The sequence below is a fragment of the Varroa jacobsoni genome, unplaced genomic scaffold (genome assembly GCF_002532875.2).
Source record: "Varroa jacobsoni isolate VJ856 unplaced genomic scaffold, vjacob_1.0 scaffold_234, whole genome shotgun sequence".
Taxonomy (NCBI): Eukaryota; Metazoa; Arthropoda; class Arachnida; order Mesostigmata; family Varroidae; genus Varroa; species Varroa jacobsoni.
Window position 1 is genome coordinate 280,361 of NW_019213136.1, and position 72,089 is coordinate 352,449.

The 72,089-nt window shown below is 44.9% G+C and overlaps 1 protein-coding gene, 2 long non-coding RNA genes and 2 other non-coding genes across 5 annotated transcripts; 2 read left to right on the forward strand and 3 right to left on the reverse strand.

Moving 5' to 3' along the window:
- Nucleotides 1-640: 640 nt before the first annotated feature.
- Nucleotides 641-49,708, forward strand: LOC111273891 (uncharacterized). Its single transcript, XR_002688096.2, has 2 exons — nt 641-2,745; nt 48,178-49,708. It is a non-coding gene; the product is annotated as an uncharacterized LOC111273891 (long non-coding RNA).
- Nucleotides 17,016-20,064, reverse strand: LOC111273888 (L-aminoadipate-semialdehyde dehydrogenase-phosphopantetheinyl transferase). Its single transcript, XM_022855906.2, has one exon. It carries the CDS (start codon nt 18,959-18,961, stop codon nt 17,834-17,836), a length of 1,128 nt encoding a protein of 375 aa, XP_022711641.1. The 5' UTR covers nt 18,962-20,064; the 3' UTR covers nt 17,016-17,833.
- TRNAL-AAG (transfer RNA leucine (anticodon AAG)) lies at nt 21,496-21,577 on the reverse strand. The gene has a single exon. It is a non-coding gene; the product is annotated as a tRNA-Leu (tRNA).
- Nucleotides 28,818-34,556, reverse strand: LOC111273892 (uncharacterized). The gene is made up of 2 exons (XR_002688097.2): nt 33,795-34,556; nt 28,818-31,928 (listed from the first exon to the last, which is right to left on the reverse strand). It is a non-coding gene; the product is annotated as an uncharacterized LOC111273892 (long non-coding RNA).
- A 10,998-nt stretch (nt 49,709-60,706) lies between the features above and the next one.
- Nucleotides 60,707-60,778, forward strand: TRNAQ-CUG (transfer RNA glutamine (anticodon CUG)). Its single transcript has one exon. It is a non-coding gene; the product is annotated as a tRNA-Gln (tRNA).
- Nucleotides 60,779-72,089: the final 11,311 nt, after the last annotated feature.

Sequence of the window (72,089 nt, forward strand, 5' to 3'; positions counted from 1 at the left end):
TAATGGAAGTGTGTGAAGTATAAAATTTAAAACGGCAGCTGCTAACTCGTCGTCGTAATAGTCCATCGTTTGGAACATCGATAGACAGCATAATGACATGCGTAAATAAATAAACTTCTCGGGCTTTCAGTTGGCTACCGCTGCTTCATACATTTAGCTAACAGCGCGTAATGAAATGTTTATAGTTTGGAGCCTGGACAACCTCATGTGTCCCTGGATTCAGCAGAGGTGAACACGTTAACACCACACCATTACGGGTTCGATGAAGTCCAGTGAAACTGCTCAGAGTCGGACGGGATCTATTGTAGTTAGATTTGTTTCGAAATGCTTCATAACGTTCAGCCGTGCTCGTTCTGCCTAAGTATATCAATCAGTTGCAAATCGTCATACCAGATCGACGCTTCAGGCTAAGGTTAACTATACCGCATACGCGTTACGTTTTACATCCACGCGATGTAATAATAAAATCTAGTAGTAGTTCAACTTCGATCATTTTGATCTAAGCTTAAATATTTTCTCTATTATACACAGGTTATTAACTAATGCCGTTAACGTTTATAATAGCTACGGCCTTAAAGGGAAACTCAATTAATCCAACAGTACCGCAACAGAGACGCGACAGTGGCTTTTGCCTGTTCCTCTTTTATTCTTCTTTTCAATTTGTTTTTATTATTACTTTTACTAGAACTTTATTTAGTTCGCCAATCTACTGACAACGAATATGCACCAGGCCAATACCTAAGCTGTAAGTACTGCTCTGCCTGTTTTAATGTCCTGCGGTGTCGCTTATTGCTGTTTTTTCCGAGAGCAACGCCTGCCCCTTTCTGCTTTCTTTCCCGCTGACGACTACACGATCGAGAACACCCCATTTTGGTTACCCCAGTTCCACGGGTTCTCCTGGCCGAGAGTGCTACGACGTTTCGTCAGTCTGCTAGCCGACTCTTTTCGTAGTGAAAACGATATTATAGACATTATACGAGTACTCCTCATTGAGTTACTGCCGGTGGCTGCCGTCGGTAGAAGTGGCTGACGCTTCGTTCGTAGCCCTGTTGGCCTTAGCGTGCGTGACGTGTTTCGTGCGCAAGCCATACGCCCTCGTCGGCGTTACTTTGTCGACTAGACGACCATACTTGACAGGCTTACTGACGATTACCATACGCTAGTATTGTTATTATCACCCGTGCTTTCATCCAGCACTAACTGACCGGCCGGGTCGGCGGCCAACTCCTGGCCACGTTGGCGCGCACGTCGTCCTATCAACCCGCCACAGTCTGATACAACCACATTATACCATTTGACGGCTATACAACTAACGCAATAGCGCAGGGAGTTGGATACGAAAGCAGCAGCCCCGCCACCGCGACGACAAAGATGCTAGTAACAACTGCCATAGTCGCTACGTACATACGTTTGATAGAAGCGATTCGAACGCAACAAGCAGCACTAGTCAACATCGTAGCGGCGGTCACAGAACGGTACGCTTCTATAAGGCCGTCGTAATATGGCTATGGCAACGGCAGCGACTGAAGAAGCGGAGCGGTGGCGCTACCACTGCGGCAGCAGCGGCGTCTATTCATCCTCCGCGACGGCAGTGGTTGACACAGATGAGCTAAATCAAGCTAAACTACACGGCATAAAGTCGAGATAGGCCGTGTTACGCTGTCCTGTCTTGTCCTGTACCTGCGGCCGGTTCGTCACATTTCTCTGATAGAAACAGCAGCAACAGCAGAAACAGAGATCAAGCCATTTTAACGAAAACGCAAGCGTACGGGCAGAGAGACATCGATAGGCTCACTCATAGAGAGATACATACGCAGACATATAGACAGGCGCGCAAAGACGCACATACAATGTTCTACCAATTAAACCAGCTGCAAAAGCAGCAGCAGCGCCATACGACGTAGATAACAAAGATGACGTTGACGCTGACAGCAGCGACACGTCGTCTTGAGTTGACGACGACGACGACGACAACGCGGATGAACAACGCAAGAAAAATAGGATGAGAAAACCAACAAGAAAATGAAAAAAAGTTCAAGTAACGACAACATCAGCTATTTTTTCCAATGGTGATAGTACAGATGTCGGTGGTGACTGCAGTTGTACGGCGACACTATCGAAAAATATTGCAACGGCGATGTTAACTGGAGCTTTTGTGGGATAAACTTTTTGATTGAGTCCGATTTGAATGAAAATCTCGAAGAGGATGTGGATTAAAGGCCATTACACGGATCACATGCCTCACCATGACCGATGCGAGGCTATCCGCTAATCGCACCTTAATACGAAATCAAGACAAAAAAAATGGCAGTTTAATTGATAGAGCTGTTGCCAGATTGAGAATTTTAAGGGTTGTCTGCGCCGATCTACCAGGGAGTGCTATGGCGCTGTACTTTCTGCTTGTAAAGCATTAGCTTACAGGCCATGTAGATGTTGGCGAGTGAATTAACCTATTAATGCTGCTTCGTTCAATAATAACTTAAAGTAAGTTCTAATTGTTATGAATAACTTCGGGAACAGATGCTTCTAATAAATTCTATTCATGTGGAGCTGTACTTAAATTTGGGCACTTGTACCAAAGTCATATTCTGCTTTGCAAATTTAGCCAGTTCCCATTACATGGAAGTGGTTCGTAATGTTACCCGTTAAGTTCAAGCGTGCTTGTTAAGCTACTATATCCTTGTTTCGTCAATGGCAGTCGAGCTAGCAAAAGGTCCCCGACGATCTCACGGCTACTATATCCAAGTAAGTAACAAAGCTTCGCGATTTCTGCGGTTCGTCCGGTGTGTCACCACCCTCCCTATGGAGTTCTTGTCTTCGCCCTACGACCCCAACCCAGTATATATGTATACATATAAGCAAGTGGGCACCATATTCCGGATCCACAGACCCAAATATACGACACTAGCTCACTCAGATGTCAGAGTGTTAGAAATTTTGACTACGAAAGAACCGCGTCAGAGCCAATGGACGCTCAACTCAATTCACTCGTCGATCCCTGCGCGGTCACTAGGGATGTTCCTTGAATCTGGGTTTATCTAAATTGTAACTGGGTTATTTTTGTTTACCAGTTTTAATAACCATTCGACATATTTGCTTTTTCATTGAAACACCAGCAATAATTTGCTTCTGCTTTGCGAATTACCTTTGGACCGTTAAAACTGCAGCGGTAATAGTTTTGAACGCAATCACCATCCTGTCCATTAGTTGTGGCCATGTCATACATGCACAAGAATACATGTTTTTTTTTTCGCTTCTTTATCTGCACACACTTCTTCGTATACAATATCTTTAAGAATTGTAGGAAGCTAAAAAAAAAAAAGCTAACGACCTTTTTTGCCTAATCTCAGCCCTGTCGCCGCCTTACGCCTAGCAACGCTACCTTGAATCATCTAAGCAGCATTGCATCGCTAAGTCCCAGATAGACAAATACGCCCATAAGCCGCGTTTTAGGGGTACAAGTATCTCATTGGGTTTCGGGGTTTTTTTAATTTTATAGAATCTGCTAGCCCCTTGCCTCTAAAGCTGTTCCAGCCACACTGGCTGTAGCTGGAGCTGTTGTTACTGCAGGCCACTGCCGGCCGAAGTAGTCGACTGTCGTGGCCTACTATCGACAGACCACCGTAGCCACCACAACAAAGATTTCGGCGCCTGCGGACCAACTAGAAACGTGCGCGACCGCACGGCAAACGTGCTTCACACACAGATATAACATTAAACGGAGCCATAGACCAGCCATAGGCCGGCCATAAACAAAGCGAGCAAAGTCGCCGTAGAACAACACAGCGTCATCTCATCGTATCTTAAAACGGCAGCAGCGTCCAGCATAACTAGCGCAACAGCTACGGCACTCGTATACGGCCGACCAGCAAGCAGCGCATCGAAGCGACCAAGCAATCGCCGCCTGCACAAGCAGCTCGTAGCGTTAAGAGATACATACGGGAAAGCTTGTCGAGTTTGCCCGTTGAGCCCTGATGGCGCCACTCAACTGACTACGATCGGCTTCACCGCCCGTGGCGCCATCTGGTCGCCGGGACGATTTGGTGCTTTGCCCGTGTCGACCCGCTCTTCGCCCGTACTGCCGTTGCTGTGACTGCTGGCTGGCCAACGTGCAGGAGCGCATTGACTCTCTGTTAACTGCTGTTTCTATGCATTTCTATACAGACGGTTGGTCCGTCTCGCTGGCTGTTGCCTCGCTGCCATTTCCGCGACTGGTAGCGATGTCGGCAACAGCTAGTCGAGTAGCCTTCGAAAAAGGACATTTTGGCCGGCTGTACTTCGTAAGGAAATGGGGAAGCACGAGAGCGTGCAAGTCTGGCAGCAACGGTAGTAGTGACGGCAGTAGCAGTAAGCGGCGGACCAGGCTGCCGCCAAACATCGCGGCAGTACGAGTAGTCGAGTGGGTTGTTTTGTTCACACTAGTGGCTTTGGCAAGATGCTGTTGATGCGGTGTTTTGCTATAATTTTGGTTTATTTGCTGCTGCTGTGAACAGCAGCAGCACTGTTGCGGTAGGACCAACGAACGTTGACAGCTGTAGACAGGACTTCTTGGTACTCGATCGCGGTCGACACGGGTAGAACGGGTCTGGCATTTGAGCTGCATTGGTGTTTTTCGTCTGCTTGGTCTGCCACCTATGGATGCGGGTCTGTGAACGCTTGGGTATTTCTTTTGGCGGGCAACAACTCCGTACACGAAAGGCCTGTCTGCCTGTCCGGTTAACTGGCCGACCGTAACCGCTGCCAATGTTAGTTGTTGTTATTGTTGGAGCTCTCGTAGACCTCTGCAACCTGCTGCTGTGGGATAGAGTCAACTCGTTAGCCAGCTGTGCATAGCATAAGACAAACGGACACAGTGGCCACTATACAGACATGTCGGCAGGCCATAGCCGTTTTTCAGGCCTTAGTTTGTCGTGGCCGATCTACGAACGATGCTTGCTCGACACCTGTCTTAGAAAACTAGTTCTAATAATTTGATGTTGTAAAGTATAAAAATGCACCACTTGGTTTGTTGCTCTAAAAGATCAGATGGAGGTAGAAGTGACGAGATCGAAAACTGGGACAGTTACATCCGTAATGCATGTCCCCAAGGTGCGACAATGTACCGCTATGCTACGTTTCCGATGGTTACTAACGAAAGCAGCAGCTAAATTGGACAAGCGCCCTAGCAGTCGCAACGGTCAATTCCGCTAATGTAAACGATGATAAAGGGAAAAAGGAAAAACCTAGAGAAGGCCTGACTGGTTGTTCGAGGCAGCGATAATGGCGTTAGCGCCGACAGGGTAAATGGCGACCGACGAACGGAAAGGCCAATACGAGTCAAAGGAGAAACATTTATAAAATCAGAGAAGGGGCAATGGAAGACTACAGAAATAGAGAAGAGACGAAATAGGTGACGATGACAGATAGCGCAGTGTCCTAAAGTGAATCAACCAAAAGGAACAACCTGTGCGCCGAAGTTTATTGCTAAGACAAAATACAAAATAGCGTCAATCAGATTTAAGTAGTAACGCTCCCGTGAGTTCCAATTACAGTCCCGATCTGTGCTCATGTGGGGAAAACATGTCAAACTTATGTAGCGTCGTCTGCTGTACGAAATTTCGTTTATGATCATTTCCCGTATAATACATGGAGGACATTCGTAGTATCTTCTGGATAACAGGGAATGTGAGCTTGGTAGATTTTGTCCTGCGCTATAAAAATAGGTGTCGAACTTCATAACGAAGCATAGTTCTTAGTGGAATAGACTTCGGCGTGGACTTAGACTGGCAGGTAATAGTTAAAAGTTTCATTGCAGCCAGCCTTTTCTTTTTTTAGACCTTCTAGGTTACCTTAAACCGTGGTATAGGATTTACTCACCTTGGTTCCACAAATCATATAGAATATATGTGAAATGTGTCGAACAAAAAAGTTTATCGAAAGCGGGTCGGCACATTTACGCATGGAGTGTTATACGTCACGGAAATACGTGCATGAAAATTGGCGTGAATATGTTGAAATTTCGAAAATCCAATCGCCAAGAAACAAGCACAAGATATCAGGTGTTACGTACATCTATAGGCGTTGATATAAGAGCGTAATCATTTTGCGACGATTGGCTCAAAGCATCTCTTCCGACGAGAAGAAGACCCTTGACAGCTCGTTCGCTGTACGTCATTGTGATGATAAAAATTAACCGAAGCTGCTGTCCTACTTCCTTTTCGCCCTTATCTTATCTCTAGCTCGTTGCTTTCCCTTCTATAGCTTATCGGCGAACTGCGAAACTAGTGACAAAATGTAAGTAAGATAACTCTAGCATAACGTCGACAACCGAAACGTCGTCCATCGCTGTTGTTTAGCTCGATTTGGCCTGTATTGCAACTGTTGAATCATAGTTGGCTAGCGACTCAATCGAAGTATACGCGTTTCCTATGGTTTGCACAGTCACGATTCAATATCAACACCATAACCACCGTCACAGGTATCGTCTGTTGAAGGCTGTACGTAACCAAGTAGGGCTCTGCCGCGTAAGCGTCACGTGATTACAATCATGCACGGAACACACTGAGTGATGAACTGTACAGCTTGTTATCGAGCAGTTTTAGCGCTAAGCCCCGGCATCGCGTCAGCGACTGGCCTTACAAGTGCGGTACACTAAGAAAAGGCGTACCGTATAGAGAGTTCACAGACCCACTACATATAATGTTTTTGGAAATCAGTAACCAAGAAAGAAACAATAAAAACAGAACCATTCACTAACACAACATTCCCTGTTCTACGTTTATTCTTCAACAAAACTAACACCTATCGGCTATACGGCAGCGGTAACAGCGACGATATCAACATAAACACGTGGTCGTTGTTAACGACCACCAGTTCTGGAGATTTTTTCTCGAGACTGATTCGAGAAAGGACAAAAATTCAACGCAGAAAAGGCGTCTGATAAAGCTTCCGACCCCAATTTACCAGGAACTTCCAGGCTTTCGTGGCCCCTGCAGCGTGGCCGGTTGCCGAACGGCTGAGTGCGGATCCATCGTTGTCCGGGCAACACTAGCGGCAGCATCAGGCTCAGCATAGCCTTGCGTTGAACGACACAAGCATCAGCAGCGGCAGTTTCGCTGCCATATGTTTGATGGAAAGCAATGTTCTTCGTGTTCTAGTCACTTTTCCGCGCAAAATGGAATGCCGTCACAACTCAACGGAGATCTGGCTAGTAACGCAGTATCGAGAAATAGAGCCCCGGCTCTTCTAGCAAAAATCGCCGCAGATCACGGGGGCCTAGAACTTTGGTGACGGCTGCGAACCCAACGCCCATGCGAATTGTCTGCAAAAGCGAGCAGGCACGAGCGTGCTTGTGAAACGCTGGCGGAGACGCTGCTGATTCGAATGCTCTACGTCTTAGGCTTCTCAGCATCAGTTGCTGCTGCACATATGCACACACTGGCATATTCGTAAGCGTCCATACGTGTATGGCGCTACACGTTATGCAGGAGAAATATTTTAGTGGCTCTGAACAGCAATAACGGAGGTGACAACGATTAACGAATAGTCCTAGACGTACATGGTTAATTCATGTAGGCTACACAAAGCTAAAAAAGAATGCTATTATCCCATCTATCTGTCTGTTCATCCGTTGGCGCGTTCCATATTCGTTTGAGAATACTACATGTAGGTGTTGCTTCAGAGGAGCTGAACTGATCGCTGCAATTACAATCGTAGCAATTGCACTCATCTTCAGCATTACAGGATGCGGATTCTCAGAGCTATTGAAATGATACTGCGTAGAAATTCAAGGTGTAGCTACGGTTCATGTTGAGTTGCTATGATTTCGGAAACAACGGACTGGACCGGATGATACCTGTGGTTTACGGTAGCTAGCACAAGCAGTACTCAGCCGTTTGCTGAGTTCGTTTCAGCTGGCGTTAAAGTACATTCCTTCAGTCGTACTCGATGAGCCAGACGATGCGCTTCTCTACTTTTTTTTTTTAGCTATTCTTCGACATAATCCGTTACTTTCTAATTTTCGCCATGTCTACACGTCTGTGTCGACGTACCCTGCGAGATTCGAACATTCGGTATTGCACGAAAAAAAAACAGCCAATACCCGGGCGCTCACTGTGTGTTCCGCAGCAGGAGTTCGACGCCGCATTTTGCCCACCCAGCAATCCCAGCGCATATCGTGTATACGGTGATACTACTAGATGCCACTGCTAGTAATAGGACAAAATTATCCGTTCATTTTATCGTCTATCCCGTCAACGAGCGAGTGGTAGCATTGCGTCGTCTCACGGATGAATTGTAACGTTGCGAATATCGTGTCAACCGTTGTTGTTTAGCCTCTTTTGCCAGCGGCATAGTCCAGCCTGTCAGATTCAACTAATTCCTCTCTCGCTATCATCAAGGCCGCCCCATCGTTTCGACCTTCACCCCCGCTTTGGTCGCTCACATTCCATATCGAGTGCCTCTCCGGTTAGAATCTGTAGGCCATCTGTAGGTTTTCTGCTACAGTACTTGCTGTCTACAGCTCAAAGAAAAGGGCGAAGCCAAAGCTCCCTTTATTACGACCGATCTCTTGGCACATGAACGCCTGCTGTTGTGCTGTTTTGCCGCCAGTGGTCGCTCCGTTGGTCGTCCGACTATAGAACGGAGTGAGTCTGATTGCGTTTATGGTTCTATTTTGTACTATTCGGGCTTGATACAATGGTGCTGCACCTGGATGATCGTTCCACCTCAAGCGGCGATTCGTCCCTGAGGGGGCGCCCCACGCTCAAAACATAAGTGACTCCGAGCTCGGCTTAAAAGCCTCCAGTCTCAAGCTGACGCTGTCTTTGTTCTCTCCGGTTCTGTTTGGCTAGAGCAGAACCTCCTACAAGCATTGTGTAGGCTGGCTTGAATCAAGATTATTTGAAGGGTTGTTCGAGAGATGGTCACAGTATACAAGTAAAGCATTCAATGGAGACGCTTTTTGTTCAAAACGAACTCCACGACCGAAATGGAACGCACGCTGACCCAACGCTGAAGTCGCTCTCCCCTCCGTCCTGTGTTGCACATGTTCGTGCCGTTACATTTTTTTCATAGAATGATGGATGTCTTGGATCGCCACACCCTAGAGTCCGTTTAAGATACGATGCGATTATCGTCGGGTAGAAAGACTGACATTGAAGACGACTTCAATATAAACAAGACTGCCAAGACCTATTTATTTGTCAGGATTACCAGTGTCTTGAGGGTGACTCAAGTTATCTATTTAATTTATAAATCCATCAAATGTGTTAAGATCCCACCGAATGTGGTATAACGGTGAGTGGCAAAGGCGACCCTATTGGGCTTCAATACCTTAAAATTTAACATGGTAACTAGATTAAGCTTTTCTAAGAAAATAAGAGAAACTTACCAACATCAGCCTTAATGTGGTCCAATATTCACCTATTCTGAACGTTGTATGCTATATAATCTAAGAGGCGATAGATCTTCTAGTGTCTAACAAGAGGTAGTCACCTCTTTATCATGCAGCTTCTACTTAGCTAATCATAATCACCGCAGAACGGTTCAGCTTCGTTTGTGCATGTGTGTATATATAACTGCTTAGGGGTCATTTAGACATTGCTTGCAAGATTTCTATAAGAGAACTCTGCCTGCCTGCCTCCCTACAGATGTGCCTCAGCTGTGTAGAGATTCGGAAAAGGTCAAAGTCCACAAAGAGTCTCACTAGAGGTAGAAATGCTAAAATTGGGACAGCAAAGCTCTCTAAATCAAGTTACGTTCACTAGTGAAACTTTTTATTTTTTTTCTGCTGTTTGAAGCTGTCTCAGTTCGTGTTATACATATGGTCCAATGGCTTAAGCCTAACAGTCCGGTTACAGAGGCAATACAGAAAGAGCCTGTCCTCCTCAAAGATTGGAGTGGTTGGTCTCGGTCACCGGATCGAAGGATCTATGCACGCAGCTATGCAGAGGTCCGGGGGTCCCAGAAGCAGCAGCAGGGAGTTTTGGGAATAGCCGAGGCATAAAGCAGAGGGAAGAAATCGTGCTCTGAAAAGGGTAAACATGGCGGACACTGGAGAACGAAAAAGGAACAAAAGGGAAAGATAACGACGACGACGACGACGACAAGAACGAAACATGTGGAGAAAGAACGACAGCAGTGGAAAGAAATGAAGGCCAAGGTGGATGACGATAGCCGCGTAGACAAAGAAGGGTACAACAGCAGGGTCACGAAGGGAAAATAGGTTGTCAATGAAGCAGCGATTAGGGAAGGAGACACAAAGCAATTGCAGGATAGTGAGCACCAAGTAAAGGGAACTGAAGCGGCCCCTTTCGGATGTGAGTCGGACTAACATGGGTGTCGCAGAAAACGAGAATTATGACAACGATGACGCCATCGACGAAAACGCCGATAAAGACGAAGGGAAGTACTATTGAAGAGTGGCCCTAAAAAGTGGCTCATGGATTAGAGAAATGCCGTTGATGCGACTGCCGTAATCACTGTACCGCAAGTTTACGGATCAATGGGACCGGCAGTTTTGTAAACCTGGTCGAATAAGCGCAAATGGCGATCATAATAAACAAAGGGTAAAAAACAGGTCCATGACAGTTTGTTCTGATAGAAGAACATATAAACCAGGATATAAGTAAACTTTGAAGGCGATAGCTAATAGATCAAGTGCATGCAGGTGCTCGATAATAAGTGCGAAAAGGTCATGGATAGACCCTACGACGCGTTCAATGGATTTCGATTTAAAAGAAAGCTGGATTCGAGATGAATCATGAACGACTGATTTATGACACTTGTGGATTCGTATAAAGCATCTATTCAAAAGCAAACCCAAAAACGTATGAAGTATAATAGATCATGTAACGACAGAAAAAATTAAGATTCAATTGCACTCATATGCAACTACGAATCTTCATATTGTCTCGGTCAGCAAAAACCGGAACTAAGAAACTATAGGCATCTGTTCAGAGTTTTCAGTCTAGCCAATGCTAGACTGCGTTGTGTATCGTTAAGAGAACCTAGATAAAGGAAGCGAGAAAGCGTACCAATGCTGGAGCTGGCTAGACTTAGCTGGAACCCGTGGTTGTAATCAGGCGCTCTGCTGTTCCATCATTAACAAGGTGCGGCTGCAGTGGGACAGAGCGAACTGAAGGAAACGTTAAAGTGGGTTTTGCCCATATGTGGGTAGGAAGATGGCCAAGCAGTGGCATTGTTATATCTTTTACAGGAATTACACCCGTCTCTTTTCGTATCAAAGTAGGTTCTGTGCGTCGAAATTGGTTCTTACAAGCGTTCCATTGCTTGAGCTTCTGATTGCTGCTGATCTTCACTTATAGATATTGCTCCTGTCCTTATGCTTCTCTTCAGCATTTTCACTCTTTTAGCCACTTTTACCACTTCACTCAATAAGAAGATAGCCAGTCGATGTCGGTAATATGAAGTAGTTACTTAATATAGGGCGGTACTCTGGTCAATATACTGAAATTATTAGTTCGTATAGGCCAGATTTATCACTTGCACAAGAATTTTATAGCGACTACCTACCTGTATTACGTGACGCTGATGCTCTTGAACTACCGGATGTAATACTATAGATAATACAGTTGTTAAATTTTTATCTGCCTCTGGTTGTTTTATAGAAATCACTTCGCGGTGTGTAATAACTACAAACGTAAATATATATACGCCATATGTGTGCTTTGTGCTGTACACAGGAGCTTCATTACCAACGGAGTTCTCGCAAAAATTAAATAGTTCAAGGTTAACCGTGTTGATATGTGAATTCTTCTATACAACAGGTGCTAGTCCATTCTTCTACTTCATACTATATGTATAACTTATATTTTTAAAAATGTACATTTCACCAGCTACTAATATTACTAATGCGCTAGTTCCGCTCAAAAGCTCGCTCCCACCTTTATCCCGTCACCCTCCATAATCCACCGGGGAAAAGAGCCGTTGCCCCTTTTTTACCCTTTCTTTTCATATCTCATAGTAGGAGCATCAGCATCAACAGTGGCGAGAGAAGCGCCTGAAGTGCCAGCCGTAACACTGGTATCGGGCTGCTGTCGGATCTGAATCTATGATGATAGTGCGTGGCGCTGCGCTAAAGCCATTGCGCTATATAGCCGCAGTCGCCATCGTGTTGCAGAGCTCGATGCGAGTGGTACAGGAATTCGTTTGAGGGAGTTGACTCCCACCCGCGCGGTACTGAAGGACGGACTCGGGTCGCGATCACCCTAGGAACTGACTGAACTGCCTGAATGACTGGTCGGTCGCTCGGTCGTTCAATCGCTGCTGGCCTGGGTGACTGTCTGTCTAGTTGAGCTTAGCTCCCTCATTCGTTGGTTGTGCTCTCTGGTTGGGAAAGTCTGGGACTCAGACACAAGTGGCATATGCGGATGGGCCCTGCTTCTTCCTACTACGAGCGGTAGCGGCAATCGCAGTCAAACCGACGGACGACGGATAGCAACGAGCGAACGAAGGAAGCATAGCCAGCAGCCGCCACCGTTTCGCCGATTTCTCGGCGCCTCTGCTACTTGCAGTTATCCCCAGCACCCCTTATACCCTCGATAACCCCGCCAACTCCCTAACACCCCTAAAACTCTTCTGAACCACTGTTTGCGTTTTGTCTTCGCCTTCCCTCCTGCCCCCTGTTCTTCGGACTACAGCATTCTATTCACACTGGTAAACTACGCTGGCGGTAGAAGGGCAGACTCCAGTAAAAGCCTCCTTGACAGCAGCCACTACTATTGCCTTCAACTTTGCTGTTGCTAGGTTGCTAGGACGCCTCCGCTCAGGCCAGCGTTCCATCCCTGCAATCGCATAGCCGTCGACATCTACTCTCAGCTGGCATCCTTAGCCGCTTAGGAACTGTCGGTTTGCCACGAACCGGGCAATCGGCGGACCGTTCGTTCAGCCCCACAAACCGGAAGCAGCAACCAAACAACATCTCACTTCCGGCACGTGTGCGGCTGACGGAGGATGTTCAAGCAAACGATCCAGCGCCCGCGAGTCGGAGGCTGAAAGGGGTGATGGGTGGGGGCAAGCTTCCGTTAGGAATGAAGATAATTCTCAGGCGTTGTTTAAAGCTGCAAGAACTGAGCGGCTGAAAGAGCAAAAGGAGGCAGGGGAAGCAACGAGAAATAGAGAGAAAGCGGAGAAGGGAGACTGTACTTGCCTCTTGTTCTTGTCGGAACGAACTGCTGCTACCGGCGTTGTACAGACAAAGTGAACTGATACAACCCCCGTGACTGCCATCTCTGCTAGCATCGAGGGTTGAGCAGTTAAGTCGCTGGCGTGCAGCAGTGCTGTTTAACAGAAGATACAAACGTTCGTTGCACCTTCGTTTCACCCCCCGCTCGTCCCGTTCTCCACCTCACCCGCCAGTACCCAACGTCCGCCGACAGCGTCCTCCAAACACGGCAACGCTCAGAGGAGAGACACGAAAAGCAACTTGGACAGAAAAATATCAAGAAAGGTCGACAGTGCCAGGAACGAAAGAGGATACAGCTATGACTGACTGCCTGGGTGATCGTCGTGTAAAATAAATAACGGTTAACCGTCCGCCTGACTGCTCATGGGCGGCTCCCTCGGACTCAGTGACAGTCAGTGACCTGCAGCGGCGCTAATCTTTTCATTGTACTTTGTGTCTCCGAAGTCTGTGTATAGGAGATTTCCTTTTTTTTTTGCCTCTGTATAGCCCGCATGGCTATAAGCACCGGTTATCTAAGTCTAGCCCAGATTTAAACCCGAACGATATTTAAGACCTTTTTTCTTGAAAACAGTAATATTACAACAGAAGCAATGACTGGCTGATGTATCAATAATTTTTTTAAGCTTACTATACTTGGTTCCTCAGCATCAACTAACCATTCTGAAAATACGACAAAGGGTTTTCGCGATTTGGGCATAAATCGTCTGCTTATTCAGACTATGAACAACAGCACTTTCCTTAACGCTGCAATTACAGCCTATGCCCACAGCGCGTGACACCAATGCTGTTTGTCCCTTCGACACGCTAATGAAAGAACCCCCACGCTACGATATCGTATTATGTATATAACGAGGCAGAGATCTAACAATAAATAATGTTATTATTTCTATGAAACTACATACGTAACTTATGCTACGCCAACAGATTATAAGCCATTCCTTGTTTTAATCTGAAAGCCAACGAGCGCAACTATTTAGCTTAGAAAGTATCTGGCAGTCGCAACTCATATTGGGCTCTCAATGTACACTTTGGGCATGTTCTGTTTTCTTCTCGTCGTCCTTTGCTGCGACCAATAGTCAGCTGGGATAGCCAACGTTTCAGGGAGCAGTAGGTCCCGGCCACATTAAGCAAAGCACGCAGTATAATGGGTGTGGTATAAGGTCCCGACTCCTGACCTGTGCAGGCTTAATACAAGCCAAGTGGACAACGCAGGAAGACCATACGCTGAGATAGAAATGGAATCCCCATTGAATATATTATATGTAAGGGGATGCATGTCGAACAGCTAGCCTTCGGCCAGATCTTTAGCTTTGGCGGTCAACCAGTGAACGGGACAGGAAGCTACAAGCGCCTCGTCGTAATTCTAGATGCCTGTGCTAAAGCAGTGTGATTGTAGTATTTTTATTGAATGTATACGCTCTCTATGGAACTGTGTGTTTCGAGTCAGCCCGTCGATCCCGTCGCCTAGCGCTCCTGAATCGCTGTGGCCATTGTCCGCGAACTCCGCTTTCGTCTATGAGCAGTGCTCACTTCGCTGTTGACGCTGTTTGTCGCTACCAATTCGTTGTTCTCGATAACACGAACACATCGCCCTCACCGCCAGCTGCGCCACGACCGTCGCTGCAGTCGTCGATGCTGGTTAATAGCGGCAAGCAGGCCGAACTGGTTATACTGGGCAAATATCAGAACTACAGAACAGACGAAGGCTACGACTGAGGGTAAAGTTAAGAGTTTCTGAACACGGGCGGTAGCATTTCAAAGTGAAGAAAGGAAGAGCCAGCGGTACGACCAGCAGAAGCGAACGAGAGTGGCTAGCAGCAACGATGAAGAGGAGATAAGGAATAAGTAAGATATAATGAAATAAAGCTGTTTCATAGCGCTCCGCAGGACCAGATGTCGCTGAAGGCAACTCCATCGTCGCCGACCCGGACAGGCTTACCCAGTTCACAGCACCCATCATAGCTGCTACTAGCATCGTCAGCCATATCGTCTTTGGCGGCGGTTGGCCATCTGCAACAACAGTAACGGTACTAGCGGAATGAGCAGTACCAGCAACTGCGACACCGATAACAACAACATCGAAGTGGTATACAACGAACAACAGCGGTTTGACATCGCAGCACCTAGCAGTAGCAGTCGGCAGCGCCTGCAGTAAACTGTAGTAGTAACTTGAGAAGACAAAACGCTCCTTTTTCTACTATGGCCTGGTCTGGCCTGCTGAAACATGCTGCCTCCATTGGTTGCCTCCCTGATCGTCTGGCTACCACAAAAGCCGCCTCGGTATCAGAGAACCATCGCCATCAGCAACATCACAACCGCGGTGCGTTTGTCTGGTGCCATCGGAGCTTCGAAAGTAGATCTGTTTTCCTACCACCACCACACTGCTAAGCACTTTGACGAATACGTATGCTGCCGCTTCCGCGGCCACAGCAGTATCGTAGAAGGCGTATCGCTACGCAGAGCCAACATCACCGTCCGAATTGGTCATCGTATCGCAGTTATGCGTGTACAATTGTTGGCAGTTTGCCGTGGGTCGTGAGCTTGATGTGAGGTGCTCGAACTGCTTGTTCCATGGGGCTACTGCTGGCGGTGCGACGCTGGCCGCTGCAGCGCCACTGCTTTGCAGCGGCTGCATTTGGAAAACTAGGAAATCGGGAGTAGTGGGGAGTAGAGATAGGAGAGGCGTTCTGAGGGCTGTAACAGGGTCGGACAAAGGAGGTAATGCAACTTTGAAGGGGCAAAAGCACCCTTAGAGTAGCATAGGGCACCATTCGGATACTCGCAGTGCTTGAGCTGCCGTACAGTGTAATACAGCCCCTGCACAATGTTCTTCGCTCACTGGTACTGCCACCTTCGGGGAGTTGCAGTGCGTTGTGCTCTCGCAGGAGGCACGTATACACAACGAGGCTCCTCGTTACTCTCCTAGCGCCTCCCTTTTTTGCTCAAGCCAAGCTACCGACCAAGTGGAGTGCCAAAGCTGAGACCATATGCCGGTGGGGCAGACTTGGCAACTCGCGCGCGCCTGGTTGCAATCAGCTGATGGCTGGGGACCTCGGACTCGTGGCCAGGGTACGGGGGAACTGGAAACGATGCGCCACAACGCACCCTCTGTTCTGCCTCTCATGGCTTTCACAACAGGAACGAGCGGAAGCGCGCTCGTCTGTGGCAAGGATGCTGAGCTAAGCCCGCAGCGGTAGACTAGTGCGGCCATGGTCTTGTCTGTAACAAATTTTAAACAACAAAAAGACCAACGAATGAGCTTCGAAAGAATATCCGACAGGGAATATAATGCTAGGTTGTTAAGAACCTAATGTCGGTTTTTATTTATTGAAATTTTTTTGTTTTTCGTGATGTACAGCTGAAAAGCCCTTTGTTGTCTAAGCCTTTCGTGCGATTCCACTATCGACACCACTAAATGTTTCATCGAATTCCCACCTCAAAATAAGTGTACTCTATGTTAAAATGTGACAATTTCGATAATCCACATAACATAAATTCGATTTAAAGTTAAAAAAAAAAAAAACTGTGACAGTATAAACCAACAAAGACAAACTAAATAAAGGAATTGAAAAATCAGTGAAATCTAAAAAAACTAAAAAAGTCCTAAAGAAAAGGACCAGTGCAGAATATCGAAAAGGTGGCAATATTAAACAATTTTTAACCAGCAGCGTAAGTGTAAAAGTGGGATATTTTTTGTTTTAGTCGCCTTTTAAGGCTTTTGATCTTTATAAAATTGCTTTAGTTACTTCTTGATATTGATATAAAAGCGTTTGGATTGGAAGCAAGTATATCATCTAATATGACCATACAGAACGAAAGAGTCGAGACGTTAAAAAGGAGACTCGTTTATTACTTTCACTGTTCTTGTATCCAAAACTAATACTATATATTCGAATGAGGATACGTTCACAGTAAAGCATTGTTGTTGTTGAGTTGTTGGTTCTCATTAAGAGCTCATCCAAAAGTATGAAAGTTATATACGTATATCTAGTACTATAGACGATCATTATTAATCAGACAACATTTGTGCTTAAATGATTTGTTCAACAAAGAACACGACGTAGTAAAAAATATGTAATATGAAGCAGTATAATTTCAACTAATCAACCACACAGAATACGTCCGCCTGCTTCTATCTTCCACCCTGGCTTTGTATATCCACTGACACCGCCTTTACATTTGTTCAATGAACAAGTTTATCATACAATTTTCGTTTTTCTAATCTCCTGATGGCTGCTATAGCGAATAGTTAACGATGGCTACGACTACGATCACTGGTTAAAACTTCATCTTCCGTTGTCGAAACAAGTGATCTTCTGTTCCTTCCGATGTCTTTCATTTTAACTTATACTTATTTATGGCTACGTCGCTATTGCTGTTTGCCGGCGTGTCTCACAGCTCGGCGTCTGTATACGCAGTGCCTAGCCTATTTTTCTAAACCTGCGTGCAACCTAATCAATCAGCTTGTGTTAGATGTCGTCACCTATATGACCGCCAATTTTAGTACGATGGAGAAGACTACATGAAAACAAGATCTTTTCCTCATTTACACGAACTATATTACGTCTGCTTAACGGGACTGAAAATAGTAAAAGAAAAACGTTATATAATACGCTGCTAAGTGTGCAGCTACTGTTGGTATTGATGCTATGACGGTCTTTCTTCTTTAGCGCAAAATTCTGCCCATAGCTTTGTAAGCTCCTCTGGGCTGAGTTCGTCTCTAGGGTCGAGACCGCGCACCATCCGATAGAAGTCCATCTGCACATAACAGCCGGAATTCGCAGAATCCGTTGCGATACAGGTGCTGACGGAGGCTGCTTGTGTAGGGCTCTCCTGCTGGCTCTGGTCCTTTGATGTCGGAGGGGCAATCGTTGCTGGCATAGCGGGCAGCGAGAAGTGCCCCCGTCCTCTCAATCCTACCGAAGCTATGGCCACGCAGTGTGTACTATCTAAGAGGCATTCGTGGAACGTCCACTTGGCATCCAAACGGCCGTCTACTTCGACACTCGTCGAGGTTAGCTCCTGGCCTAACCGTAGTTCGTCACAGATGCGAAAGTTAATCCGCTGTAGGTCCATTCCGAGGCCGATACCAACCGCTTTCACGTAACTTTCCTTCAGGGTCCACAAACGATAAAAGCGTGCTATCTGCTGAGACTCGAAAGAGGGGGTCTTGATGAACTGCCACTCTCCTTGGGTAAATTGTCTCCTCATCAAACGAAAAAATTCTGGGACGTGGCGTCCACCCGTGTATTTCATTTGCATGATGTCAATACCGATGCGTTTGCAGCGACCAGACGTGGCCGCACAGAAATCGCCCTGGTGCGATATGTTGAAGTCGAAATTAGCAACAGGCTCTGTCAGCACCGGCCGTCCGTCCGATGTTCGTGTGAGATTCAATTTAGCGTTGTTCTGCCGTAGAGAGTCGACCAAACAACGTCGCATTAGGAGTCTTCCAGCCATCGACGCTTTAGCGTCCCGCTTAAACACGAACGCCGAGATTCTCTTGGCTTCGTCTCGTTGCACTAGTCGGTTAGCTAGAATCCATTCATCGCGCGTCGGACACCAACTCGAAATATTGAAACACAACTTTGAATGGCCGACCGCCGCCATAGGATCCTGATCACTGCCGACTTTGCTATTGTCGTTGATGCTGCAATTGCTCAAGTCTGGGTTGGTGTTGATAGCGGCGGCAGTTGTGGCATCGTTGTCTGTTATATTATTATTGCCGTCTACAAGGACAAAGCTCCTCAACGCACGAAAGTCGTCGTAACTCATCGATCCGTCATGCACATGTCACGCTTGTCACCTACCAGCCAGCAGCGTCACCACGACCAGGTAAAACCCGCCGAAGCGTAGAAGAGCCACCCGTCTTCGATCAGCCTCAAGCTGGCTTTTCACGAGTTCATACACTCGGCGAACCACTGTTTATCCTGATGACGCTCCCGGTAGACGACGAAGTAGGCTCGCTCCGCCTTTCAGTGAAGAGGGTGCAGAAGGGCTGTCGATGGAAACAAGGGGAACATCAAGTTCTCATCGTGGAATCCTCATCGCCACGACGAACCGATAAACCGTACCACCCCTAAAACCTGATTTTTTTGCTATCTTCCTTTTTCTGTTGTCTTCTCACTACCTGGCCACTCGCTCGCCAATTTTCCATTTATCTATCTGTTCGAAAAGCACGTGCCGTTAGAAAGACATCCCGGTCTTTGTGTTGTTGGTTGGTTTTCTACGAAAATGCTGCGTTACCGGTGCTCTTATCGCGAGTACCATCGCTGCTGGACCCCCTAGACACCAATTGGTGCCATCCGTTTGCGCAGCCAACTTCTCAGAGAACAGAACTTCGAACTTCAGCGAACGGCAGCGTCTAGCTTTACCTACTTAGTGCAGCGCTGGATAGTCAGCTAAACGGTTGGATAAGACCCACTAATCTTGAGTAATGCTAGAATGAAAGTTACTTCAAACTGCGACGCCAAGTAATGATTCGTATGCTCTATTTATTCTGCTACTCCAATCAGCTGATGCCGGCAGGATCGATTCTAAATCATCACACAGAACCAGACGATGCGCGGCAACATCACGCGCATAGAAGGTTAGCTCGCATCAAGAAAATCTTGCAAAGCGTATTCTCTTCACTGTTGTCGACAGAGCGTGCGTCACTGGCTTCCATGGAGCTCCTTTAATTGACGATCAGCATGGGGGCAATGCTTACAAGCCCCGTTGTTTGTTGCCTTTAGCGCCAGTTGCGGTGATTCTGCTGATGGAGCTGCTGCCATTGTATCGAGTGGCCGAAATAACTTCCAGAGACAGCAGGCATATTTCTCTCAGTGTTATTGTGTATCATTTTTGTAAGGAGCTTTTTTTCTGGATTTTATTTTATCACAACGAAGACAATATTTTTAATTGTATGAAGTTATATTACCATAGTTATAACGTTATTACTATTGGTACTGACCAACTAATGTAACGAAATATGGCTGTCAAGTTTCAGCTTTACTTATTTTTTTTAATTGCCCCAAAATAATTGCTGTGAATCAGCCCGAATGGCACGCTTTGTGGGCTAGAACTTAGTGTTATGACAAAGCTTATTCATAAATATTAAGTCCTTGCGCTGCTTCAATAAAAAAACAGTGTTATATTGATACAAAAAATATATTAACAATGATGTCACATCCACAGGTGCTGATTCCGTCAAGTCAAGTCGGTCCGTATGAAAAACGGCACTTAATGTTAAGTTCCATTTCATATGTGCAAACATAGTTTGTGGCCGGGATTCCGAGCCCCACTCGCTCAGAACTGATTTAGAACGCAGCCATCGTTTTATAAGTTCTGTTTATTAGTAATGCCTTCCTCTAAACTGCCAGAAGCTCCGACCACCAGCGGAGAAAAATACAGGACGGTAATATTTCCTGTCGTTCATCGGATCAAAGGTGGCCACCGGTCTGTGATGAATGTCAGGGAAGAGAAAAGATCGTGATGCTTCCACCGCTGCCGGTGTCGTGTACACTCTCGTCCGCTGTTCAGTTTCTGATTGCCATCTCAGCCGGAGCCAGTCGTCTTCTTATGAGCGAGCGCACTCAGACGGACCCGACTATCGCCTAATGTTCTTGGCAGCAACGGCATTTCAGGCGAATCTGCCCAGTGTCAAAGCCTTTTTCTTTAGGCTTTTAAATATGATCGATGACCCCGGCATCTACTGTCTATTCCACAGCTTCTCGCACTCTTTCTGTTTCTATCGGACTTTGTCTCTCGAACGGCCCAAGTGAAAAGCAAGCAGCTTTCCATGTATACCCATATATATATATAGCGAAGAAAGTTGGAAAGAACAGGCAAACTCTGTGAGTTTGGGAAGCACAGAGATAGGTTCCGTAAGAAAGACGGAGAATGGAAATATATGTACAAAATCCACTTGAAACACAATGGTAAAAGATATCCCAGTTTCATGGAAACTGCGTAGTCGTCATCATTGTTCCTGTCCTGGAAACGGTCCACTGTGGTACACAAGCCGCTTGCCTTTGTCGGTTAGGCGTTCAACATGCGTGTACGGAGTGGCCATGGGTTTGCGCACCGTAAGTGTGCTCGTGTGTTGTTCCTGTTTGTCAGGGCTAAGCCGGCTGCATCCAGAGTTAACTACACGTGCTCATAGCGATAACTGGCATCCACGCTCTTGGAGGTGATGACCCGTTTGCATACTCTGGATTCTTATCTGAAATAGATATAGTTGGAGGAAAACGTCTTTTTTAATTCATATTGTTGAAGAGTCAACTCAGCGACTTATTGAAGAAAAAGATGCGTTCCATTGGGGAAAACGTTGGCAGCGGTGGGATTCGAACCCACGCCCCCGAAGAGACTGGTGCCTTAAACCAGCGCCTTAGACCGCTCGGCCACGCTACCTTGCGGTTGCCTCTACGATGCAGTAAAATAGTCGTTATATACAACGACGCAAGATATATAGTTCTGTATACTAGATAAACTATGAAGTAGGTAGAGAAAAGCAAAACCTCATATAAAACTAAGCAAGCCCGTATGGAAAATCAAGACTTATTAAATTTAGCTATTTTCTTTATTATTTATGATGCCACGATAAGATACGATTGCTATAAATTACATAGCATATAAAATATGTAATTTATTTTTTAATTTTAGAATACCATTAAACAGCTACAACCTTCATGGTTAGTTGTCCTGCTGAAAATAAATTACAATTAAAATAAGGCCTGTTCTCTATTTCTTCTTCTGTGTAGCTAGCAATTCACGATCTGCACATAAATAATAATTGGAAATAAACGATCAGTTCATATGAGAAAATGTTGAATGTATTGCTTCGTTACAGGTCATATTTTCAGGCAATATTAATTAATATAATAATAATTTAAATTACAAAAAAAAAAACTCTCATGCGCTTTTATACGCAGAGTGGTTCCATAATAAATTAACCTGTAGCAAAGCAAACGTTGTGACGATTACTCATAGCATAAACGACAGCTAAGCAATAACATTGGAGTTACGGAAGTATTATCTAGTTCGGGGTATTGAAGTAGCACTGATGAACATAGAAGGCGAGAAGACGTCGACCCTAATACAACGAAGGTGACCCGGACGATCAAAGACGTGTTCTATTTGGCTTGGGGTACGATTGTTAGGATTTACTAGATAGGTCCTTTTTTCTACGAATACGTAGGTTTCGGCCTATTGTAGGCTCTGGTTGACTAACTTCCTAGTCAGTAAAGAACCTTCCATTCAGATATTTGTACTGTGAAGGTCGACATATAGTACAATTTACGGAAATAGAAAAATTAAGAATTTGTGTGTGTTGAATATTGATGTAATAGGAACCTTTATAGAAGACTGATAACTTCCGCGATGGTCACGATAGGTTCCAGACTATCTGGAAATATGCAAGCAGACACTTTACGATAATTCTGTGTACTCTTTGACTAGGGTATGTACGGTAACTTACGGATAATGGCAGGGTATCTTTTTTGGAGCGTGTATAATACAAGCCTAAGTGTGCAGAATCGTGTTTTCAAAATATTGCAATAGATATTTTGAAAATACATGACAGAGCATGTGTGCGTACGGAGACACTTAGTTGAAGTATTAGGTTGAAAAAAAAAATTCTCGCGCCTTTGCACTGGATACAAAGCACCACACTTTTATCCTTTTGACAATAAGTTAATATGTTATATATTCACTTACGACATTCCACCATATGGATATAAATCGTTTCGTCGAAAAAAAAGTGGGTTTCATCTCGAAAAGGTTTTCCAAAAATATATTGAGCCCTTAATTCGTGTGGAAGGTATAACCACGAAATTGGTCACCCAGTAAACGGTCTAGGGTCCATCAAAGGAAATCCATCGGCGCAATGACCGGCGAGTAAGATGAGTGCATGAAAGTTCCTTTTTTAAAGTCCAGGAAGGCAGCTTTGGCGATGTTTACAGTTAGTGGCCTTACGTTATCACGTAGCAGAATGGCCTGACTTCTTTTCTCTTGAATAGCCTGCTGTACTCGATGCACCACGACTGAATAAACGTGCCGTTCAACTGCCTACTTCGTAAAACTAATAATTGCTGAATCAGGGTGTCACAACGCTACCAAACGTAATGCACAACTTTTTTTTTAATGAACATTTGGTTTTAACTTCCCTTCTGGCGCCAACCAATCCGATTTCTGGTTCATGCTAATGTAGAGACACTTTTCCCATTACCAGTAACGGTTCTACGCAAAAGTCGATCATTGTGGCCGCAGGACGCTCAGTACTGGAAGAGATATCAAAATGCAGTGTAAAACTGTAATTCCTTGCGGATTTAGAGAATTTAGAGGTAGCCAGGCTCCATGCTTCTCTGTAAACCCAAGCCACTTCAGGTGGTTGCGGCCCTTCCTTTCGGCTAATTTCCAAATTTTATAGTCGTAATGTATAGTACAGTATTGCAAGTGTATTTTAAGTTATAGCTTACGGTTTCATAGCAATATTGAAAAAATCTTAACAAAATTCGATCAGTCAACGGCTTTTCGAAGGGTAGACATTTATGACCATTGAGATATGTACACTGAGTTATAGCAGTTCAAAATAGAGTCTCATATTGTTTTAAAGGAACCGATTCACTACGTGGTGAGCTCTTAGACTTCCTCTGAAAAGACGCGGAGTAACCATTCTTTTAAAGTATCCTTGGCTGAAGTTTAAACTTTAGGTAACCCATAAGTATAGCCTGTTGGTGGCGATAGTGTCTAAACTGAGCACCTTTACATAACACAGGACTATACGTCGCACCTGGCAATCAAAATTTCTAAGGATGATAATATAACTGCTGCTACTATTGTAAAAGTTACTGGTATTACTGGATGGAAAAGCAACGTTTGAATCATTACCAGCATCGCCTCGTCTGTTGGTCACCTTAAGCCACCCCTGAAGTCTGAGCCACGGCCTAGAGACAGAGGTCGGCTGCGACAGATTATTGCCTTCCGCCTGCCCTTGGGCATCCACGACAACCGTTCCCAATGTTATGTAGGTTCTGTTACCATCGGCACCTCTCGTCTCTGACTGTGTGTTGAAGTATGTCCGAGTATACCTGTGTGAGCAAGCGTCGCGGTGAGGGAAAAACATGCCGGCCGACAAACGACAAACAAAGATCCCTTTCAAGAAGAAGACCCCTCAGATTCTTTGAAGTTTGAGGCCATCTCCTCTGTACGCCAATACCGCGCCGCAGTCTGCCGACGTGATGGCTGCGGCCATAGCCACGACGCTTTTGCTAGGACAAACAGGAACCGTTGTCCCGTCGAGTTTCACAATAGCCAACCACTACGCTACCTAACCCAGTTTGTACAATATCACGGTCGTGTTTCAAGTGTAGTAGAGGGTGGGGTACCTGTGCGGTTACCACGCAATCGTATCTGTCCTAGCTCTCCCTCGACTATCATCTCTTTATCCCCATTTCTATCTTTTTTATGTTTCCCCATTCCCGGCCATCTTTCCCCCGCACTACTTGTTCTACCACATCCGTTCACTTTCACACCCCCTCGTGGATGCCATTGCATGAGCTTCCAAACTCTTTATACCTCCTGTCGCAATTCATACAGCTACACCAACGATCGGGTGGTTTGCAGCGCCAGCAGGAATCGTAGCGCGCAAGCTGATTTGAGAGCCGGCAAGAGTCAGGGAATCGGGGGGCACAGGGCGGACAGGCGACCAACTTTCCCACTCCTCCAGCTGCTTGTAATGTAACCTAGCCAGTAGAGCAGATACGTATCCATGCTACTTTCTCACAGGCAGGCAGACGGACAGGCCACAGGCTGGCCAGGGCCGAATCTCTAGACCGTACCCGGCTGGTGTCTTTCGCTTGTCTCCCTCACCGTTCACTTCCCTCGTCCTTCTGACACCTTTTCCTCTATCATTTTCGGCCACCCCCTTTGCCGTTGGTGCGCTCGTTGTTTCGTTCGGTTTGTAGAGGGTCGAAAACGGAAGGACCTCCGAGAGCCACACCAGCGTTACAGTATCAGCAGCGACGACTGCGTCGGTAGCAACTTTAAAACTGTTTGAACCCGTTTGCTGGAACGGCGTTGTACGTCGTTCTACGCTTTGCGCGGTGCGATCTTCTCTGCTCTCGTGTGGCAGGCCTAGAACGAGCCGTTTGTCAGTAGGTCGGTTGCCCATCTGCTTGCAGGTTCGCTCGCCGGCTCATTGCTGCTGCTTTTGGACCAACACAGTGGCCGACGCTACCGCAGCAGCAGCGGCGTCCCCTGAGTTGCAGCAGTCAGCTCAAAACAGGGTGAGCGGCTCCCTGGCTTTCGGCTCTCTGGCCCAGGGTACAAGCAGAAATGGGCAGCAGGCAAGCGGACAGACGAATGAGACAGGGGCTGCACTAAGGGGACAGACACGCCAGCCGTTTGAGCCCTTGAGGCTGCTCCGGCCGGCGACTTGGCTGGCTTGCTGCTACTGCGGCTCTGTGGAAGACGACTCGTAAAAAGCGATAAGAGGTTTCTTGTAGATACGCCATCACTGTCATAGCTCTATGCGTTCTGCTGCTATCCCCTAGGCGCTTTCCGACATCCAGAAACCTCTTGTGACGGTAGCGGACCTCAACGGGCTTTGGAGATGGGCCCCAGTCGGTTGGCAGCCGGCTTCGCTTGCCGCTTCCTGGATCTTAGCTGCCCTCGAGGAAAGCGCTGTGGGGCAAAGGAATAGATGCAGGGTGATTCAGCACGAGGGGCGCGGGCGGTGAGGAGGGTTCGTCGAAAAGGGGATGAACGGCTCATGCAGTCGTATACTGGTGATGGTGGTAGCGAAAAAGAAGCAGACTTAAACTTTGCCAGCCAGAAACCCTGGAGATGTTGTCGCCTTTCCCGGTCTTATACACTAACACTCATACCCGCAACTCCGATTTTGTTCCCTTCCACCTATTTCTTACCCGCTTTCCCCTCGTTTCCTCCCCCGGCGAACCCCGGGCCACTAACACCACTCCCTATACTTGCATGCTCTCGTCCTCAAAGTGGGTCTTTTAGCGTCGGTAAAACGCAGGTTTGCTGCTTCCTCCATCACCTTTCTTCGTCTCTTCTCGCGTCCTCACTGAGGTGCAACTGTATGCGCGGCCACGTCGGTCCCATCTGCCGCTCAGTCGCCACCACAGACCAGCCGCTAGAGCCCACAACACCCACACATTTCAGCAGCTGCAGAAGCACCATCAACGCAACCAGCTACACAACTATCGACAACGGCAGAAGCGCCTTTACTGCCATGCACGATGGGTATCAACTTGCTGGTGCATTTGCAGTTTGCTAAGATATGCACAGTACACTTGTGCCTAACTGCTAAAGGAAACCGCCACAACCGTGGAAAGACGCCGTTTTGCCTTGTGCCTAGCCTGCTGTATGCATGGCTGTTGTTGGTAAGCGGTAAGGACCGGCAGGACAAGGCAAAACAACGGCACAAAAGCAGGGAGCACAGACTGGCCAAGCTGTCCATTGCAAAGTCGCACATAGAGACAGCATTGCTGTGCAAGCCATGTGCATGGGTAGGGGGTCAGGCATGCATACCTATCCCCCAAACGTCTTTTACCTCTGCTGCTACTGCCGCCCCCCGTCTAGATCATCGTCGGTTCCTCGCATTCGCGTCGTCTGCGCTCCTACCACTACTACTATTACTACTACCAGCAACGCCCTGGCCGCCACCAGCCAAAAGCCCAAGAGTCGACCAAGGACCATAAAGGTTTTCCGGTCGGTAAAAAAGAAAACGCATTCAGGCTATAGCCGAGAGAGTCAGGTGAAAGGGTGTGAGCCTGTATGCAGAAAATATTTGCCATTGGACCAGGAAGACGACAACAACGAAGGCAGCACGGAGTTGCTAGCCAAGCCGATTCGGCTGTAGCAGGCGCGTTGCTGGTTACGGGGGGCCGGGGCAAGAAAGAAATTGAGCCAGAGAGTGGTCGGTGTGCTCACCATTTGCCCTGCCTACCTGGGCGTCCTATGGCGGACGAAATACGGGCACACGGGTTGCTCTTATGTTTCTTGCTGCGACCTCTGCGTACACTAGACTGTGTTAGGCTTCGGATGCTGGTATTACATAGATGAGGGAAATATTGTGTGTACGAGATTGCACGAAAGTAAAGAAATTGGAGCAAGGCAAAAAAAGTGAAGAAGGGAAACGAACGGAGACTGTGCATGAAGCTAGCAGAGATGTGGCAACGGATGGCGACGCAGGAAAAAGTATAGAACAAGTAGAGACAAAAGGGAATGCCCACTAGGCATTCCTTGGCCCAACAGTCCCTAACTGCCGTTTCGTCATCAATATATGTGGCCATATATACATTTATGTGCTTATGTGGGGTGCATGCAAAGTCTTCAAAAGCCGTACACCGTAAAATCATTTATGGACGCGGGTTGCGACTGGTCACCATTTCATAGCGCAGCAGCAGCAGCAGTGGCAATAGCAGGGGACGAAATCGAGCATTCATTTTTTTGCGAGAGTTGATCAATCGCCGTAGGTCTCACGCGTTCTGCTTCCAACTGACGACTGTGGCTTCCGAAGCTGAATTCGTCGTTGCTGAAGGCGTAAGACGTTATGCAGTATATATATATATATATATATATATATATATATATATATATATATAGGGAGAGAGAGAGAGAGAGGAGAGAGAGAGACACCGTTTGGTGTTTGGATAGGAGGATCAATCTGGTACACCACAAGTACGCTAATCAAAGAATGGTGCGACTGTTGCAGAAGACGTAACTGTATGCCATGACTCAAAAAGGTTTCACACAGGTACCTTGGGGAATTATGTCGACAAGAACCTTATAACTTACTTTTTTCTGCACGATTACCTAACGCCGCACGCTCATGGGCAAGCAGGCCACGTTCCCATATTGGTACCCATATTAAAGGAAACAGCCAATTTTTTATTCAATTGTTTCTTTTTAAAAGAACGAATGTTTTAGTAAGTCAAGAGATTGTTTTATTCGTGTTCGAACTGCACATAAACGCATGCCGGGGATGAAAGTCTCGGAAACACCCGTTGACCCCACACATATGGTCTTGTCAACCAAATTGTATCGTACTAGCTGCCCAATATGATTTGTTACAGGTTTATCATTGGAACTATATGCAGTAATTCAGGGTACAATATATATTTTCGGTTCTTCTCTACGTAACATCTGTTTCGCAAGCGTACAAGGTTAAGCGCTTCGAGTCTGCCATCACTGCTGCTGCTGGCGCTGCTTGGTAGCCACCAGTTTGGCTATATGGCCAAAAAACACGTTCAACCTCATAATATGATGGCATCTAACCGTACTGTTTGGTAACGGTAGATACCCCGCATGGATGTCGGCGTTCTTGCTGGCTCGAAGGACATCCGGAAAATATTTAAATTTTCAAACTATAATAGCAATCTTAGTTCGAGCAGTGTTGTGTACTCTCGCTACCATTTCTAGCCAGACAAAGAAAATGGACATGGCGAGTATTCTAAAATGGCCAGGATAATTTACCATTACCAAATAGCACGTTCTCTTCTAAAAAATATGCGTTTGTACCATGCATAGCGACTGTTGCAATAACTTAATAAGAACAACTAAAATATTCGAAAGGAGCGTCCATTTTATGAACCTAATAATGAAGATTTCAAGACTTAGAAATTAAAAGTTCTTCTTGTTGTGACTAGATGTACATGCAATCTTTTATTAATACATTCAATCTAAACGACGTATTTTTCATCTTTGCTGAACTTACCTAACAGTAATTAGCAAGAATATTGATCTTGCGCTAAAATCTACGGCGCACTTTTCTAACTGAGTAGTACCAAAAACAAAAAAAACAAAAAAAAAAACCTGAATTGTATTCACAGATGTAACTTCATCGAGAAATTATCCATCTGCGAAAGAAATCGATCCGTGTAGCTATTTTAACAATATCACTTCGTTGTCACCGAAGGTAACTTCCTTGAAAAGTTGATTTTTCCGTCTCGTCATTGTAACATATACGGCAAAACTTTCGCAAAGATCATATATGCGAACTATATAACGAAATCACACTGTTTATGCATCCTTTTAGGACACGGTGCTAAAATAATGACCTTTCTTTGATCGTAATTACACATTAGAAATGGACAGCAAGCGTGGTCACTAAAAGAGACCAGTTAAAAATTGGTTTTCTAGTTCATACTAAGCTCAGCTATACACATTTTCCCAATGTAAATTAGGGCCCATAGACAGTATTACGAAACAAGGTTGAAGCTTCTTTTATCCAATTGTCCATCTGAACACATACAAATAGAAATTATAGCTACTCGATCGCATACGTGTATAATATCAGTCCGTCGTCAACTATACGTTACAAAAGAGCGTTCAATTATGCAACGACGACTTTTTTTCTATCCTATTTTGTCTGCCTATTATGCCTCACCAGCCCTCATAGAAAGCCAATGACCTCTTGTCTTATATTTAATGAAAAACATTTTCAGTCAATTGAGCCCTCGGACTAAGATACAGCATTAAGACTGTTGTTTTTTTCCTTGCACAAGCATTTGTGATTGAAGCACTCGATCATGCAGCGGATGTGTGGACTTCAAATATATAGACCCTCGTTCCCGAGCCTTCTCCTAGTCAGACGCACTTCTATCTAACTCTGGATTACTATCTACTGGAGTCAGGATAAATCAACTATCCAATACTTTTCAGGGCCAATACCATAGAACGTAATTGTTAGTAACCCGTGTATCCTTATATAATATTTTCAGACGGAGATTCATTCAAAGAGGATCCTTTTCTGCATTCAATGTCTAGGTGTGTGTTAACGCCCTTAGTCGCGACAAATTAGGATATATATGATATTGAAAACAGAATCTCGTGTTGAGTCGAAGGACCAGTTATTTTTCCAATCTGTACGTGGTTTAATTAGCGACTGCTATTAGCTGACATGAAACGATAGTCGCGACAGATTGGCATTGTTCGAACATTGAATCCGTTAGAAGTGACGATTTCCTCATAGCGCCCTAACAATTTAAATAAGAGGCTTATTGCCAGCGGTACGTCTAGCGCGACGAAGTGCTTACACGCCAGGATCATAGACGTATCCCAAAGGAAGTTGTTCCACATTAATTAAAACAGCCGCTGTAGGAACATTACCTGTCATTGTGTTTCCTGGGGTTTGACTAAAACGCAAAGGCGCATGGTACAAATAATGAACCACTGATTGTCAGGCAGGAATAACGGGTCACATTACCCGTGGATTGACTACGACGTACACTTTTCGATCTATTCGCCGAAGGAACTGCGGTAAGCTGAAGAAGGCGGAGGAACTCGCGTGGTTGCCGTGTCTGTGGATGCCTGGGGTGATGAAGAATAGACGATCGAGACGGTCTTCACGAAGAAAACAGGGAGACCATCTATGCAACAACGAAGACGAGTCTTACGGCTGCGGCTGTTTAAAAGATCATTGCCTGAAAGAGTCGCTTCTTCTTGAGACGTCGTTGCTCTGAAGTAAAAATACGACGGCGATTCTGGTCGAAGATGACCTTCGTCTTGATCGTCTGGGTCGTCGTGATGTGGTCCTTACTTCTCCGACTTTTTTCATGTCCGAGTACTCTTGAACGAAGGCGGTTTGGAGAAGGAGTAGGAGGCGATGGCGACAGAACAGAAAAGACTCAGATATTCTTCGGATTCGAACAAATTCGCCCTCACCGATTCCTCTTTGCGTACCCGGGTGAGTTTCATATGAAGCTCTCATATATGCATTAGCGCGATGCATGCAGCTTCGCATGTGTTGCATACATGCATACATATGTATAGTATATAAATCGTGCGTGATCGTGCTGTTGTTACTGATGCTGTCTCTGCCGGTACTGCCTTTCGGAATGCCCTGATATAGCGATTTGACGTGGATGTGTCTAGCACCTCTTGGCATGTAGAGAGGTTGGGGGCACGGAGCGAAGAGAAGCCGGGAAAGAGATCTGACCCCATGTGGTGCTGTCACCAACGCGCTCAGACAGGTTGCAGCAGCAGGAGGAACAGCATTAACGATTTCCCGTTCTTCGATTAACTGCTTTCCTGTCACTGGCATCAGTACCACAACTAATCCACAACCGCCGCAGCACCACCATGTTGTTCGGCTGGTGATGGTGCCTCTCGGAGGCACCAGCGATCCGACGGCAGCGACGGCGACGGCTGCGGCGGCGGCGGAGACGACGACGACGATGATGACGACGACGACGAGGAGTCCAGAGTTCAAAGACTGACAATTTCTACATTGAACTTAGCTGGGTAGCTAGCTGACTAACTGACTGAAGAATAGGCTCGGTGTCGCTCACGGCAAACTTTTTCTTCACGTATATATCGCCCCGTTTCTGCAGTGGCTGCATTTCTCTTTTAGCCTGCTTCTATTTTTTCTGAAGCAATCGCGGCTGCTTCTGCTGATGCTTCAGCTACTTCGACTGTGCCTGAACCTTTGCGGTATAGCTCGCCCCTTGAACCTTGTGGCGCCGGTGATGAATTTTGAGACCCTGCAATTTTGTAGTAGTCGGGATTGGCAGGTAAGCCGGGAACTGGACACTCAGCAAGTTCGAGACAGCAGCAACAGCAGCGACGAATGCTATGACGCTGTGCATTGGCGTGCGTCTGAAGAGAAATCGGAACATGCGGGCGGGCCAGTCTCCGTCAGCTCTCTTGGTGTCAGCTCGGGTTTTTTTCAGGACGACTCAACGGCAGCTACCGAAAAGGGTCAACGTCAAGGAGGACACGATGGAAACGAGCAGCGGCGCTGACACAAGGAGATAGTGACAAAAGAATAACGCAAAGTGTTAGAAGTAGCATACACGCCGAACATATTCTAGCATGGATAACATGACTGCTAACTATCAGATAAGTCACTGGAGAAGACAGCTTTTGACATTGTGCAGCATTACACCTAAAAATTACTTTTGGCGAAATCTGTAGCCAGTGGCCTTCAACTATTGTGATACTTTTACCATATAGTAGATATGGAAGAATCACTTGGTGATGGTCTTCCGAAGACTAGCCGTAATACTGAGCCATTCATGATTAATTAGCCATATTGATCATTAACGCAACATTGTTGAAACGACAGATATCGGTTCCTACATTATCGGATTAAGTTGACTGCTGGTCGACTATTGTTAAAAAATTACAAATATCCTCTTCGACTCGTCTATCTTACATATCTTGCTCATCACAAGAATCTTCTCCTATCTATAAATGCTCTATGGCTGATTCTTAGATAGCGAATGATTTTTCTGTCCTCATCTACACAGAACAATACGGTAACCGATTTAACCATTTTTTTTTGTCGTTGTAAATAAGAAAGGTTAGTCGAATCATTATTACTTTTTGTGAATCGTAAAAATACAAATAAAAGCACTGGGTTTCAAAAGAAAAATAACTAGAAAAAAGTAGCAGGGCAAAGATGCGCTGTTTTCACGAGCGAGTTACATTACATTAACGAGTTATAAACGTTCTCCAGTTGCCTGACCCGTACGAGCTTCAATAACCAACATGGTCTATATGAGATATCGACAGACGTCGTCATATTGCCTAGTTGCATTCACTGAACGTTACGGCAAACCGGCTGATTGTTGTATGTCCTGCTACGCAACGCAGAAATCGTTGTGCGTCACAGAGTTAAATACTCACTTGGGTGCTTCTCCCTTCACTCGCTCTAACCCCTATTGGATCTAGAACTGAGGAACGGGTCAACTGTAACAGATTTTAGTTTGCCTACAGGCAAACCGAAGTGTTCAAACAAAAAAAGAGATCCATCATGAGCTTAACTGTTGAACGAATATAAGGGGACACCACTCTTTTCTTTTTATTGAAGACAGTCAGTCAAAATATGTCTGGATGTTGCTACACCAAGTAAATACCGTCTAGATTGTTGCTAATAATACTGGCACTAAATCGCATTTGCTGCGGGGAAGTCTGCGCGACGCTACACAGTTGACGCTTTTGACTTTTGGTCTGAATTACCCCCAGACATGCGACAAGTGGGACCATCTCTTCTGTTCTATTATCCACCTACCTTTGTCTACTATGGCAGAATACTTGGAGGACTTTTTAGCAAAAAAAAAAAAGACGCAAAACGGAAATTATTTTGTCGTTGCCTATTCATACATGGCAAATGTGGCGTTCAGTCATTAGTAAAATTGCTATCTTGCTGAATAAGATATTTTTTGAGTTCACTACCGTAATAACAACAATATCTAGAATATAAGCGTGAGCAATACGTCGTAGATATTATGATTATGAGGAACGATATATATTATGATTATTAATTCAGTGCTAGTAACTAGAGGTGGCCCGCAGAACGATCGACCTCAGATGAAGCACTGCTTTGCTTGAATCGTCTGAGGCGGTCTTACTGCTAAGATATACCTCGTGGATTTTATCAAAAACCTTCTAAAAACTTAGCGAGTAACTTAGAGAGACAGCGAGTTATGGCGACTGGAAATGATCGCATTACGAAATCTGAAGTTGGTGTATATATATAGCAGCTCGTTCAGCTAGATATTAAAGACTGCAATAAACTCTAACACGGTTAAAAGTTCCACTGAAATCAGGTTATATACAGATACAACTAATATGCTCGGTATAATTTATAGTACGTTTTTACCTGGTATGTACTCGTGAATGTCGTTATATGATATTTACTGATTCTTTTCGAAACGACTCTAACTCGTCTAGAGACAGGACACGCGCATATCTACACTTAGCTATGACGCAACTTGAGAGAACGAAATACGGAAGAATCAAAAGTAAAGCGTATTTGTGTTGCTTTGCACCATTCAACGTCCACAGGGGAGAGCAGGACAAAAACAAAGTGAAACATTTTTCGTTCGAGGCTATTTGTCATTTTTAACATGTCCTTTGTTGGCATCCCCTCTCATAAACAATTCCATACCAAGCTCGTAACACGAACACTCAAATATGCTTATTGTATCCCTGTTGTTGTTGTTGACGACGACGATTTAGGGGTCACCTGCGACTGAATAGGCACAAGCCGTCACCCGCCGCAGTAGCGGCCTGTGCCGGCAGGCTACAACCAGTACGTTACTGGCCCCTGCCTCGCAGGCCGTCGCCAAAAATCTCCTCTATCTATAGCAGCACCGTCATCACGATCAGCAACAGCGAAAGCAAGCCATACGACCGCGGTCTTGCAATAAATACACGAGTAGGAACAACATCATTTGCATCAACGCGGTAAAACGAAACCGATGAACTAGTAGCACCGGCCGCGAACTCGGCCGTTGTAGCTGCGCGACCGCCACACAACAAGCAACGCGGGTACAGTTGCTGATCGTCATGGTAACAGCAGTAAAAGAGGCTAGCAACGTTCTCGATGCCAATCCAAGGCTGTTATCGCCACGACAACATGGCGGCGACCAATCCTAGCATCGCTAATGCCGTAGCGCCGTTTCTGAGAGAGTGTGCCTAACTATCGGCAGGCTGGTTCGGTGGTTTGTTGCCACGTATGCATACCTGTAAGGCAGTACATGATCTCGGTTTAGATCTACGTAGACGTGCTGTGGCGGTCGTTGTGTTTGCAACATACAAAAACTAATCGCTATAGTAACGACAGAACTGGCGCTGGCGGTAGGACCAGCTTAATAAAGCAAGGCCTCGCTAAGGTGGTGCCGAACGTAAAACTAAAACCGTTAGTATGTTCAGCCGTTCAGTAGGAGCAACGGTAGAATTAAATGGACCTAAAAATCAAAAGCATTTTATCTAGCAAATATACATAGTTACGCCAAGACAGGAGTGGAGGTATTGCGCGATTCTAGTTCTTTAGTCCTTTAGTCGATTCGCTGGTGATGGCCACGACGACACTTAACTCTGGTATCGAACGGGCGGCTGGTGAGTGACGGGACAGAGTTACTTTACTGGCGGTATGCCAGTTTTGAATGATGACAGATGCCCACAAATTCTCGTTGTTTTGGCGTTGCAACTAATGCGGCTGTTGCCGGTGTCGCCGGTACTCCGCCTGCAGCCGTCGCTACTTGCCGGCTATGACAGCTGGTACAACTGATGTTTCTACCGCTGTTAAGGCTCTGAGTTCCTGTTACTGTCGATAAGAACCGTGGACAGTCGCGACTAGACTGAGATGTCCCGGAGCTGAAGTAGCTATTGCCGCCGCAGCCGGCAGCACGCGCAACGAAATCCGCAGATCTGTACGTGCGCGTACACCTTTTGAGGAGAGTTTTCTGCAGTGTGACTCAATGGCTTGTTTTAACATTAATAATGCTAATTTCTGCTGTCATATTCGCGGAGGGGCTGCGATATGCACCGCGTCCGTCCAAAAGTGGCCCGCTCGTTCGACGATCGTATCTAATGGTCTATTTGGCAGTAGATGAACTGTGGTTCTGATAGAAATTGTTGGCTGATTCGAGTAAACGCGAAAAAGCGCATAAGAAGAAGCGATGATGGATTAGGGGAAAAACGCGTCATGGGAAACCGTAGGCAGCTGCAACATTTCCTTGCTGCAGGTCGACCGACCTTGCGGCCGCATAGAAGGTGCCATGATTTCGGTTATCATCGATTTTGGTCAATGTTTTACTTGACCCTCGTAGTACACAAATGCTGCTGAAATTCTTACCACTGATTCCGAATATATACATATAAACACGCATTTATTGAAACTTTGAGTTGTTGAAACGCCAGTGTGGAGTTAAGGTTCTCAGCTCTTAAAGTTTACTTCGTGTAGTATTATTACTCGATCAGAACTGTAGTCTGTCTCGACAACTTGCCAGTTCCATACGTTACGAAATTCATTCTGTGTGACGTCGGCGGATATTTGGTGGTCGTGAACAGCAATCATTTTCGGTTTTCAACGGCAAAGAACGGTGTTTCATTTTTGAGCGCTGTATCATCCTACGTCGACTGAGCGCTGATAGTCGATGTCTTCTCTGCGTTACGAAGTGCTAATGGGACACGCACGATCTTACGACGCCAGCATTAGGTCACTTCATGTAAGAACTACCATGATAGAACGTTCATTTTTCGTTGTTTACGTTCGATCATTGCGCTAGGTCTCAATTTCAATAACATTGCCAAAGAGCTGAAGAATTGTTCAAACAGTACATGCGTCAGCCGAGAATCGAACCCGGGTACCTGCATGGTAAGCGTGTTCTACATCTGTACTATCTACGCCCACGGAGCTTACCCCCGTGACGGACATCTGCGTATTGACATAAACGTATGACAATACTGCGCCTTAGATACGTCAGTAGGTAACTGCTCTTGTACACAAATTCTATATATTTTCTCGATTTATAATCATAAGCATATAATATGAGACGAACCCGGTACCGCTAAGAAGCATATCGGACCCGCGGCGAAACTAACACCTAGATACACCCCGCTAAACGCGCGTGCCCAGCAAGCATAGTCCATAATGCGACCTGTCACGAACCCCGTCTTAACGGATTCAGTGATCCGTTTTCTGCGAGATGTACAGATCCGATCCCTCAAGGCTTAATACCCAAGCAAGTAGCATAGGCAAAACGCCCTAGTACTACCTAGAATTAAAGTTCTAAGAGAAATAACTTTTCATTCCCATAAATGTGTTTTGAGTTATATAGTATAGTTAGAACTATATGTGATATATATATATATATATGTTCGCCTTTTGTGTGATCTTGTGGAATTTCGTTGTAACTGCATACAATATCATAGACTAAAATTCTATGGATGACTTTCAGAAATACATACGCCTTCTGTAAAAGAAATTGCCCCACTCAATCATAGGTAGCTCATTGCGCTGTCTTCTCTACGTAACGCTGCTTGATCTTGATCTCGTTGTATTGAGCCTTTGGATGCTGCGCTTCTAAAGTCTGTGTTCCATCAAATAGCAGATATGCGAATAGGGGCAATTCAACTACTGCCTACATATCGATACCATCGAGTTACTCATCGATACGACCTTGACCCGATGACTGAGACAGAGGGCATGTTATATCTCGCGCGTTACTCACACTATTACGGCAATGCGAACAACGCACTTCTGGGATCACTTTTTTCCTTTATTCTCCAAAAGCAACGATCTTAACGTGTACGGGAATAGTTCCAAGGCACTATACAATTGTACAGTATTATATAATACGCGTAATTCACAAAACAATATATAGGATATATAGTTTCAGTAATCAGGGTCATAGTCATAGACGATGGGGGCGCAGCTCCGCAAGAACGCCATTATGTGACTATACAATGGACAGGGGTTTTCATCTACTGCATTGTAAGAACATCGTCGCAATATTTCCAACATCAAATCTAAACAAAGAAGCAACCTATTATACAATTATGCTTCGTTGGATCTGAGCGGTACAGATTTTCTGAAACATATTTGTGTGTCATCTGAAGGTGGCGATAACGGCGGTGAAGCCTTTGGCTCAGCAAGAGTTTCGAACGTTTACCACACGTCATATATACCTTGTCCTTCTCTGCCGTTTCGCTAAAGTAACAGACCGTTTAACCGGATAATGTAAGGCATCCTGCTTCGAGTTGTCCCCGTAGTAACAACGAGCAGTTGAACCTTATTGCAGCCGAATATGGATTAGGTACGTACGTAACTGGCAAAACCAAGTAGGCCGTAGCCTCTGGTATCTCCTATACGTCTTCCCATAGAAGGCCGCGTGTTTCAAACGAATGCACCATGCAACGCGTTACTTCCTCAGCGAAGCTGCCATGAAGTAGGTAAAGCTCACTTCGACATATTGTCGTAATACAGCTGAATTATGTTACGACTTCATTTGGCCGTCATTTATTCGTCTACAATACAGTAGAGCCTATTGTTAATATTAAGTAAATTAACTTCGAATCTGTTTTCTCTATTATAAGTCGCCATCTGAGTGTGGCTATAACTGTTATCTGTAACCACAGAAAATTGCAGTGTGTTTCTCATCTTCTACCCTTTTTTTCTTTTTTTTTTTTTGCAATTGGCATTGCGAACGATCGTTCCGACCATACAACATCATATTGATTCCTCTCTAAAAAACAGAATTTGTTGTTGTGTTTAGCTCAATTATCATAGGGAAAGTAAGGGCAACATATACATATAAGTAGTGTACTGGCCAGCGTTTAACTACGATATAAACTTGTTATACTGCGTATCTATAGCCGAATATTTTGGTCCCTTCAAGATTTGAAACTAATACGACGTTAGAACAATATAGTTCGATTTACGGTAAACATTTTATTCATCAATCTTTGAAAACAACCTTATTTATGAACGTTCATAGAAATGTCATCGATATTAAATTATAGATTTCATTATAGTTGCGAAATACTGCAGCTGAAAATGAAATATTAATGAGACGTAAAAATGATTTAATGCCAAATTATCATATATAAACACACAGCACCCGACGCCACTGTCTTTCGTCTTTTGAAGACTTTTGGCGCCAACCTCTTGTTCGCAAAGGCTTGTTTAGTCCATCAAAGCAACGAAATGACGCCAGAACGAATTGTCGTGTCTGTGTTGACATACTGATGATTACCCCCCCCCCCCCCCATCCGTCTCTTACTTCTTGAACCGGCTCTTTGCATACAAACTCCACGTTCGTTCCCCATACATACTTCGGCTAATCAAGCAACAATCAGTCGACAACCGTCATCCAGACGTCGCCGTCCACGAGAGACGACTTTGCACCCTCCCACACACCCCATTTGGCCTACCCAATGTATTCATGCTCGCACGTGAAAACAAACCACGTACGGCTCACTCCTTCCAAATCTGTCCTGCCGTTTTTGAAATTATCTCAACCTCTGTAAACACACACATTTATGTGTGCACTGCACTATTTACTAAACGACACCATAGCAGACGCTTTCTGCTATTGCTTACTTGTTCATGTACAGCGCTTAGGGACAGTTGGTAAATGGGATTCACGCGACGAAATCCAGCCGAGCGATTGCAGTGCCGCTGCAACCCATATTTTGCCAATAGCGTCACTGCACACGGCCGTTCTCAGATATCGTTCTCTTCGCTAGTTGTATTGGACCGCTGACTGCGCGATTTTCCGGGACGCCGTCGTCTTTTACCGCAGTCCCAGCGAATTTGACAAGGAGGAATCTTCTTCGCCAGTAATACGATTCAATATAGGGAGCGATTACGCGATGCGCAGTAAATATCCAACAAGATTTAGTCCGTAAAATTGCGATGACATCGTAGACTGCCTATTGCTTTTAATCATACCTGTGGCTTTTCAGTTACCTAAAAATCGGTGAAGTTACACTCTAACGAATCGCTGGCTCATGACACTTCCCCTGGCTTTGTTTATCGAAAACGAGAAAAAGCTCCATGTGATCATAGTGCGAGTCTATTCCAGTTAGTATTGAAATCCAAGCATATATTAGCCTACTGGCTTTACCATCCGAAAAGCCCGTTTCTTGCATGAAAAAGCAGGCATCTCTTGAAGCTGGTCAACAGAACAGCCATCGTAAGCGTGGACAACGTCACACAGTATACAATTTACGTGAATAAAGAAAGTTTTTTTGCAAGCGGTGCCCATACGAACGTCTATTTGCAACACAGTCTTTCTAGCTTCATCATTGCGTTGTCTCTCAAGCTGAGCTAAAGCGGTACGGGGTATCATCAGACGGTTAGTTCTTTCAATTTCTTTTCTGCATTATAGTAAACGATTTGTGATCATGAGTAGATCCTAGTGCGTGCGGTTGTTTTAGCGTAATTTGGTTTATTTACATTTACAGAAACTATAATTACGCAACAAAAATACTGAACAGTAGATTGTTTATGAAGAAGCTAGCCCGTACCATTGTCTCATCGTCTCCCTTCATTTATTGCCTGGTTATTGAGTGTAAATTAATTAGAGAAGCAGTAACAAGCGGTGCAGCTACTACTGATTCCACTGTTGTTCCTGGCCGCAGCCAATAATGACGAACATGCCAGTCACTGAAACACTCTATAGCATTGCCGCAAAAACGCTTCAATGGGTCATTCTTGTTGATTCAATCGGAAGATCGACACCACCCCGCGTTCCTCCTGCCTGTCGGCGTCTTCGCCTCGACATTTTCTGGTTCCTTTGCTATACCAAATGGAACAGAAACAGAAGTAGAGGTTCTAGCTATAGCAATGGCCGAGAGCGAAGGCCGTAAGGGCCGGCATCAATTATGGTCTGGGTGAAAATAATGGTTATCGAATAGCAGCATAGGTGCACCGCATCATCAGAACCTGCTCCCTTACCTTGAACTAAAACGGCAGAAACTATAAGGAGCAAAGTAAGGTGCGGTTAAGTCTGGCATCGGTCCACGCGAACACATGCGTAAAGTCGCCATTGTAGCCGCCGTTGTCGCCCAGTGCCCTGGTACGGCACCGACAGACGCCTGCCGGTGTCGTACCTGCTAGGAATACCTGCGATAGCGAACTTAGTTAACAACGACATAATAGAAACTGGTGTTAATTGTTTTTCGGCGTCTGACCTATGTTTCCAGTGTCCCTTCTGCTAGCCGTGAGTCGTTGTCCTGGTCGTCCTCGTCATCTACAGAATTCAAGAGATTGTCGGTCTGTTTTACTATCTGTCTGGCTGTCCATTTATCAGAGTTCTCAATCGAATTCCACATCTCACCTCCAGTCCATCGGAGCATTGTTGCGCAAAAAAAGGCTGATTGAGATCTTCTTACAAAAATATAGACGAATATTGCCATAAAACGGCAATTGTCTACTGCGGTAAGAAGATGTCACTCTCATATTGTATAGAGGTATATTGTACATTTTTATTACAACCCCTGTTATTGTGCCAGTATGTAACTATATCTATATTTTCCGACGGTGATTCCTATTATAACGGTGGTTGAATGGGTACACTCGTTTACTAATAACAATATCCGTTGATATGAGTACCAACTAGTTCTGCTGCAGTATGTGTTAGCAACACTAATGAATCGGCAAGCTAATGACCTTACTGGCCAATCGCTAAGATCTGTTAACAGTTTAAACAAAGAAGTTCAAGTTTTCGCCGAAAAAGATTTCGGAGCGTTAACAAATGTTTCATAAGTATATAGTATAGACATTTTTGAAATGGGCCTAATCAGTCTTCAAAGTTAGGCTACAAATTAGGTACGAAAACAACACAGTACATCTAATCACACAGGAAATGATGAGGTTGAACTTTGGAGACATAAGTTATTTCTTCATTTGGTGTTTGTGGTTATTTTCGTACGTTCTCTCGAATTGTCAATCCCGTTTAATGGCACATATTATACAGGCAACTTAATTAGTTATACATTTAGTATACGCATACAGCATTGACGACGGCTGATATTCACATGCTTTCAACATGCGATGACTATAAAAAGTGTTAAAGTTCTTCACACTGCAACTAGGCTACAACTAGGCAAGGGAACCCAGCCATTATCCTCTACGTAAGGGGTTCAGCAAAATGGAACATTGCACTATAATCGAACGCTACTTATCTTGCCGTTTCTCTCCTCCTACGTGTCTGATTGAATAACGGCTAATAACAATCTCAGTAGCAGACGATTCCTCCAACTCTCTTCGTCCTTTTTTAGCCCCGTGTAGCCCTTTACTATAAGATGTTGGAAACGAAAGGCAAAATGCCACGACTCCCCGACTCCCCATGATCAGATTCGTAGTAGCAGTACGGCTTGCAGCGACCGATCACGTCGGCTGTTTCAAAAGTCTCAAAATAGGACCAGTCGACCCTGTCCGTCGAACCCCGTCATTGAGTTGACAAAGAGGTTTTGTTTCGCTTACGTTTGCACCGACACTAGTTCCTCGAGCGATAGCGGCAATTGCCGCAGTGGCGACGGCGGCCTCTTCGTTCGGCGTTTTCGGACTCTTCGTTCGGTTCCGACATCGACAGGCCAAAATAGTGCTGCTGGTGCGAAAGAGCACGGATATGTCGTCTGACCATGCGCGAGTAGGCATACAGAGAACGGCGAAGACGACGAACTCAGTACGAAAAAAGCGAGGAGCGCTCAAGCGTCCAGCGACAGCAGCAGCAAGTAAACCTGTAATTTTTGGACTTTATCGTTTCTCATATCTTACTGCTTTTGACTTCTTCTGCTCTTGGACTTTGTTCGCCAATGCACCCGCGACATGGTTAGGCATCCAAATAGCGACAGATCAGACTGAAGGGGGCATTTCAGCCTCGTTTCATACGGTCCCGAACACCCCGCCATCTTGTTCCAAACGACAGTCGCGCTGCGTTCTCTTTCTTGGTCTTTCAATAGGATGTTCTACGCATCTCCTCCAAAGGCTAAGAAAGAGGCGGGGCAACTAACTCGCCGGGGCAGATCAACTCAAGTCGTGAGTGGACCCCACTACATGGGTCCGAACGTGAATTATGCAGGTGCTAAAGGAACTTTCTACAGGGTCTATATATAAAAAATGGTTTCCACAGATTGTGTAGTACTTATTTATGTACATGCTTTTTACAGATATGTATACTTTTTCTTTTATATATATATATATATATAGAACGAGGCATTCAAGTTCAAATACACTTTATCGGCCTGTTTGTTTCAGCAGGCACACTTTGACCTATTATTTTTGGCCCTAAAGAAAGCCAGTCATTTTCAGACAAAACAACAGACTCGTCATGGCGAACGAGTGTGCGTCATTTTCGCAATTTGAGTGAAGATTAGCTATTGTACAATGTGAAGCCTCTCGCCCTAACGTTAGGAATTTTTTCCCAAAATCGATGGGCTAAGTTTCACGTGGTTTTCGAAAGAATCAAAGAGTACCTCTAGGAGACAGCCAAAAAAACCTTTAATAAAGTTTAGATTTAAAAGGTCTTGATAAATCATCACAATAATTCGAAAAGCTATTTTTGACACATTTGGGTTTTGCTTCGAAAATGAAGTGTCGCTTTTCAAAGAGAAGAAGACTAATCAATTGAATCGTCCAGATAAGTTGTAACGGTTAGATTTCCTGAGACTCGTCGCACCATTCTACACCTTTCGGACTTTTTGGCCCGTTTCGAGTTTTCTTTTAGGGTCTTTGACCTGCTACAAAAATCTAATTCCGTTGAACTTTCTCGTATGTAGCGTATGTTAGTCCTTTAACGCGCCGGTATTATTTACTGATTAAAAAAAAAAGGTATTATTTGCATAGTGATTTAGGTCGGGAATCGTAGCTATAATCGCATTAAGTAACATAAGTTAAGACATCTATAACTTATACGAAACAAGAGGTGTTTCATCGAAAATCGTACGATGAGTACTGCGTTCTTGATGTATTTTTTTTCCATTACTTTATAATGATCTCGACCGAAATTTTAACGCGCTAGATAATCGACAGATTACAATCTCTCCGCCGTATTATGTGTAATAAAAACACGCTTTAGCTGAGTTACAGTAGTATTTTAGCCAGCATTATGGTAACTTTTTGGCCCAGAAACTATTCGTTCTAACTGGAGCAAGTTCATCGCCACGACTGCTTCGTTGTGAAAAAATCCCTGTCATGTTTATGTTTTCAATTAAAGTTTTTTTTGTTTTTTTTTTGTTTCTATATTGCTGCTTTCATATGGGTTGCGGTCAATTCAGTTATTATTACATTTTGATCGCTATTTACGGTTTTTTTTTTTATTGCTGTTGGAAAGAGCGCGGTTGTCGGGATAAGAAAGTGATGGATATGTTCAGTGCCTAACAGATTTGCAGACAACGATTCATAATAACATAGCTGAGTGACATTTCGTTGAAACGGCAATTACCTCTAGTGACCTAACCCGCTACGAAACGTACCGACCTGGTCTGCATGGAGGCCCATTTGAGGAAAGTGATGATGTCATGCAAAGGGCAGCCCGTACTCCGTTGACGCTATTATATGAATGTGGATGAATAGCAAAACTAGTAGAGTGTAAAGTTCCAAAAAAAGAGTATAGATAGGAAGCATTGATTAAGTTATCATAATTTTTCAGCTAGTAAGGTTGTTGTATGCGTTAGCTGGCCGAACAAATGGAAACACAATATATGCGATACGGACATATAATCTGATATTATATTGTTCAGAATGACCATAAACTGACGTGACCCTGGTAACTGACCGTGACATCTAAATCTAATGGATAGTCTCACTAATGGACTTCTTGATGGCCCGTTGGGTTCGAGATATTATGTAAGGGACTAAAAAATTTTTTCCAAAATCGTCCGCAATCAGACGGGAACGGCAGATATTGATGCTTTCGAGCTCTTTTTGTTTCACATCCCTAATTCGTAGAATCGCTCTTTTCTTTGTTACTTGGACTTTACCACGTTACGATACTAATTAATACGAGCCTCGTAATTTCCTATAGCTTTTACCCACATTAAATTGTCTGAATGAAACACATTTAAACAAATGTACCACTCACAACTCCCTTCCTCTCTCGCGCTATATATATATATATATTGATCGGTTGGTTCTTTTCTACCGATCATTCTTTTGTCTGACTCTTTTCTGGTTTTTTTGGCTTGCGTATCACATCTATTAAGATGTCTTTGGGGAAATTTCTGCATCGGTTCGCCATCGTTACCATCTTTCCGTCCTCGCTTGCCGCTGTTACGGCTATCTATCTCCACCGTAACTCTGGCTAGCAGTTCTAGTCGTAATGTTATTGTTGCTTCCTGTTGTTCTTCCGAAAGCCGCAGCGTCCTTCACGGCCAATGACAATAGCATCGCAACAACAACAACAATAGCAAAGGCTAAATCTGACTACCCACCGCTGCTGTTGCTCACTCCCGGAACATCGAAATACTTCTGAGGGGGCTCTTGTTCACCGGCTTGCCACCTCTGTGCATCTTGTGCTCCGTCGGACGTTTACCCATGTCTATCTGCGGTGTGTTCACGTCCAAATCTTAGCGTTCCATTCGCTCGCCGCCAGCCGAAGGCAGAATGTCCCTGCTCCTCCTGCCGCTACCCTCTTGCAACTTCAACTACCCCTGGTTTCCCTTAGCTTTTTGTTATTCCACCATTCACATACAATCAACCGACCGATGAGCAGGACGATATATATTTGTTTGTAACGATGACTGTCGTTGGTTTGTGCGCCACGTGGGTGTGCTTGAGCTCGCGTTTGGTCTTGTCTGTGATTCTGTTCTTATTGTTGTTGCGTTTGCCGGTAAAAGCGACGCTGTGGCTAGCTTCGCCGCTGATACTGATGATAATAGCGACGAGGGGGCTGGTGCTGATGATTATGATTATACTGACGATGACGGCTGCACTGCCGTCGTTGTGATGACGACATCGCTGATGGTTTAGACCATTGGCCGTCATCGACCTTCGCTTTCTTTTCAGTCCGCATCGCTTCGCTACTATTGTGCGACCATTACGAATGAAGCTGTTATTGCTATCGCTACTGCGATTACTGCTGCTACATGACGACGTCTATTGTCGATTGTGTGGCTTAGGCATTTCCACTTCAGCAGCAGCAGTGGTGGTTCCAGCAGATCCTAGACGGAAGATTAGCTGGGTAAACGAATAGATAGATAAACGGCGCTGGTAGTGATAATAGTTGTTATGGTGTGTGGGTTGGTCAGACGCCCGGACCGACATAGACCAACACACACGAGCATACATACACAGCCAGGCAGACAGCGATCGGAGAGATGAAAACAGACACACACTACTCGCTGGTCCATGATGGACCTGTGTTTGCCGGTGTTTTTCCTGACGCTGTTTGTTATTATACATCACTATAAACAGCCAGCAATGCCAGTATCAGTATGGGTACAACTACAGTTGCAGAAGCTGCAATCGATGTGGTTGCCTGGTGGTGGCACCTGCATAACTCTGGCGGCCGAAACCGACCGGTGCCATTGCCTCCGGTTCTGATGGTGACGCTCGCCTGTAACGACATCGACCACAACAACCGCGGCGGCAGCGGCCACGTCGCTTGACCTTGGCAGTGACCGGAGCAGCTCCGGGGGCAAGGTTGCACTAGACGCGCTTCGGACGATACGCAAGAGCGCACGTTATAGTACGTACACGGAATGACGAAGAGACACTCTCGTGGACGACAAACAAACACACTAGATATATTCGAAACAGGAAATGTAAGCTGCGACAAAGTCTGACAACACAGGCACTGATAAACGACAAAACCGAAAAACCAGCTTTTGTTTGATACGCTTGTCGATGAAAACCAGAAAAGTACAGAAAACAATTTTTGTATAGCTGTTCAGGACACAAATCGGGGTGGGGGGTGGTGAGGCGAAGCTCGTGGGATATGATTACGCTGGGTAGATCACGTTGGCTGTCGAGATGAAAAAGGGCAGTCACTGAGACTATTCATCGTAAATAGTACTGTTCTAAGAATAGATTTATTATCTAGCATCAGTATCTTCTAGCTGAACTGTAATTTGGGTAATACCTTATTCAACAATGGCCATACTTGCCTCAAACGTCAACGTGATAAAATCATTCATTCTTCCACATATCGTGGCATAGGATTGCTGGTCGTGTTTAGGTTCGGTGACCATACACACACTCGTACGACCCTATATATTATATTTCGAGCTGTGTCAAATTGTTTAATATAGCATCGATTTTTCAAATAGCGTCCATTTTAGGGTACTTCGTACCGAAAAAAAAGCAATTAACATCAGATGCTATCGGCAACGATTCGGCATCACACACACACACACAAAAAAAGCGTGTACAAACGGGTAAAGCTCAGAAAGTCTGTATCTATACGTGAACTTTTTAAGCGCTTCGTATGCTCGACATCGATACATAGCCGCCGTTCAATGGATTAACGCACTGCTTCGGATTTCTACGTTTTTTTTGTCGTACATGCCGTAAACCTGCGATACTTATTCATCTGTCCGTTTCGGGCGACGTTCTTTGTTTTTGTACGCGCTCACTAATTGCATCATTATCGTCATATTCTGGGCCGTATAAGCATACGTCTGTATGTATAGATTTATAAATGCATGTAAATGTCAAAAATGGTCGTCACATTCATCGGAACGATGTACGACGCGAAGGAAAGTGAAAATATCCGCAACCAATATCGGCTCGACCCGTGTTTTCTCGAGTTTCAATCGTCACTACCGCCGCTGCTGCTGTTACTCCTGGCGTAACGATAATCTTCTCCCAGTGAACAGTTTATGCCCTCCTGTGGTGCGCTTCAGTCGAGACAGCTCACCAGACGTAAAAACAGATCGCAGACCGTGTTGTTGTCGTTGATGATTTGGACGGCGGTGGCCAGGGCAGAGTCGCCAGACGTCCCGGTCGTTATTACGGCAATTGAAGACATCTCGACCATTATCTCTCGATATGGGTACGACTGACCCAGACATCGTATTATCGTTTGTCGAAATCAAATAGTTGTACCACGCGCGTCTGTATGGGGTTGCGAGCGTGTGAGTACTTGTCGACGGACGGCTGGATCAATGAATGAATGAATGACAATAGAGAAGGATGTTCTGAGGTGTACAGAGTTGATTTTAGGATGTTAATGATGATGAATCGTTTCGAACGTGTTATATTCTAGCGGGTCGTTGGTGAAATTAGTATAGCAATTTATATATATATAAGCTGCGATGTCTTGTATCAATAGATAATGAATTAGTTAAGGGTGCTTGTAACAGATGCCCAGTACCTTCAGGTAGTTACCCTCGATCTGTGTGATTGCTCTCAGGACACCTACGCCTAATTAGAAGTATCTCTAGAAGCCTGTAGCAAAATAGAAATGGTTCTCTATTTAGCACATTTAATTAGTCTGCCAATTCCGAATATCTAAAGCGAGTGAATCTCAGGCTGTTTTACCAAGACATAAGCACTCTTTGTTGACTACATAGTTACTTAATTCTCTCGTGATAACAGAAAGAATAGAATTTTATTTTTACATCCACAATGAGAAGGTGTGGCTATTGACGTCCTGTAATTTAATTTTAATGCAAGCAAGCTATGTACGAGGGACCTTTTGTTTTCGTAACAGAATTCTATTCGATATAATGGTAGCTGATGATTAAGCCTTCACCGCTACTACCACAAATAAGAAACAGCTATTACCGGTTCCTTCTGTGTTTTACAGTGCTAGCGCCTATACGGAGCCGCCATTAGCCAGGCTTGTCGTCCTCCACTGTTCCGTCGTCCAAGCGGAAGGAAACAACCGGAAGTTGCAAAATAGACGAAGCAAGCAGAAACGCTCAAGCATAAGGCCACGGTACACCGAAGTGATGCACGGTGCTGTGTTGGGCGGTGCGTGAATAGATATTTCAAAGTTGAGTGGCCAGAGACTCAGTCGAAGTGAGGACGCAGCTCGAAAAGCTATTTGTTTGTAACGAGGGCGTCCTCGAGCGGTTGCCTTCGCTACTGTAGTGCACATCGCCAGAGCCGTCCCTTGTTGTCACATTCTGTGCTCTTTTGCGTGTTAATGGCGCTTTGTGGCGTGCTAAAAACGCAGCTAGGTTACATCCGGTCCAGCAAGAACCTGCATCATAGTAACGCTAGCCAAGCTTAAAGATAGTGCTCAATAGAAGTAGCAGCAGCAGCTCGATAAAGAGTAGGCAGAGGGTGAAAGCGTGGGAGATTTTGTAGCTGAGGTTTGGGGGGCGAAGGGAAAGGTGATAGCGGCGGTGGCGACGTGGGGAGAGGCGTCACACTTACACCGGCTACTAGCCCCCCAGAACAGAGTCAGACACGGAGGATAAGGTTCGCTTGCCAGTCGCCCCTATGGACAGCCGGATAGAAAGGTGACGACTCGTTTCGCTATCAGTGGATGGTTGAGGCTTGGAGGGCAATTTTTTTACACGCGGTTATTGTCCAGTCTTCTTTTTTCTTCAGGCGGGTTGGTGCTGCACCAAAGCATACGCGGAGTCTTGGTGTCGATCGTCAAATCTGACCATAGCTGTGGTGCAAATGCACAAGGATCGTAGAAGTCCTCTGGAAGTACGTATGTGTTGACGGTCAATAAGGGTAACGACAAGGCCACTACAACAATAACAAGGACGACAACAACAAAAAACCATTAGCAGCCGCCCCGTCGGTGCTCTTGAATACGCAGGAAATTGCATCAATAAACAGGTATACTCGTCGCCGCCGCCGCCGCCGTCGTTGGCTACCATGAAAACGTTATTTCCATTTCTCCAACAACGGGTATACTGCCGTCACTGTGGTCGCGGCTATGGTGCCAACAAGAGGCGGGCTTAAGAACTCGCTGAAGAGCAGTGGTCGCGTTTAGACGGCTTCACATCGGACGCCTGGGACAGAAGTAGCAACAGCGACGACGACGGCAAGTATTAGAAGAACGCTGCGTTTGCCTTTGTCTCATCGCTCATCCTGTACCGAAAATCACGTAATAATCATGATAGTTTCAATACGACTATAAACAACAGAGAAATCCGGCTGACAACCAACAATGATAATGATGCAAATGAGTTCCAAATAGATTTAATCGAACTCCTTGTTAATGAGACATTGCGAACCAGCCAAAGGTTAAGCCAGAAGGTCGAAATGAATGGATAGTTCGATCACTGCTTACATTACTGGCTTAGTATAATATTGCCTCGTAGAAATTTCTAAATAAAAGTAAGTACAGAATCATCAGAGCAGAAGAAAACATGCGCGTATTCGTCATCAATCTTCTCTTCTTCTTAGCGTTGCATTGCGTCGTAGTTGCGCAAATCGATTAGAGAGATACAAACACTGGCTCCGAAGATAGGCGAAACGTTTCAATGCTCAGTTTAGGTATAGGAAGTATTGACAATCCGTTTAATTGAGTTAAGTTATCGTTGGGATCCAGTACTGATAACGGATCATTTTTAGTAAATAGGTTTATTTCTTTGAATCTTTCTGGCTATTTGCACCACATATAGAAATGTTGGTACACACACGTGTCTAACGTAAAAGGGGGATCTGAATTAGCTTTTTTCGTATATTATAAGAAGTGATTTGCCTCGGCATTACCCAATCAATTCAGGGAAGCGTTTACTAGCCAGTTAGAGTATCGATTTCCTACCAGCGATAATGCCTACACTTAACACTTTTCCCGAAGAATTCGAATCTTGTTCAAATTCTTCGAGTCTGCCTTATTTTATGCGATATTGCCTCCCATCCTCGTTAGGGCCGCAATGGGGAAAAGATAGCATCTTTTTCATATTCCTTATTTTTCTTCGCCTTTTTCCATTCTTAATTTTTTCTAGTTGCTTGCGCCGAATCGATCGTCGTATCCCATAATAAGGTCACAACTTATCAATTGTTTACTGGAATTAAAGATTGCTAGACTTCGGTCTCTTATTCACGTTTCCACGTTAGCAACTCGAGCAGAGTCCTACTACCTCTGCAGATACTGTACTGTAAAATAAGTGCCTCTACGGAACCGGTGTCGGTTGGAAAGGCTTTGTCGCTCGTGGCGTTCTACGGTAAATGCTTCGCAATGTGGACATAATCATCATTCTCATACAAGCAACTTTGGCCATTGCAGCTTCGACTCTTCGGCGGATCACCAGCGCCTGCCTATTATAACTGAAAAAAAAAAATCCGGGCGCTTTTCACTGTTGCCGATTTCTTGTAATAGAGCTCGCGATCTCACCTCTCAGCGGGAACATCGTACCCTTCTCGGGACGGTGAGTCGCGTAACTAATCAATTTTGTCCACCGGCCGTTTGGCGTTGACTACACTGGCCGACCGAGCTACATCAATTCGATGTCGATCTCTAGATATACACCTCTGCATTCATTAGCGCACTCTTTTCTTTACCTGATAAACACCGCATAAGTGACTAGGACCGTACATTGCTTTGGACTATTTCTTGCTGGAGGGAAGATGAGGAAGACAGCGCCGGCAAACCTGCTTATATATAGACATGACGCTCACGGTGCCCGCTAACTGCAAAGCGTTCAGTCCGCTAACGCTGCTGTGCCTTAACGCATATGTGGCTTCCCACGCCTGGCATAGTGAGTGTCAAATAGCTCGTTTTGATAGTCGCTGTGTGTGACAGACGCTTGCAGTTGAAGGAAACTAGGACCATAAAACGATATTACGTCACGCACGTTTTGGTAAGGTCGTAAGTCACAACCAATAACTGAAGCGTCAACTGCAATGATAAAAGGAAACTGCAATAAAGCTGCTGTATGCGCCAATGCCGGCGCAGGTTTCTGTTTGGCCCCTTTCTCTCCTAACCTGTATCGAAATTCTGACGATTCGGCCAAATAAACATTAGCGTACACATGTGTAGGAGTCACGTCAACTGATCCACAGGTTCATGGTGCGTTGTGGTGACTTGACAAGATTAACGTAGAGCCGGGTCGACTTGTGACGATCTCTGTGACGAAAATGAAGATGCTGATTTTTTTCCAGCAGTTAGGTGCCACTTGGCGTTCGTGGTACGAAAATTGTCATGAAATAGCTCCTGTGTAGGATAACATGACGGTTCCACAAATATTATTCTCTTGTTGTTTTCAATAGTTTTTGATAAAATCTGTTGACTGTAAAGAAGGGTATGTAAGGAGCATTCTCTCAAAGGATTTCTTAAAGCATCCGAATGGCCAATACTGTCTACTGTACCCCCGTCTCCCACGCCATGCAGAAGTTTTTGCCTTTGTCGGATAGTTCAAGCGCTGACTAGAGTCTTAGCCGTACACAGACAGACCTGAAGGGGGCTGAGCTGTGGGCGGTTGTAAAACAGTATAAATTCGCATTTATGTCGCTGGAAAGCCATGAAGGTCTATATGACTGGCTGTTATCGGCCACACTACATGCACTACAAGCATGAAGCATGAATGTTTGGCATTTTGAGATGCATGTACATATGCCCTCTGACGGAGCGAAATGAGAAGCGGGTTTAATTCGAAACATCCGCCGGAGCCGAACCGCAACAAGCGCGTAGTCACCGCCATTTCTAGCACAGGCGTCACCACCGCGACAGCCATCACCGTTAGCAGAACTGAAAGCGACGGCAGATGAAGTGACGGCTGTTCTGTTGACGTCCGTGAAGAAATAAATCTGATCAGCGAGTTCGTTCAGATATACGTAGCATTATGCATCCGAATGACTGAACAAGTCGAGCGCCACTCACGCGAAGCGAGAGACTCACACATCTCTACTTCATCATTACAAGTACCAGCAGCACATGTGCACTGTGTCATATAGAATCGTAGTGGATCAAGCCCATGCGCTGCGTTGGTTATCTCGCTTCAGGCTGGCCCTCTGAGTGACTGCGTGAACGGGTGATTGGCTGGCTGGTGACCAGAAGAGCGGGTCAGTGCAAAAACAGACGGATATACAGAAACAGACCGACAGACACGCGCCCATAGCCGACAGGCTATGCGAGTCTCAGATATTGTGAGCAGATGCGGTGTCGCAATAGGGCGAGATGGCAAAAATCGCTGTTTGCACAGCGCAATCCATACTAGGAAACCACCATCCACCAGAGTAACGAGCTTACTGAACGCAGAAACATTGGGTCAGCCAAATTAAGCGGGTCCTGTTGTTGCGATGGTGGCGCTAGTTGCTGCTTGTTGTTCGTGAGAGACCAACAACCCAATGACGAGCGATGCAGTGCACTTCGTCGAACTGCACGCGGCACCTTCACTAGTAGACGCTGCTGTACGCGTTAGCCAACTAGCCACCCACTTTCCGATAACCGAACAACGACTAACCTATCCAAGAACACATGCGATGATCTCAGAAGAGCAAGCGTGTCATCGCCATTATCATGTCTATGACACGTGTCTGCCGTGTGTTCCGCGCGCCCGCAGGAGGTCGCGCCCGAAAACAGGTTACCCTAAAGATGTAACTTCGTGCTAATACAATTGTAACAACAGGGTAATGCTCGCAGGGGTAGGAAATGCTGATGCTGTAGCCCGAACTAGCTGCTAGCTTACTACTTCAAAACGGGAAACGAAATGATCCACGAGATCCTTGCGTTCTGTGCGCACTAGTTAGATTCGTGTGGTATGTTGCTGGACAGCACTTGGAATTCCTCTACCTTAACGCACCATCTGTGAGGCTTTGTATTTAGAACGTGTCCTGCTTTCGAGACGGATAGAAACCAATTGTAAATTGGAGCAGTGTGATTCTCTATGTAGAACCTTATAGGACCTGTCTATACATTTACGGCGTGTTTCGTGTATAAGATATGTTTACTAATAAGCGTTAACGCCGTTGACTATCTCTGCATGTTACTTCCTTACGCTAGTGATCGACGCTCAGACATCTTATGCAAAAACTATTAAGAAGTTGTGATGAATACCTTAGTATGAATTAATTTGTGTAAACGTGTTAGACCTTTACATAAGTCACTTATTATGGCCGCATGGCACAGGGTGATCGTTTTGCGTGGAAGCAACAGTCTTGTCCTGTTTTACCAACATATAAAAAGGAAAATTTCCTAAAATGGGTTTATTCTTCACTTGAATCGTAGGCTTGCAATATGGGGCGGTAGTGGCACATGAAGATTAATGACTCAAGGCCTCCCTTACAAGCATACTAAAGGCGGATGTGGGTCCATGTAAGTTATACTAAAAAGGCAAACCCATGTTACCACGTAAGGCTCTTCCAGAATTCAAAAGAGCACACAGTAAGTACAAGTCTTTATTTATTACTTGAGGGTTATTGTGGAGTGCTAGCATAAAGCACAAGCCCTTACGTAAATATTTGGCTTTTATCAATGACTTTGAGCGTCTATTATGTTCATCGTAAGTTGCAAAATCGTCGCATTTTGTATTTCTAATAAGCTTAAGAAATGAGCCTTTAGATAATGCAGGTATATGGAACAAATACGTCTGTGTGGAAGGCAAGGATAATAATCGCATTGAAAATCTACGTTACCAGGACATGCTGGATACTTCTGCATGTCTAATTACTGCCTACTAATAATTATTATTAATTGCATGTCTAAATAAGCCTCCAATAGTTTTTTTTTTTTTTATTATCTTAGCTACCTTTTTTCTTAAAACCATTCCACATGGTTTGCAATGACACGCCTACTCTAAGCAGCGTCAATAGATAGTTCTATCCGTTCGATCTTCGCGCTAGCAACAGCCGATACACTTATAGGAAAACTGGAATAATAATATAGAACCATACGTTACTTGGCATCCATTTCATCAGAGTTCCCTCTGGACCCACTGGCAATTAAGCAGACGTTCAAAAACGAGTTACCGTCGACGAGTTTTTTTAAATTTTAGAATACTCTGAATGACCTGAAAACAAATAATATTTAAACACTAAATATGGAAAAGTAAATATACAGCAAAACCCTTTCTCTGATGGGTAATATAGTTCCTACGCATCAGACATGCTGCCGCTATCGCCAGTCCCATCGGCGTCGTAGTGACCACAGCAGCAGCTATAACGCCCCAGTAATAGGCATTCGTTTGCAGTCCGCGTATGATAGGTGCTTTACATCGTGTCTGAATTACATACGCCTTTCGGTTTGGCGGCCTGCCCTCGTCCAACTTTCTCTTTCTTTTTGCTCTCCGCGTCTCGTAGCTTGCTTCCTACAGCATATGCCTGGCCCTGTATCTGCCACCATTGGTGCTTGAGGCATTGCCTTTCGTTGCCTCGAGATGCGTACGCAAAGGCAGCCGTATGTAGAGAGGAGTATAGAAGAATACGAACCAACGAGCGACCAAGCTAACGGACCAACAAGCGAATTTAGCAGCGCTGGCAGCACCAGCAAAAGAGCACTGGGAGCTTCAGTAATAATGGAGGGATAGGGCTGCCAGGGGGATGAAGTGGTGGCGGCAGCAGCGGCGGTGGAGCACGGAGGAAACTAGCCCTTTGTAGGAAGTAGACAACGAGCAAGCGGATGAATGCGGGCTAAGGCTTGGCAGCGAGAAGACAGACACCCCACGTCGAAAAGCACCAGCGGCTTGGTCGCTCGAATTTGGGGAGCATATCATGGGGTAGAGGAAGGTGGAAGGCTGGCCGAAGAACGTTTGCGCGCTGCCGTTCCCTGATCCGACCGAGAGCAGCCATCCAACACCAGTGAACGTCGACTGCTTATTAAGATGGGTATTTATGACAACGATATTGGAATTCCACCGGCTTCATTCCCCCCCCCCCCTTGAGTTCTCTTTTGCTATGGCGGCGCCGGTGACGACGACGATGGCGATGATCCCGATGCCTCCATTCCAGCCGTATACGCTCTGCTCCGGCTGCTCAATTCACATACACATGTACACACATGCATAGGCATACACATGGAGGCAAGCAAGCGCTTGGTTTCCCGTCATCCCCAAGAGCCGCCCTGCATAAGCCGAACGATGCCTACCGTCCCTCAACGTCTAAGCGAGTCCCAGCGAAGTTTGCATGCCAGACATAGCATAAGGAACGGAGTTTGCCTGTATGCCTGCCTGCTTACTCGATCCCCAGCTATCAGACCATAATGCGCAAGCAAGATCTCCTCCGGGACCCTGAAGAGAACCTGAGGATAGCTGAGGACAAAGTCTGTTTTGCTTGTGGCTCGACTCGCCTCGCCCGCCCTGCCTCGGCTGCCGTGGTCGACAAATAAGTGCGCTACGCTATGGACACGCATATGCTGCTGTGCCTTCGCTATGGTCCGTTGCTACTGCTGGTGCTGCTGTTGAAATAGCAGCATGCAGCGAGTTATGCGCGCTGCTTACTGAAGGCCAGCCAAGCATTGGGCAGCTAAATGCTAGAGTGGGTTTGCCTGCCACCGTTGTGGCCAGGCTCGCAGGGGCTGTATCGGTAGCAGTAACAGGCCTGGAGTTTTGTCGTTGTTGCTGTCGCAAAAGGGAACAGGGCGAACAGTCAGAAGGGTACGCATCTGTAAAAAAAAGGAGCTCCAAGCGATGCAAAAGGACGACGAGAGCCACAAAAGGCCTATGAGGATGGAAAAGCCGCTAAGCAGCTAAGGGTAGCAACCAGTCAGGCAGGCCTCATCGCGCATACGAGGAAGCTTCAAAGTAACGATAAGCTGCACACATTCGAAGACAGGCCCTAACACATAGGCACACTCACCAAAAGACGTGAAACTGAGCAGTAACAAAGACAAGAGCACCATAAAGGCAACTGTCAATGGATACAGGATCAATAACATGCAACGTATGCGACCCCTGTTAGGGTCAGTGTCTCTTGTATCAATCGGCAATTCTTTATAAACATCGCTTGTCGACTAGTTGAGATAACAAACGTTTTTATAAGAAGTGAGCATATTGTTATTAAGCATAATTATTTAACTTAGCTTCTCTAAGAGATCTATGTGGGCTTGTTTACATTTTTAGTTGTCATTTAGCTGTGAAGTTCGGGTATGCAAGGAGGTATTGTAGTGGATCTTATTGGCTTTTGAGAATACTGAACTCACTATAGTAGGAAAGTTTAAAGGTAACTTTGCTTGTTTATATTGCGACAAATTTATAAAATTACGGTATATATTACAATAAATATATAAGGATTAATTTCCGACAAATAATAACAAGTGATGATTAGCAACGTTTGTTTTATCTTTTGAGATATCTGAGAGAGGCCATGGATAAATATAACTTGCGTACCCTTAAATTAACTTCATGTTCGCTTATTGAACATAATGTGATCTCTCTTTCGAGAATGGTTAAGCTGAAGAAAAACGTTCCTATAGTAGTTATTTGTTTTGAATTCACCAAACTTTAGTTCCAAATAAGAAGTATTGCTAGGTCTAGAAATATTGGCAGTTGGCTCATTCATTGGCTGCCTATGTCGTAATCGTTTGAATTAAACTTGCCTCTTCGAAGTGACCGCTGCCGAACGCAATGTGTGTGCTATCATCTTACGCAGTCCTTAAACAAAGTTTTTAAGCCCAATCGTAGCAATGGAACTAGGCCCTCAACGACTTTTTTTTTTTAATTTCTTGATCCTTTCAAAGCCAATTCCTTCCAGGTATTTCTTCAACTTCAAGATGAAAGAAAAACTAGAGGGGGCTAGATCCAGTAAACGCGGAAGTTAAGGCAAAAACAGGCGGCTAGTTTTATTGCGGGAAACGCAATACAAATGGCGGCATGTGAGCCAGTGAACAGCGATGATACCACAAGTTGAAATCTGGATTGTTTCATTTGTTTGCGATTCATGCCTGTAACAGGTGTGCTGGAACAGAGACCGTTTTCAAGGCTTTCCCGTCCTGAAAGTATCTGTGTCATTAGAGCATAGCTTCTACAAGGTTTTTGTAGCACTAGCGCCTACTTCGTTCCATTCTTAACATAAAACACCCTCCTCCCCGAATATTCTTCAATTTATCCTTCGAAAAAAGAAAAACGATAATTTCAAAGCGCTTGCAAAATATAATACGAAAGACACCTCCAAATTTCCAAAAGACGGTCTGAGAATAGCAGACGACTAGGCGAATTTGGTTCCTTAACCTCGGTCACGGGTCGGCCTTTAGCCGACAGAAGCCGGCCATTTTATCGATATTCTTTTTTATCGAACCGGTGGTCGACATGACACAAGCGCGCACTAGGTCGCATGCGGCAAACGTTTCATTAGGTGTCTTGATAAACATACATGATGTGTATGTATTCACGTATAGCTGGAATAGAACAACGTTTGTGAAAAACCACGGGATTCTTCTCGTCGTTTTTCTGTCTGTAAGAAATCGTAACGCTCTCTCTGCTGTTGGTCTGCCAGTTATTGCTAAACTACTTGCTGCTACCTCTCGTTTTCGCTTTTCATTCGTGCCCTAACGATGTCTCGCAGCACTATCAATCTCTTGCAGACTGTGACTACTACGTTACGTTTCGTTCGACGTCGGTCCCTCTATATACTGCTACGACGAAACTAGTGTCGAACTGAGACTGCTGTCTCTGACAGAAAGGCCACCTAGGCCTTAGCAGTAGTCCTGGTGATGATGGTGGTTACAGTGGTGGCAACGATAGTAGACTGCCGTGCCAGTGTCACTGAACAGCCTGAACATTTCAGCTATCTGTCTCTCTGATACCCTCTTGCCAAACTTCCCTAGCTTTCGGTCTGTCAACAAGCGAACTCTGAAGCCTCGCCTTCCCTTCATCGTCTGCCAGGCTAGGACTGGAATCAGGACCGTCTGAGGTTAGGTTAGGGCTGCAAGTTCAGGGCTAGTTGAGAGCCTGCTGCCGGTGAAGGGGCAGTCGTTTGGAATTAATTTGCCCATCGGGACCGACGTGTCGAGTCGGCCACTAGTTGGAGGGAATCAGGAGCCCCTGAGCTGCGAGTTCTCGGAGCCTCCGGTTTGGTTTCGATGGAAGAATAAGGCCCAACGGGAAATGGTAGTCGAGGGCTTGGCTCTTTCTCACTCTCTTTCTTGCAACCTCTCTAGTTCGTGTCGTCTTCATGGTCGTTCCTGGCATCGCCTTCGTTTACGGTACCGTTGCAGCTTTCAAGGCTCTCGGCCGTATACGTCGAAATTCGAATGACGGGAGTCCGCTAGCTAGAGAAACGGTGAGTAAGCGAGGGGCAAGTTCGAGAAATCTCGGATTTACGAGCGCCAGTCGAACGTAGGATTTGTCGGTGGTTCCCCTCTTCTTCATCGTCGTCGTCGTTCTTCTCGACCTCATCGATTCTTTTCTCTCACAGCAGACATTTTCGCTCTTTCTCCCGGGTTTCCTCTTTCGCGGGTAGTCTAGCGGGCCGGCAGCAAACCCGATTTGGGATTCGTACTAAGGCCAAAGAAGATTTACGCCTGCCGGGCCTTTCTTGCTGGCTTGCTCCATTTGCCAGAGTTCTTGAGAGTGTTCTGGCTAGTGTCAACGTCGTTTCAAACCGCTTCAAGCTTATCTCGTTCTATACCCTAGACCAGGATAGTTTGCGTTACTAGTACCACGCTATATACGCACGCCATCATGGACAGTGGTGGCTTCTTAACCCTCTTATGATACGAGAGGTCAAGAAATTATCGAGGCCAGCTGATCCACTCACTGATATCCTTATCATCGTAACTTGCTCTACCGACTGTAACAAAGTAGAACTACTCCGAACATCTATTTGATATACATATACGTGCATATACTGACTGTATCATTCATGCATTTAAAAAACGCATAAGTATCTACTAGTGATTTAAAAGTCTTTATGGACCACAAAAATAGCTACGTTATGAGTACCGGGCTTTCCAATCAAAGTATTTGACGCTGTAGTGTGGGGCTCTCATTCATTAGGACTTGATACGATAGACCCTATACGTGGCTCCCTTCGCTGCATATATTGTTGATACCTTTTGGCCAACAGACATGTAAGAAAATAAGTTGGCTATATAATCTTGTTGTTTTCTTAATAGCCGGTATGACCCACAGAAAGAACTGAATTACCAAATTAAAGTTGCGTAATTTTTTAAAGGAAGCAGATCGTGGCTTATGTTATTAATGATGAATAAACTCAATGTTTAACGTACAATGATGGTTTTTCGATTGATCGATTAAAACCATAGTCAGCTTGATGCCCGCCGATGTTTCCAATGCTTTCTGTATTTTTCAATATGCAAGTACTTCATGTTTTACGTTCGGTACACTGAGCACTGCTTCAGACGGCTGGTCCCTAAAACCAAACGGACTGGGTCCATGTCCGATTTTGGATCGAGACCACCCCTCGTGTTTCTAGGGGAACATGTTACGATTACATTATCAAGGAAAGGCAGAATAGAATACCGACTTCTATTTTAAGTGTGCTAATATGTGCTCTTAGTAGCAATGATATACTTTTATCGGGTCTTGAAACAGATGTTAAACATGTCATAAATATGTCTATACGTATAACACATAACACGTCCTCACGTACTCCCCATCAACATAGGCCTTTTTATCACAGAATTAACAAAACGTTATTCCTTGTCGGCCCCTAGCTGGAATTGCTTGCAAGATCAGGCTGGCTTTAAATTCTCCTTACGCATTAAAAGAGAAGTCTTGAAACACACGTTGGGCCTCGTAAGCCCGCAACTTTTGAACATGTCTAATTAGTGACATCGTTGGTATATTCTTAACTATTACTCTTTACTTTCAACGTACTTTTTTTCGTTCAATCATTCTATAAGTTTCCGATGTTCAATGCCGACCTTGTAGGACGGGTGCCATTAATAACCGGTTGTCAAACATGTGTGTCTTTAATGTAATGGCGAGTACCGTCGACTATCAAATTCAAGGCGTTGATTCAATTGCCCCGAGGGGCAATTACAGTTTTTTTGAAACCCATTTGATTTGAATTATGATAAGAATCACTTGTCTCGAAATACGTCGATTCGTACCTTCATTTCTTTAAAACACTTATTTTATTAAAGTACAGAAAAATATGCTTTTTCTTATAGGCAACTTAAGGGCTGTATAATGAACGAGCACATACTAGAAAATAAACGGTTTCTATGCGTAGTAAAACATGTTACGACTAATATTGTCTAAGGATAAGCAACGGTTTACTTCCAAAAGCACAGCACCGCATGATCCGCTGTCCTTTGTTGCTGCATCTCCCTAACTGCCTCAGATAAAATGACAGAGAGAACGGCGAACCACGTGGTGGTTGCTTGATTGTCGGTAGATTGAATCTGGGTCAAGCTAGAAGGACCAATGATTCCTTCGTGGGGTGGGTCATGCCGATGTGGTGCAGAGGCAAGCGTTTGTGGCTGTCACCTACAAGGCGCGAGTTCGATTCTCGGTTGCAGACCATTTGGTTCCATGGTGTAATGGTTAGCACTCTGGACTCTGAATCCAGCGATCCGAGTTCAAATCTCGGTGGAACCTACTTTTTTTCGATAAAGAATTTCTTACTTATCACTTACAATGATTTATAGCAAAATATATTTATTTGTTTTTAAATGTTATTTGGCGTCAGACCTGACTAATGGTTTCGCACAATCACTTATGTTTTTTTTAATAACTATATAATATAAAATAAGATCAACAATTCGTTCGAAACCTTTATTGATCAGTCACAAACGTTGTTGTTTATACGGGTTTCTCGTCTCTATTTGTACTAACGATTAAGACTACAATTGTAACTTTAGCATTAATTGGCCTCAATATGAAACTTTGATAATCTCAACTAATATGATTAGTGCTACTATTATATATAGAGGAACTTCACATTTTATCACACAAAATATAATATATTACCTAGTTGAAACAAAGAAAACGTCCGGTATAGCTGTAATACTAACTAGACGTATTTCTTACATACAGCATATATAGAAATTAATGATAAATTTCGCACACAGACCAGCAAAACTAGTTAAAAATACAAAACTATTTTTTAAAAATTTTGTAAAAAAATTCGACAATTGCTCTAAATATTACAGTTTTCACAGTCGTAGAATTAATATGCTGTACTAGCAGTAACACGTAGACGATCTGTTTATTCGTCTATACACATGTACGTCTAAGCTATAAAGACTCTTATTACTAATCGTTCATTTGTCCTTTTCAGTTCTAACATAAATCGGTCTACCTGTCAGCCGCACTGGCAAAACTTGTTATCTTTTTGTCGCTGTTCGCTCGCATGTTCCTACACATCCAGGAATACAAACGCGCGCACACGTAGAAAATTTAAACAAACTAAATTCCGACCCCTAGAACTATCATAGCATTACCCCTGCGCTCCCTGTCCCGCTGATTTAGCTGCCCAAAAAGCTAGCGGTATATGCCGTCGCTTACTGCATATCGATCCGATTTATAAATTAGAATTTTTAGATTTTTTCTAGAATTCTGTGCCTCAAGTTGGCGGAACTGCTGTTTATTTGTGTTCGGTCGGTTACTGTTGCTGTCTGAGGCCAGCCAAACTTTACCGATCGACATTAGTAGCGTTTGACTGGACAGACGACGGTGGCCCAGCACCAGTAAAACGGGCGGGTATTGAGCTAGCTAGAACTTCTTTCATCTCTGCCTCCCCTTACTGCTCGTTAGTTTGTTTGGCATTTCCGCTGCCCAGAATGGCATCCAAGGCTTTTCTGTTTTCTCTATGTTCTGTGCGGGCCGTGATCGGCTCATTCAGGTTTGATGGCGCAAACGATTGCACACTGCTACCGATACGTACGATTCCACGTACGAGTTGGCCATACAGTTTGCTACACATAGCGCTGTTGTCGCCTTGGGAACAATAAATGACATAGCTATACATTAACTAGAATTTCGAGCTTGAATAATTTCGAAACAAATGTATCTCAATTTGATAATACTGATATGGCCGATCAGAACGTTCAGGTAATCAAGTAAATGAATAAGCTACGAACGTATTGGTACGTTCAAGTTTCCCTTATTCGACGCCATATGCATTTGTAGAATTTTTACTACGTTCCTAGGTATCAAAAACGTTCCTAGGCAATACATCCACTTTTATAAACTGGGGCCGCAGCTATAGCTGCTAAGTGAATTTTTCTATAGCACCGATTTTCGTTTGCAGCAAGCGTCACAGACGCAGAACTATCTGGCTCATTTTCTCTACTGTTTCTTTATTTTTCTGGGGCTGACCAAGCGAAGCCGTTGGGTTGTCGGTGGAAACCTCGCTACTTCACGGCCGAGGCTAACCAAGAAGACTTCCAGTGAGCTGATTGCTGAAATATCTGAAGCTGCGACGACGATGATGACGAGCAGTCGAGACGAGCGCCGATGCCACGCTGGCGGACGTTGACAATAGGCGATCCCTTACGTTAGCGGAATCGTTGCAAAAGGAGAACGCCACTTTCTTCTTCCGCGCGACGCCACTTTGACGCTGTGGTGAACGCTTTTACTTTCTGATCTTGCGGTATTTGTGGAAGAGTAACGATATTAACATAATTAAAAAAACATACATACATGCGTATACACACGCTCATATATGTAAAGCGGAAAAAATGTTTATTCTTCCTTAAAACTTCGGTGAACTTTATGTGACATAATATACCGAGAAGATATTTTTTGTTACCACCTTTGGAAGTTCTGGCCATCGCTATCTCTTTATTTTCATAGTGAAATTTTAAAAATAGCCGGACTTGCGATTTCAATCGTGAACAAATGTATTATTACTATTCATAGCGTGGCGTAATGCTTCGATACCAGACGTTGAATAAGTCGTGCAGGCGTTTTGTAATATGAAATACATCACGAGGGCCATTTTCCTTGGAGCCAAATATATTTGTCAAACAGTAACAACTAAATGAAGCTGACGTAGAGCAAGTGTAGACCGTTTTTTTTTTTAATTTGCTGACTGCGATATTTTATGCGACCCAAAAACAAATACTAGACAATTCCATTCAGGATACCAGGGTTCAGAGCTTTCGCTGTGGCCTATAATAGTATAAACCTGAACGTATCAGGGATGGCCAGATGAAAATGTTCTAGCCTGCTACACCCGCTCACTATAATACGAATATGGAACACGCACAAAAGTTTAGACAAATATGTTTCTGAATTTTTTTCTGTCTCAGTCGAGAATCGTGGGTAATTTCGCGTCATTGAATGTATAGCACGGTATCCTAAGCGTCATTCCGTACTAGGAACAGACAAAAGCTCACAAACGATATCACACGCTATGAATAAGATCACAACAAGATGTATCAAGATGCCCTGCCTATAATTTGTGGCAAAAATAAAAATGGTTTATCTATTAGCTGTGATCTACGGTGTGACAACAAGCACAATCTGGCCGTTATGTACTATTTTTCGAAGCATTTATTAGATCGCACTGCAGCTAACTGTCTTTGGTACTTTTCGTATCATAGACCACAACAGCAACACAAGTCGAGCAGAAGTGAAAAGGCAAGACGCTCCGCGATTCAGCTCTCAATCATATATACGACTCTGACCCTGATCTACGGAAAGGGAAGCCGTGTCGTTTGTCATGTAGCAGGCTTATGATGCGGATGCTTACTGACTCATCATAGTCATGTACGCGGGTTAATTTGAATGTATACGTTTGCGGAACGGAATAGAGCTAACAGTTGAGTTCGCTTTGTCGGTGCAGACGCAGCGTACTCCCCTGTAGCGCGCTCCCTACTTCCAAAGCTTATTTTGGCGTTGACGCCATGCTGATCAAACGGCCAAGGGGCGACTCTCTCTACTGACAAACTCTGTTCGGCCATTTACGCCTGCGAACGCAGGGATCGCGCTTATCAGGCACGCCGTATTTACTGTTGCCGTTGCCGTCCGTCAGCTGCTTGCCTTGGGTAGAGCTATGCGCCTTTAGTCGATGAACAAACACTGCTGCCCAATTACGATGATTCACTTCTTTTCGAATACGTGCGTTTGTATATAGTTTTTATGAAACAATTCTAGAGACCAAGAAGTTTCGAATGCGCGGGTTCGTTTAAATATTTTTAGTCACACAAATGCTTCAATAGTGTCGCTTACTCTGCTCAATGCACTGCATGTCGCCTTACTAACATCTAAGCCATATATGTAGGAGTTGAGAACAATGCCACGGCCTCACGTGATAACACCGACTCTAGCAATCGTAGGTGGTCCTCGCCAGGTAGGCCTCAGAGGAAACCTACAAGATAAACAGAAGCTCATCTTTCGTTAGATTATTATAGGTGGATGCAATTTGTTTTATTCATTTTTTTTTTCCACACGTATGCACGCGTGTCATACGCGCGGAAGTGCGAGTACCGATACAATCTCTCGCGATCATGGGTTTGGCCAAGGTTGCGGTCATCTACCCGTTAAGGAATCGTTATAAGAGTGAGTCTATAGCATGTACGCGTGTAACACAATCGATAAGCAGACTCTGCTGCTACTGCATCTGCGCTGATCCCGAAAAAGCCATTGAACGGAGAAGGAAACTTATGCTAGTGAAGCTGTCCGGGCACCGCCTCGACAACCGCCCTTCTGTATTAACCTTCTGTGAGCACGAGTAAACGGCGGCGGCAAAGTTTGCCAGCAAGTGATTTGGAGTTGGACCAACTTCTGTGTAGCGGACCGGCTACGTATGTGAGAAAATGGTGCTCGCGGTGATAGTTGCGGTGCTTCGAACGGCAGGGAGCGCCTGTTTGTCTGGCCATATTGCTCTGCCGTTTGAACGAAGCGACTTTTTGTCGCTTAGCATTCTCCTATTGCTTGGTGTTTTCCCACAGCCACTCGTAAATACTCCGAAAACGGACGATAAAACCAGTAAGCCGGTCTGTGTTTCTATGACGCTTTCGCTGGTATCGGTGGTTCCGTTGTGGCAACTGTCCCAAAAATACCCCTGATAGGCGGCCGATTTTCGCTGGGCGTCGTTCATGTTTTTCGAATATATATATATATATATTACAATAATTGAAAAAATCCATGAAAACATGCACGCGTGTACGCACGTGCATATTTGGTTATTTCGGCTAAATCTATTCGTAGGGCTATTCGAACTGGTCTGTTCAGCAGTCGTGATCCGCTCCGTATCAGCCCGCTAGAACACGTTCACTCGGAGAAAGTATTGTACCTTTTTTTATAGTAGGCGTGTGTAACAATAAAGCAGATCTAGTACTTAGCATATGTATGAAAGGATGTTGTTATTAAGTAGATAATGATTGATCATAATGATTCGTCGATGTGTATTTTTCAAACAAAAGGGATCGATGCAAAGTAAAGCAATCATAGCAGGGTTTGTACATACAATACTGCAACGAAAACTGCCCACAGAGCCCTCCTGAACGTTCGGAGATATGCGTATTTAAGTTTCGCAGAAAGAAAAGGTCATGATCGTCTTTGGTATCCGTGTATTACGAAACGTGCTTGTTGCTTGCCAGTTAGAAACTGCGATTCTCCTCTATCGTTGTTGTCGTGGTTGGCTGTTATATTGTCGTTCGGCAACTGGCTGGGAATATACGCGCAGCATTCCTAGGATCCTATCCTGAAAAATGCTGGGTCTTCGAAGAAGCGCGTCGCTCGATAACCGCCCCGATTATGGTCCAACTATTTGTCCGTTGAAAGTGATCAAGTTCCGCATGGCTCCGGCCTCTACAGCTAGCTATCTGGCCTTGACTACTCACAGTACTTACCTGTTCACCCAGATACTGAGGCTTAACCTAACTATTCGCTAGACCATCAGCAAGCCGGTTGTTTTGCGCTTTGATTGGTATTTCCTTTCTTTCACTAGACTAGCCATGACATCTACGCAGTCGACAGACCTTCCAGTAGACGCCTGTTTAGCTATTAGCTGACTCTCTGGTTGGCAGACGTTCACGCATGCACAGATACGATACATGGTGTCGCAGATAGATGCCACGCAAACGGTAGCGGGCCGAAGTACGCTTGTCAATGACGAGCACTCTGCCCATCCCTTAACTTTTGCTTGACTGCCTAAACCTTTTCAAGTGGGCCGGTATTAGTTGCCATTAGCTCTTCGTCAATGTACCTGAAGAACAGCAATTTCAACAGGGTCAGGTAACCAACTGATCGGTAAGCGGCAAATGATGGTAGTGCCAAATCCAGTCGCTATCGGACGCCGGTATCTAAAAACCGAGAAGTGAACCGCTAGAGCAAGTTGCTGGCGTACCAAAGCAACGACGACGACGGCAGCAGCAGCAGCAGCAGCAGCATTGACTGATGCTGCTGTAACAGCCTACCATTTTCTATCTGACTTCTTCTGCGAATCGAAGACGCGAAGTCTCAGTTACAGCGACGATGCTCGCAATGACGCGACCTGCGTGTTCGTGAACGTCTACTCGAAAGTTATTTTTTTTCTGCCAATATCGATGCGTCTATGATGATATTCACCGGTGCTAGTCGTCGTCATGCAGCCGCCATTGCTGCCGCTGCTTTTGGTGATGATGCTCACTAGTCGCTGGCGTTGCGTTCGCGTTCGATGCGTCCAAACGCTCGGTATCGACGGGAGAAATAGACGCTGTAAACTAACTGGTTTTTGCTCAATGCCCCTTTCTGTTCATGTATCAAGTGATTGAGATCAGAAAAGGCCGTGCATGCATTGTGCGAAGCTACCCGGCTCTCTCCGGTTTCTCGCTCTTGTTTTCAGACCGAATCGGACTGCGGCTTCTGCATAGGTCCATCTATAATACCATACCTGCTATATGGTGCCGCCCTTCCTACTTCAGCCTGTAGCCTGATCGAAAAGGCTCACCATTTACTCGCTCGGAGTAGTCCGGACGGAGGAAGCTTAAGGCAGACGCAGAAATAGAAGAACAAAAAGAAAGTTGAGGGGGTACGCACCTGTGGGGCAAAGACGATGACGCTCTGAAGGGGAATAATCAACAACGGATAGAAAGCACTAGTCAGTCGTCCACTGGTCGGTGCACATGAAAAACGCGACGCGCTCGTACGCAAGTACTTCAGTTACGGAGAGCCAAAATGATGCATAGAGAGTCGCGAACCCTGATGTGGCGCAAGCAATCTCACAATCAAGCAAGCAACCTCTCAGAGACGAAAACAACAAATGAAATCATCACGCGGTTTCGACGAATTGGTGGAGAATGGTGCCAGGCTCCATCGTAACGAACGTCCATAACGTAAGGCATAACAACCTACTCAGCGTCTACCTGAGCTCAACTTTCATAAAAACTTCCAAACGTATGTAGGAAGAATAAATAACGTTAGCTGTATAAATAATGATAAGTTTACCTGTACCTACTTTTTTACATGCTGTTCTGGGCACTGTTCAAACTAGAAATGTTCCTATGAATTATAACTAGTGGTATCTCCGTCGACGCAGGTATGTTTTGCCTAGATATGGTCTGCTCATATAAGTACGTATAAATGTATGCATAGAAGACCCATGGGCCTTTCATATCGATGTAGGACGTGCTGATGGTTAACACGATGCTTACACTGATTGCTAATGATGCTTCCGATGGCAATGGTTCCAGTCATGATTACAAAACGGTTTGCCCTAATCTGTGCGGCGATCTTTGCCCGCTCAACTGTAACGTAAAGCTTCTGCTAAGAAATGAAGACACTGGAACTTAGATCGCCTCGCTGTATTGACCAAACAAACAAAGCATAGGGTCACCAGCGGGGAAGTTACTGCAATGTACACTATGGTTAAGCTGTCGTCATAGCGACACTGCCTCTCGGTTCCGTCGGCCAATTTAGTGTTTTGTGCTCTGAAGAAGGTAAGCAGGTTAATTAGCCAAAATAGAAACAGCAAAAATGCAGGAGGTACTTGACCGTATGCCTCTGTCCTGGATTGCCTGTTTGTGGCTAGCTTATCTGGCCCGCGCAACAGATATAGGCAGACAATAGCTATTATTGCTATCGATGCTATGTATGGCCCTTGACTGACTTGCTCATCACTCTATCGAGAGCAAGCCGTGGAAAGGATCTGGCCTGCTTGACAACCTAGGAATGGCGACCGTTCACCAGATATACTACTGTAGCTGTGCCAGTGGAAGCTAAGCCAAACATTGTACTGTTAACGCATTGTCGTCATCCAAGGAACGTTCGTGTTTCTCACTCGATTTGACTTAGCCTGCATTGGTGACAGATAGCCATGACGTTTAGTCGACGTAGACGTGGTGAAGGGAATTCACGCACGTAGTAACCGATCTGAGATCTGTATAATAAGGTCAGAATAAGTAAGAAATATTGATGGTTATATTGGCTACTGCTCGTGAGCTAAGACACCTACTCATTCTTTGCAAAACGATTCTACATGAGGGTCTATCAATAAGACACTAATGTTCGTAAAGAAGAAACAGCTGCTTTCGTGATTCATGTCTAACAAATATTTTTTTTACTGATTACACCGAATCATTGTCGATCTCCTACCTCAATGCGATGGTTGATACGAGGCCTGCAACTTGAACGATTGCGACTAGTGGTGACGTTAGCTGGAAAATTTCTAAAGCCTTTTTTAGATGGTTTTGCACCAGTTTTAACATTTGGCTTGAGGACAGTCTAGATAAATAAATTGCTTGGTCTACTATGGAACCAGGGTCATAAGCATGGTTGATGCGTACGCCTTTGACGAGGCGTTCTAACTTCTCGAGGGGAGTTTTCTAGAGGAGTACGGTGCATTTATCAAGGCGCGTCGCGGAGATGGACCGCGGATGATGAGCGAGCGAACGAACTGACAGATCAACAACAACAAAATCCTGCATGGGTCGAATTTTTACAGTCTTTACTAATGCTCGTAATATTAACCACCAGCTAAATTAGTATCTGTGATAACAGTGATAGCTGTAACCATCGTGGTATTGGTAGAGGACTGCGGTGTGACAAAGGCATCAGCAGTAGCGGGTGGTCATCATAAACTTCATTCGAAGAGAACAACACGCAAGCCAACGTAAAATTGTGAACCAATGCATCGTACCACAGCAAGTCAGCATAATGGTGTAACAGCAGCACAGTGAAGTGGGTGACAGTGAAGTCCGTAACGTCTACGAATGCACGATCGACGTCTCTCGTATTGGTGGGCCGTGTCAGTCAACATGGAAGGCAAAGGCCAGAGGAGATAAACCGGGCGGGCGGTTTCTTGTGTTCTAATAGAACGCGCGCTCGATCTTACTCTTTCTTTATCCTTCTAGCTCGCATTGATTTGTTTTCGCTACTTGTCAGACTGTCTTGTGTGTCTTCTGGATCTTTTCCCAAATGATGAGCATCATCATCAACAGCAATAGCCATCTTGGTCATCATTGTCGGTATTCGTTCGCAGATCCGTCTGTATCCTTCTATTCTCGGTCGGTCGGCGTTCGGCTCGTTGTCACCGACATGTGCGCTGACGCTTCTGCTGCGTGGACAGTGAGGATTACTTCAAACGCTACGACAGCTACAACGGCTACATATGCCGCTGCTGTTGTTGCTTTAGTGTAGTAAAGATCGGCGTCAAGCTAGCCACGACGATTGGTCAGCCAAGCTAGCAGCCCATCCCACTCGCGTCACTAGTCTGACTCCTCACCGAAAGCAATTTCAGCGGCGGCGATAGCGTCGGTGACGATTGGCATCTGGCGTCAGCCTAGAAGCCAGACGGCGACAAGATAGCTACAGTAAATATCGTACACAGGAATATGGTAACAGCAGATCAAGTAGACTAACTGCGGCAGCCGATGCCATCAAAATGGTGGTCGCGTCGGCAGAAGTTCGTGAGGAAGGAGTTCAACAGGGGAATCAACAAGCGACGTCCGTGTATCAACAACTTCGGTGGGGGAACCTGGCTGTGGCCCGTAACAGCAGTTACAGATTGTCGCCGTAGAAAAGCCGATGCCAGTTCCTGCGGCTGTCTGCCACCGGTTGCCCCATCAGATGGGGCGATCAACTTATGTAATGCCAACTTACATACATACCAATTCGCATCCGCTACCTAGCAAGCACTTCAAGCAGCGAACCTTAGAGGACAATTCGATGATAACGATGTTGATCATTTTTGCAGATCTGGACATTAGCGACGACAATGACGACGATGCGCTGTTGCGCATGGAGCTGTAAAGGTAATTTTTCCTGCTTTCCTTCCGTAAAACTGCGTTTCTGGGAAGGGTTGACTACTACATCCAGAGACAAGACCGAGCAATACAAGAAAAGGAAGAAAACATTTCATGCCAGTGATGCCTGGAATATCAGCCGACGCACGAATGAACAGAAACGGTTACGGCTGCAGGAGCTGCACAAGATAGCCCGCTTGCGCCAGTCGTCAAATACGAAGGCGGCAGCGGCGTGTCAATGTGCGCGTGCAGAAAGAAGTCGAAAGTGATGACAATCATAACGAAAAAAATTATCAAACATTTTTTAACGCTGGCCAGCATCGAGAATGACAATAGAAAAAGAAATATTCAATGTTTACATAGACATTTTGCCAGCCGCAGACGACCTTGACAAAGAGGCTGAAGGAGCGATGACAGGAGTTGGCGAGAAACTGGAGGTGCCGTCGGGGTTATTTGTCGTAACAGTGACTAATAATAAATTGAATGATAATAACAATAATAGTTGTCAACAAATTAATTTGAGAGATAGTTATACTAACGTAAATGTTCACGTGTGTATATATATATCCTCTGGTGTCTATTTTTGTTAGACGAAGACTTCTGCAATGTAATTTAAGGTCGCTGGTGATAGGGATGAAGAACGTAACGAACATTTTCTCAGCAATATGCCTCGGCAACAACCCGTAATGCGAAACGAAGCAGAAGACTGAGCCATTAGCATAATAGTAGCAAAAAAGCTTTTCTATTTTCAATTTAAGTATCTTAATAGAAAAATCGACGCATATAATATTGTTGATCCCGTAGCGTTGTTTTGTTCCCATTTTTTTGTTTTAAAAAGTACGCCAAATCAAATAGAAAACGACTGCCTAAATGTTCCTCTACTTTCAAGGCTAGATTCAAGCTAATCCTGTATCAGCAAATACCCAGGTACCTCAATATTTGGTCTTTCTTAACTTTAAACCTATTTAGGTTGCGGTTTATTCCTAACGACTTCACACAGTAACGCACTCAGTGTTATGTAGGACAAAACCATACTCCCACTCAATCCCTAACTTACCTGAACCAACTATTAACATAGTTGTCTGACGGCACACAGGAACTGAAAGTCGAGGGAGCTCGCCAACTCTACAATTCCGCTGACATAATCGAAACTTTTAGAGTAAGTTGGAAAAACAAAAATTACCCTTGCTATTATTATCATCTTCTTATTCGTGTCTTTTTCATTATGACAGACAATTAATTGTATCAGGTACAAGTGCGAAGCCTTTACTTTTAAATAACAACAAGCACAATATTGATGGTGTAAATCACGTTTTCGGTTATTAGAGCAGGACACGGTTAGTCTCATTGCGTTCTAGTTCCTTTGGTAGTAACCCTCTATTTAATGAAATTTAAACAGAGATAGATAAGGCCTCGTTCTTTTTCTCTTTCATAGATAATCTGAATATGTGCACATATTGTCCACCTGTACGCTTGTTGCAATTAGTACATGTTTGAGTCTATCCAACGAGAGATGACTGAGTAGCACGGTAACGTTATTTAGGATATGTGAATCGATCCTGAAACGCTATTCATGATATAAATGCAGAACCACTGTGAAGTACAGGCGAGTTAAACGCTATTTGTATAAAAACCCAACCCTGGGTCTGTACACATCTATAGTACTATTCATTAGCTCGATGTTCACTTTCTTATCAGTATGTTATTCTGTCTGAGATACGCGCTGTTATAGAAAG

Coding starts and splice junctions, on each gene's coding strand:
- LOC111273888 (XM_022855906.2), bottom strand. CDS start 18,961: ATGAGTTACGACGACTTTCGTGCGTTGAGGAGCTTTGTCCTTGTAGAC.